We start from the raw sequence: 72089 nt of genomic DNA on the forward strand, positions 1-72089 counted from the left end.
GCATTATCTGTTCTCACACAAGATCAAGCAGGACAATACAAGCCCTGTGCTTATTTTTCGAGCACATTAGATCCAGTAGCCCAGGCTCTGCCTGCGTGCCTCAAGTCAGTTGCAGCCACAGCACTAGCTATCAGACAAAGTGATTCCATAGTATTAGGACATTCCTTGACAGTACAAGTTCCACACTCCGTGGAAGTTCTTTTAAACCGAACACAGACTCAGCACTTGACAATTGCACGTTTAACAGGTTATGAACTGACACTGTTCCAGCCACACATAGAAATCAGACGCTGCAACGTTCTAAATCCTGCTACACTGTTACCGTCAGTTAATTCAAATCCTGCCACACATGACTGTGTGGAAGTAGTTAACATTATGACTAAGCCAAGACAAGATCTGACAGATATTCCATTACCAGATCCCGACCTGACACTTTATGTGGATGGTTCATGTATGAGAACAAGTACAGGAGAACTAGTAGCCGCGTATGCAGTGACTACTGACACTGAAGTTATTGAAACACACCGTATTGACACCCTGTCTGCTCAAGCAGCAGAGCTAGTTGCTCTGACACAAGCCTGCATACACGCCAAGAACCTGAAAGTTAATGTTTACACAGATTCACGTTATGCATTTGGAGTCGTACACGACTTCGGAGTACTCTGGCAGGAGAGAGGTTTCATGACTTCTCATGGACTCAAGATTCAGCATGGTCTCCTTATTCAAGCTCTGTTAGATGCCATACACCTACCGACATCTATTGCTATCATGAAGTGCAAAGCACATACGAAAGTTACTGACACTATTTCTCAAGGTAATGATCTAGCAGATCGCACAGCCAAGCTTACAGCACAGACACCAGACATTCCAGTTAATAAGACACCGACATACACTCCAGATCCGACTACCTGTATGACAGTTAAGGACCCCACTCAAGATGTCATAGATATCCAGTTACATGCTACTCCCGAGGAAATCAAGAAATGGTCCGAACAAGGAGGGGTCCAGACAGATCAGGGATGGGTAACGAAGGGTAAAGCCACATGGTTTCTCCCCGACTCTATGGTTCAAGTCATTATCAATACCGCACATAGTCCAGCACATTTAGGAGAAAAAGCTATGTTAGATAGTATCCAGAACATTTGGTTCAACAAGCATTTACGAGCTGCAGCCAAGCAGAAAGTCCGTACCTGTATGATATGTTGTCAGTTTAATCCAGGTAAAAGTGTCCCGGTGGAACAAGGTGGATTCCAGCCCCCTGACCACCCTTTTGAAGTCCTCCAGATGGATTATATTCAGATGGAGCGATGTCGAGGTTTCAAGTATGTCCTTGTAGTTGTATGCGCTTTGTCCAGGTGGACAGAAGCATATCCAGTCCCAGATTACACAGCCGCGACCACTGCCAAGCAGTTGGTTCGTGAGTTCTTCCCCCGCTACGGACTCCCTAGAGTCGTATATTCTGACAACGGCCAGCCATTCTCATCTGAACTCATGAAACATGTTTCCCTTTTGTTAGGGTACCAGTGGAAGTTCCATTGTGTACGCCATCCAGAAGCAGCCGGTCTCGTAGAGAGACATAATCAGACCCTGAAAATCCGAATTGCAAAAGTATGTAAAGAGAAAGGTGTGGACTGGCTAGTAGCTCGGCCAGTTGCCTTATTTTATATGCGCATGGTCGCACATTCCAGATCAGGTCTGTCCCCTTATGAGGTCGTATTTGGCCGCCCCCCTAACATGTGGGGTACACCTAGACCTCGAAGTATTACCGATGTTTCAAGTAATATGCTGACAGATTACCTAGCTTCCTTGATGTCTGCCCTACACTCTTGTCGTTCACAGGTTGCTGCCGCATTTCCAGACAATACCGAGGTGGCACCGCATGAAATCGTTCCCGGATCCATGGTTCTTGTCCGAAATTTTGATCGTTCAAGTCCGCTGGAGCCTCGCTGGAAGGAACCCCGACAGGTCCTCCTGGCCACCCGTACTGCCGTCAAGCTGGAAGGCAGGAAGGGCTGGGTGCATCTGTCTCATGTGAAAAGATTTTTTGGACTGAAACCTGTTTCAAAGAACATTTCCGAGGATCTTAAAGACTGCCAAAGTACTATTCTTAAGGACTGTCCCACAAAAGACATTGCTACGAACCCTTCCCTGTTAGAGAAAACTCCGCAGCAGGAGTATAAGCTTAAACTAAGGTCTAGTAAAATAAGTCAGCCAGTTTGATTGTCTAAGTCCTCCCCTAGGTGAAACGGTTAGACCGGTTTCTGACATGTATATAATAGACCCCCACAGAGAGAGAGTTAGTGAGAACTCTAGAAGTTGCACTATTATTTTATGTTTTCTGCTATATTTTAGCATTATGATTTCCTGCACCAGTTATGCATTTTATTTGTATTTTTCAGTTTCTCATGTAAATAAGTCTGCTAATGTTACAGTAGAGCACACGTTTAGTGATCTGACTCTCATATCGTCTCGCTATGCGAAATAATTCTTTTATCCGCATGTTACATTATTCACACCAGATCAGCAATGCCACAAATTGTTGGGTGTGTGGTCGACTCCCCCCTTTCCAGACACCGAAGGGAGTTCTGCCACTCTTTCCTTATCCATTTTCACATAATGGTTCGTGTGGAGCATGGTCCACGTTAACGTCATCCTCAACAGATATGTCCTTTCTGAACAGCACATGTTTCCCAGACAAGCAAGGTCTTCCCCACAGAACAGGGTTAGATCTAGAAAATGAAGTTTATAATTTGGGTAATTATTCTTCGAGTTTTATGGTCCTGAATGTTCAGTCTGATTCTACTCCAGACTTACCTGCCATGTCAGTACTACCAGTCAAAGGTGAATTATGTGTCCGAAATAATGGTTCCGTACATGTAGGCCATAGTGATTGTACTACTATTGTCAAGTATAGTGACAGTAGGAAATCTATTTTCAAAGCTTCACGTCATTCTTATTTTGTTTGTGGTCAGACCGCATATGTTCGTCTGCCCCTTGATTGGGAGGGAACATGTTACATTGCCTTCCTACTGCCACCAGTTTTCCTAGCCCCAGCCACCTGACTATCATAGGAATTCCCTCCTAGTACATACTAGACACAAGAGAAATTTCCCGATTGTCGATTATACTGAAACTGCTCTAGAACAATACATAGATATCAATAAAGGTGTCTTCCCCTACTTAGGTACTGTTGTAAATAGTAAACTGATACGTAAATTAACCAGAACACTTGAAGCAGTAGTGATTGAGACTACTTCTGCTCTAGGTAACTTAACCGAAGAACAATCCTTTATGAGAATTGTCGTGCTCCAGAATCGTCTCGTCCTTGACGTCATACTGGCCGATAGGGGCGGGGCATGTAGAGTCATCGGATCTAGTTGCTGCATTTTCATTCCTAATAACGCACCGTCTGTTTATTCAGCTATTACCAGACTCCATAAAATTGCCCATATGTTACACCAAGATCCAGGCACCTGGACATGGTCCGGTTGGTTCTGGAATATAATTTCCGCCTGGGGATGGAAAGTATTGTCATTTCTGGGTATTGCAGTAGCGATCATATTCAGTTGCTGCCTCTGTTTACAATGTGGCCCTGCGATTTGCGGCATTTGTGCTACCTCTTGTATTCCTAGTCCCAAGTCCCGTCCTAAATCCCGTTCCAAGAAAATTCGAGACGAGCAAATGATACTGTATGAAATGATAGATGGTATCATGAATATTGATGTTTCCTGATGGAAACGTAGTGACAAGGAGGGAATGTGGAAAAGTAAATTTTGTCATGTTCTGTGTCCCTACGTGTCCTCCATCTTATGTTATGTGTGCATGATTAAATATGCATATGTATCCCCCATGTTTGATTAAAGACGCAATTACAGTTGTGTCCATTACTAGTATGCCAGTTTCCAGTTCTCGTGAAAGCTACGAGTATCAGGCCTATGTAAAGTTACGTTGCCACGTTTCTCAGTGTGCACGTTATTTTATTGTAAAGTCCCCGTTTCTAGGCCTCAAAAGGGCCCGGACACCAGATTCAGCTCCTGTCTTCTGAGTCCTCACTGAGGAGCGATACAGCCCCCACCTGTATCCTCGACCCTTCACTTACTTCCTGCCTCACAGTGCCCGGCTCGGCCTGGCTCTGCCTCTGAGTCTGCCAAGAGTATGTTATGATTCTAGTTATCAGTCCAGCCCTCCTTCTTTGCATTCCTAAGCTACTGAATCGCATCAATAGTTTCCGTCATTGTCTAGCCTTTACGTCTCCATGTAAGAGAAATACTGCATTTAATGGTCATTTAATATTCTTCATCACGCACTACATGTAGAGTAATGCATGCACCATTCTTAGAGTCTGTTAGCCTTTACCCCGATAACTTTTGGATTCTATCAACATGTTCTCTAAACATCAGATACTAGATACTGTTCAGGTACATGTCGCCCTGACTCTCCAGACTTCAGTCTCTGCTCCTAGCACAGAGTTCATAGCCCCCAGCTTCTCCTAGTAACACGTCATTGTCAGTTTGCGCGCACCATTAGGTTAGAGGTCCCGGCTCCTTAGGTAGCCCCCTCCATGTTTCCGCCCCATTTATGACATATTCTGTTACGTTTTGCATCACATGTCTATGTATACGCCCCTGTTACACCCATTTTCACCCTTATCTTTCGCGACTGCTATTGACCACACCCACTGCTCCGCCTACTGTAATTCATTGTAATGTAACTGTTTTAGTATATATATTTGTGCAATGTTATTAAATGTTACGCCGATTCTGATCCTGCCCCCGGCACCGCTGCCATCCCATTCCTGTGCAGGTTGTCCTGTTCCTGTCCTTTATGCTGTATTAAACCTGCAAACTCCTACTACCTCGAATCTTGACTCTTATTTATTGAGCTATCTGTTATTACTATGTCCAGTAAAACCTAGATCCGGTATTATTTATTTATATACCACATTTCCAATCAAAGAGTAATTCCCTATACTTAGTGATGGAACTTAATAACTCCTCCTTGTTGCTCTTGCAATAACACTTCTCATCGCCTAATTGACGATAACCTTCCTCTAGGTATTTCATTTTATCCAATATGACCACGTTGTCTCCCTTGTCACTTTCTCTTATGACAATGGTGTTGTCTTTCTTCAATTGTTCAAGGGACACAATTTGGTCAGGAGTTAAGTTTTTCTTGGATTGTGCAATTTTTTGATATCTCATTTTAGTTAGATCTTTTCCAACTCCTCTTTCAAAGAAATCGATTGCATCACATTGTACATTTGGTAGGAAGATCGATTTTGGTTTGAAATGAGATCCTGGATTTATTCCCAGATCCGTCCCCAATACATCCAAATCTGTAATGTTGGTGGGATCAGAGCTTAATACATTAATAAACGAGGCATCATTCACGTCAAGATTGCAAATAGTTGTAGAGGTACTCACAGTTTTTTGCGTCTTTGGTTTGGTCGCATACCATTTCTTGATTTTCAATTTCCGTGAAAACAAGAATAAGTCGATCCTAGTCTCAGCAAAGTTCATGTTGTTAGAGGGGCAGAAAGATAATCCTAAAGCCAGTGTTTTCTCTTCTTCTTTACTCACTGGCCTTTGTGAGAGGTTGACGACTGTCATATTAATTTTTGGTTCTTTGCGCTCCTCGTCATCATTCCCATGGAAGCTTTGTTGCCGTTTGCGCCACCTCTTTTTGGCTTGTTTGTTCCGCCGGTTCCGCCTCTGTGCCCGCGACCTCGACCTCTTGCTGGACTTCCGGTCTGGTACGTATCGTTTCGTGTCTTGCTGATCATCTGAAACTGGAGTAAAAAATTGGGGTTTTTTGAGGGACCCTCAATTGCTTCCTGGACGGTTTCCACCGTCGAGGCATCCGAAATGTTCCCATCTGAGATATCACTCTCTGTTGTATCTTGGTTGGTCCTGGTATGGCATACTGTTGTTATTGCTGCTCCTGTTTTCTTGTCAAACAGATGGTCATATTTTTTATGGAAGGTAAGTGTTCTACCCGCCTGGTAATCTCTATAATCTCTTATGAACTTCCTCTGTTTTTTGGCGGTAATTTCCTCTTCCAGTTTTTCCATTCTAACGTTTAGTTTCTTAAGAAACTCCTCCAGCGCCTCCTTGGTCATAAGTTGACTGATTTCTCCTGTTAGCTTTTCTATCTCTGCCAGTATTTTTGCTCTGTCCTTAAAGGCATATTTAACCAGGATTCGCATCATTATGCTGGAACACGCTGCTGAATTATCAGACCATTCCTGGAGCATCTCCAAATCCGGGTCTTCATATGTGGGAACTGTAAATACACGAAGTCCCCTCGGGACTCTCTTGACATCAATGTAGCGTTGTAGCGACTCTGCTTCCCACCATTTGCCTAGTTCCTTTTTGTATAATTTCTCCAGTGTCACTAGTTTGGCTTGTAGGCTTGTATCTCTGCTGCTAGTGGTAGATACCGTAGTTTCACAGACAATGCTGTTGGGGTCTGTTGCAAACAGCTTATCCGCAGCTTTCTTTCGACGAGCATCTAATTCACCCGCCATGTTCACCATGCCATGTTGTTGAAGTGAAATAAACTTCTATGCAGCTCTGTGCGCACAGTGTAATCCTTACACAGATATTTGTTAAACAAACAGTGCGCTCCCCGCCTCTGGATTATGCGCAATTTAATCTTTCAATCAATGAGGGTTACCGTCAGTATTCCGTGACCATCGGCTCACACCGCTCCCGATGGGGTCCGTTGGCCCTTTTCCGATGGTCACGGAATACTGACTTCAACAACATGGCGGGTGAATTAAATGCTCGTCGAAAGAAAGCTGCGGATAAGCTGTTTGCAACAGACCCCAACAGCATTGTCTGTGAAACTACGGTATCTACCACTAGCAGCAGAGATACAAGCCTACAAGCCAAACTAGTGACACTGGAGAAATTATACAAAAAGGAACTAGGCAAATGGTGGGAAGCAGAGTCGCTACAACGCTACATTGATGTCAAGAGAGTCCCGAGGGGACTTCGTGTATTTACAGTTCCCACATATGAAGACCCGGATTTGGAGATGCTCCAGGAATGGTCTGATAATTCAGCAGCGTGTTCCAGCATAATGATGCGAATCCTGGTTAAATATGCCTTTAAGGACGGAGCAAAAATACTGGCAGAGATAGAAAAGCTAACAGGAGAAATCAGTCAACTTATGACCAAGGAGGCGCTGGAGGAGTTTCTTAAGAAACTAAACGTTAGAATGGAAAAACTGGAAGAGGAAATTACCGCCAAAAAACAGAGGAAGTTCATAAGAGATTATAGAGATTACCAGGCGGGTAGAACACTTACCTTCCATAAAAAATATGACCATCTGTTTGACAAGAAAACAGGAGCAGCAATAACAACAGTATGCCATACCAGGACCAACCAAGATACAACAGAGAGTGATATCTCAGATGGGAACATTTCGGATGCCTCGACAATGGAAACCGTCCAGGAAGCAATTGAGGGTCCCTCAAAAAAAATACAATTTTTTACTCCAGTTTCAGATGATCAGCAAGACACGAAACGATACGTACCAGACCGGAAGTCCAGCAAGAGGTCGAGGTCGCGGGCACAGAGGCGGAACCGGCGGAACAAAAGCCAAAAAGAGGTGGCGCAAACGGCAACAAAGCTTCCATGGGAATGATGACGAGGAGCGCAAAGAACCAAAAATTAATATGACAGTCGTCAACCTCTCACAAAGGCCAGTGAGTAAAGAAGAAGAGAAAACACTGGCTTTAGGATTATCTTTCTGCCCCTCTAACAACATGAACTTTGCTGAGACTAGGATCGACTTATTCTTGTTTTCACGGAAATTGAAAATCAAGAAATGGTATGCGACCAAACCAAAGACGCAAAAAACTGTGAGTACCTCTACAACTATTTGCAATCTTGACGTGAATGATGCCTCGTTTATTAATGTATTAAGCTCTGATCCCACCAACATTACAGATTTGGATGTATTGGGGACGGATCTGGGAATAAATCCAGGATCTCATTTCAAACCAAAATCGATCTTCCTACCAAATGTACAATGTGATGCAATCGATGTCTTTGAAAGAGGAGTTGGAAAAGATCTAACTAAAATGAGATATCAAAAAATTGCACAATCCAAGAAAAACTTAACTCCTGACCAAATTGTGTCCCTTGAACAATTGAAGAAAGACAACACCATTGTCATAAGAGAAAGTGACAAGGGAGGCAACGTGGTCATATTGGATAAAATGAAATACCTAGAGGAAGGTTATCGTCAATTAGGCGATGAGAAGTGTTATTGCAAGAGCAACAAGGAGGAGTTATTAAGTTCCATCACTAAGTATAGGGAATTACTCTTTGATTGGAAAGATAAAGGTTTAATTGAACAAGAGGAGTATCAATACCTCTACTGTGCACACCCGAGAACACCAGTACTTTATCTACTTCCAAAATTGCACAAAGACCCTAAAAATCCCCCTGGTCGTCCTATTGTGTCCTCGATAGGCTCACTGATGGAATGCACTTCGAAATACATAGACTATTTTCTGAGGCCATATGTGATGTCTCTTCCTTCATATATTAAGGATACAACCCACTTCCTCACAGTTATAAACGACATCTATTGGGAAGAAGATTATATGCTTGCTACACTTGATGTTAGCAGCTTATATACCAGCATTGTACACCAACATGGATTAGATGCTGTAAGACACTTATTTAGAACCAGATCTGCATCCTTTTTTCAACATTCATCAATGTTGGTGGAGATGATTGAGTTCTGTCTTGCCAACAATTTCTTTTATTTTGATGAAGTCTTGTATCGTCAGTCACAGGGCACGGCCATGGGGACCTGCTTCGCCCCCAGCTATGCGAATCTTTTCATGGGCTGGTGGGAGGAGCAGGTCGTCAGGGAAATGGCAGAATTCGATCAAGTGGCCCTGTGGCTGAGATACATTGACGACATCTTTTTTATTTGGCGTGGGGACACTGTCTCACTTCAATCTTTCATCGACAAACTGAATTTGAACTCTCTGAACCTTACACTTACTGGTAACTATAGTACCACAGAAGTGGAATTTCTGGATGTGCAGGTGGTAGTGAAGAACAACCTACTGAATACCAAACTATACCGAAAAAAGACAGCAGGTAATAGCATCCTGAATGCAACCAGCTGTCATCCACGCAGTTTAATTAATAGTATACCCTATGGGGAACTATTGCGTGCCAAACGCAACTGCAGTGACAAAGACACATATCAGGAAGAAGAGAACACCATGTGTGAAAGATTTCGTAGCAGAGGTTACAGCTTAAAAATAATCAATGCTGCCAGAGACAGAGTAGCCATAAAGAAAAGAGAAGAGTTACTGATCCCACAGACCAATATAGAAGAGACAGATGAAGTCAGATTCATTACCACATATTCGGAACAATCGTATAATGTGCGTAAGATTCTCCAAAAACACTGGCATGTCCTACAAACGGATGATCATTTGAAGAAATATCTCTCTGATAACCCACAAATCACTTTTAGAAAAGGTAAATCGCTCAGAGATGAACTCAGTCACAACAATGTGATTTCTAAAACTGTTGCCAGGAATATGGATGTGGGTTTCAGATGTTGCAGAAAATGCAAGGCTTGCAAGTTCAGCAAAGATGTCAAAACACTGATTGTACCAAATAGCAAAAGGATATTTACTATTCGTAAACATTTAACATGCAATACCACCTACAGCATATACATTTTGATCTGTCCATGTAACAAATGGTATGTGGGCAGTACCAAACACACGGCAAAGAAAAGGGTACTGGAACACCTACGAGCCATTCACAACAATAACAAACTTTATCCGGTGGCCAGACACTTTTCTGAAATGCATATGCAAAATGAACAGTTGGTGCAATTGGTTGTCATAGACAGTGTTGAACTGGGACCAAGGGGGGGCAACCAGGAATTATCACTCAGAAAACTTGAGTCCAAATATATTGTGGATTTTGAATGTCTAATTCCGAAAGGATTGAATGTGACCGAAGAATTGGCAATCCACCTGTATGAATAATTGCTGACAACTTTCCGCAGCTTCTTTGTTTTTAATATCATGTATTTTATTTTTAGGAATTGACACTTCACGTGGGGGCGGACCTACATGGATTTGATCCAATTAATATGCACGTTGAACCTATGGAACAATATATTCAAAGTTGAACACCGAATACTGTTTTGACAGTGAGACTTTAAACCACCCCTATCTTTATTGAACTTGAATCTGATTTCTTGACAACATGGACTGGACATGTGATATTTTTGTAATATGGTGCCCACTGGGGCGTGATCTAGTATTCAGGAGAATATGATAATAATATTCTCGTCTGGCATAACGACAAATAACCACTCCAGATTGGGAGTATAAAACTGCTGTGTCAACATTATATTAGGTTGTTTAAGTTAAGAATTTTTCATTTTGCGGGCCCACTGGGGCATTAAAGTTTAACATGTGTGCAGATCGGTAATATAATAATGTGCTCTTTGGCCATATTTCATGATGGATTAAATGACATTTGTTCACGATGAAAGGTAAACAAACTATGACGTTTGGATGGGCGGACCAATAGTGCCACATGCCGTTTTGAAATATATGCTATGGGAGTATGTTCAGGAATATTAGGATCGGGACATGTATACCGCAAATATAACATTATATTTTAGTACTAGCTTTAAAACGGCACCCTGCAAACCTATATACGTACAATATGGATTTTGGTGGTTGACGATCATATAAAACAGAATATGTATTCCTGTATGATTTATTTTGATTTGGTATAAGCTCATTTGACCAATTAATACATTAGAGCTGATTTAATTTAAAAGTGATATCAATACTTTGGTTTCTTGCATGTTACAAAATGGCCGCCGCCATTTCACGGATATTTTTCTATGTGCACTAGGGTGGTGTTTAAATAACGATGTTGAATGCCACTAGACGAGCGTGACAAAGCCGTAATGGCGAAACGCGTCGCTGTACTTTCTTCATCTGCCAAATAAACTTCTTGATGATTGCAGCTCTGGGTGTCTCGTTTTTCATCGGTAACTTTCGATGGTGTTGGAGTGAATTGACACAGCCAGCTGGTGGCTGTAACGGGACCGCCCATGCCAGTCTACCCCTAACCAGCGGTGGTGGGGAGAATATATATATATATATATATATATAACTTCCATGTACTTATGTATTGATATTACGTATTACTTTTCTTCTAATTTAGCATATCCAGTGCACTAGCCTATTTCTCACCCTACACCGCTCTCAATATATCATTTAGTTAATCTCTCTGACTCATCTCGAAACTCACTCTACTACTCTCAGATGCACTACCCTATTTCTCACCCTATACCTCTATCAATATACCCTCTACCTCCACTCTCTCATTCATCCTAAACCCCATACCACTACTATGATCCCCAAAATAACCCTTTCTAAACTATTCCCTACTCTACCACTTTACTATTCAGATCTCCCAAACAAGTCTTTCTAAACTCTTCCTTCAGACTGTTCCCGCTCCACCTCCCTTTTCCTCATCCCAAGCTTCCTCCTATTGCTGTGAGCTCCCAAAAAAATAATCAAAATTCTTCCCCCTTCACTCTACCAGACTAATGTGTCTATTACTCAATACTAATTTACCACTAATCCTTTATGGGTTCTAGAGTAGCGTGCTACTCGCCAAAAAAGCGCTTCAACACCTCATCAGGGGTAGCAAGCACTATATAAATGCAAACCTTTTCCCTTTTCGATCCTTCTCAATCCAAATAACTGACTAACATATCCACCTCTCATATTATCTTCATATTTCACTATACTAATTCACCATTAATCCTTTATGAGTTCCGGAGTACCGTGCTACTTGCCGAAAAGTGCTTCAATACCCCGTCAGGGGGTAGCAAGCGCTATATAAATGCAAACCTTTTCTCCCTCTTCTATCCCTCCTCTATCCTTCTGAAATCAAAAAACTGACTAACTTATCCACCACTCAAATTACTTTCATATTTCACTATACTAATTCAACACTAATCCTTTATGGGTCCCAGAGCAGTGTGCTATATGCCAAAAAAGCGCTTTGACTCTTCATCAGGGGTAGTACTCGTTATGTAAATGCAATTACAATACAATAGGGATAGGGACTTGGGGACTTGAAGACTGGAAAAATACACAGCCTATCTTATTAACTGTTTTCAGTTTTAAACGTATGTGAAAAATGGTGTGACACACCGGAGAGTTGGAGTTCCCGGAGTGGGGTACAACAAGCAGAAAACAAGATGTTCCGGTCTCACTAATTACATTGTTAGTCATTTGTTATCTGGTGTGCTGATTCTAGCTCTGGAGGGCACTTTTCCAAAAAGTATAGGTACATATTAGGGAGAGCGATAAAACCAAGTGTGCTGAATTTCTACTTCATCAGTAGCCTAGCAGCAGAAACAAGGAGCTGAGACACAAAAAACCTTATCAGAGGTCCAGTGTTGAATGTGTCCGTTGGGAACGTCAAGGTGTAGGACCTCTAATTACAACGGAGGTGATTGACACTATTTCAAACCAATGGTTGAGGTGGGCTCGCTCAGGGAAGCCAACGGTTTGCTGGGGGGATATTTCAAGCCCATTCACTGAATATTGAACATTAGAGGTTGGCTTCACCAGGCCTAAATAGTGCCCGAGATAAAGACAGGGAAATAGTTGGTTCTTCTACCATAGAAATATAGACAAAATAGGGACTATGTTCGTGAAATCAGCAGTGCAGCGGGTAGATTATATGATCCATGTAGCCGTATTGGCCAACTTTATATCTTACATCACATTTTCTGTGATTGTTTTATTTGGGGTTTTCATAATGCTCATACTCATATGACTGGCTTGTGAGGTTAGAATTCATATGTGCATTATGGCATAAGTGGGTCACAGTGGTGATGAACAGTTGAGTCCTCAGCTTTCTGCCAAAACCTCTGGAAGTCTTCTTTGCCCACGTGATGGGCTGGTTTGAATTCTAGTGTGGGGAGCCTTGAGTGTAATGAGGTCTCCCAATCTAGCCAGTTGTATGAGTGGTTACTTGGGCAGTTCTCTCTTAGACGTCTGATTGGCTCCCAGAGGCAAAGATCTGTGTGAGGTTGTCTGGTGCTTTGCAGTGCCTTATGAACTAGGCAAATAGTCTCGAAGTGGGATCCTTCTATGACTGGTAATCTACTTAAGCACATCTGGCTCTAGTTCTTTACTGGAAGATAGGCAATCTAAAGATGATATGGGAGTACGAGGAAATTGAGCCTACAGAGTGTACAAGTGGTATTGATCTGGCGTTCAATGCAGATTAATGTGTTTTAATTGAATTTGGTGCCATTGTACCAGCGATGTTAGCAAGTTGCATTTTGGTACATGAGAACATAGGGGATGTTATGTAGGAATAAGATAATGATCTATGATTTAAAGGAGTTACAGTGGTCAAATGGTACTATACATTTGGAGCACACTTACAGGCTATACATTGGTGCGCATCCAGTTCGAGGAGCATGTTTGATACAAAGCTGGCCAGAGTCTATAGGGCAAAATGACTGGGTTGACCAAGTGATTATGTTTTCAAGATGTCTCTGGAGGGTTTTGAGGACAAGTGTGAACTCTGGAAGGGTGTGGGACGCTCAGAGTTAGAAGAAAGACCATTTGACAGGAAGAAGTTGGGCAATTTGAAGATATAAAACTTTGATAAGGTTCTGTCCAGGCTAGTCAATAAATCCTCAAGGGTCAGTGTAATTGTATGACTTGTGTTAGTCACTGGTGAATCCCATATTTTTTCTGCAAAGGGTTGATGTAGCTTCTGGAGACAATTATGTCTTGTGAGATAATGTTAACTTCAGAATCCAACAGTGTGCTGGAGTTTTAGGCTTTTTCGGTGTGGTGTGGTTGAGAACATCCCATAGGTGGGAACCCAATGAACTGAAGGGTAGCGGGGTCAGAAAACACAATTTCCACTCTGGCAGCACAGTTTGGTCACATCATTCAGTATCTCTGTATCTTTGTAAACGCGACACCCTGGCGTACAACTTGAATTATCAAAAGTTGTGAGTCACATGCTGACTGCTTGATGTCACTGTTGAGTCAACGGAAGCTCACCCATGGGTTCTAGTACCTGTAGAAACTCTACCAGCTTTGAGTCCCGAGGCTACAGTATTCTCTGGCAGCACCACATGTACAACAACACAACGTGGCACGGTTAGTACAGGACGCGGGATCCAGCAAAAACTGAAACCGGTTTAACCACATTTTTCAAGAGTCTCCTTTGAGAAGGAAGTATAGCGTTGAATAGTTTGGGATTGCAACATCTGTGGTATTTTCCCTGCCTTCTTCAATGGACAGACAATATAAGAAGCACTCTGCACGCAGTTCCAAACAAGAACATCGACAGCACAGATAAACATACAGTCACTGGGTGCAGAGACGAACAGGCAAGGCCAGACACAAGGAGGCAGAAGCCAACACTGATCCAGAAAATGGGACCAACCTCATTGTTTGCAGCTCTGTTCGTCCTCTTCCTGGGTAAGATTTTTTTTGTAACAAATGTAGCCCTATTGATTGTTTTCGCAATTTTGAAAATCCAAGGCCTGCTGGAGCCAAGCATAGAGACAGAAATTTCGGGAAACGTGATCCAATTATTTAACAGTAGGTATATTTTGAAAATATTTGGAATGAGTGTTCACTTTGATTTCCTACAAAGGCCAAAATCTCTACATTATTATTATGCCACCTAAATAGCCCAGAACTTTGGCCTGGGAGATTATAAGCTGTAGAGTCAGCCCAGAATCAGAAGATACATTTACGAGCTGCCTGGAAGGCCTGTTGGTGCCTGTTGAAATCCTTTCAAAAGGAAAAGCAGGCAATCAGCCTGACTGCTAGGGTAATACCTTTCTTATTATCCTGCAAGCACCCGGGCACGCGTTCTGCATGTTGTGATCCTATGAGGTGGCTCCTGCAGCTAGCTCTCCATGACTTTCGCCTTGAAGCTTCCAAGGCAAGGAGCCTGTGTTGCATTTCATAACGAGATTTTTGAAGGATTTCTGAGTCCCTGTCCAGGGGAAGGTTGCATTTGACTAGGAATATGGCAAAGGTGGCCAAAAAGGCTGTGTATATGGTTGTGACCAACATAAATGATCTTTTGCACCGACCAGACCAGATACCTTGAGGGACAGCAGACTTTCCTATGCTCATTCAATTTGGACTGATCACAGCAAACATATGTCTTAGGGCGACTCGGGCCTTTATTTAGAGTTTGGCACATGGGATACTCAGACAAAACGTGACAGATACCCCATCCACCGTATTGCAAGTGCCATAGGATAAACTGCTCTTGTAATATGGCCATATAACACCAGGACCAGTGCCTGTCAATCGAACTTTGACGATGCCCCCTGGGCAGATACCATAACTGTTTGTACTTACCTCGGAGCCCGAGCAACCTTGGCCGATGCTCGGTGGAGCTGTCCTATGCAGCTATAGAGGAGTTTTGGCTCTGGTTAACCTCCTCGGCCGACACCTACCTAGCCGGACATTTGACATTGTTTTCCTTGTCGCCCCGTTGTTTCCTTCCCTCCCCCGCATCTTATGTTTTTGTTTTCTCCTATATCCTTACTTGAAACCTATAATTGATGTAACTATGTAATCTGTAACACTCTGATCCTCATGTAAAGCGCTCGGATACCTCCGGGTCTAGCCAGCGCTATATAAAACTACGCAAATAAATAAATAAAATAATATGGCAGACGGTACATCTAACACATTTGTGACGAAGTATCCCATCTGCCTAACTCTAAGCCTTCTGTCTAAAGGAGGCCAATGAGTTTCCATGGTGGCCTATACGCTGCTGTCTGTGAATTTGGTTTTCTCATCAGTGCTTTCATGGCATGTTTGTGATGTCCTAATTTTACACAGTCATTAGTGTATGGCCTAGTTAGGTTTGTACGGCAATTGTATAATATAAATAATTTAGTTTTTTTTGTTGACTTTTTAGACTTTTTAGAGCTTGAAGGATTCTATATTTATTTATAAGGTTAGTTTGCTGCCTAGTGTTGGGTTGTTGTGGTGATACAGACTTTTCTATAAATTATAGAGTTTCTCTTTGTATTTTGATTTAGTTGCAGCATTTTATGGCAATTTTAAGCTGTGAAGGCGTAAATTAAAGGCACCATTAACCCTCAGTGAATATGTAGAACAGTGATATGTTATCCACAACTTTCAAACATGTTATTTCACGCAACCAGACTCCACGTGTTCATATTAGGACTTAACACATGAAGATTGGATTTCTTATTGAAAATGTGTTTTTGAAAACCACTAAGAATGAAAAATAGAGAAAAAAGATCAGTTAATCCCCATTTTTCTGTCAAGCGACAACATCCGAGCATTGATTTAACAAAACCTAAAAGGGGCGCATTAATAAAAAAAGAACTGCAGTATAATATAATATCATATCATATCGCATCATTTCATAGCAGTTATATCATATTATATATCATATCATATATCATAAGGTATAAGCATATCATATATATAATTTATGATGTACCATATCATATATCATATAGAATATCATATAGTATAGCATACAAATTGAAAATGTAAAGGCTATAGAAAGGCAGAAGAGCACAGTAGTGAGACCTATAGCAGGTTTAACTGACAATCTAAACAGAGGCACCCTTCGCGACCGTGACGTCAGACATCGGATTGTGATTCTTTTTTCATTTAAAGAAGCGGCGGCTAAGGCCCATTTTAATGACCAGGCGTACGTTTCCAAATGGATCCTTTTAGGTTTAAGCAGAAATCCTGTTCTCAAGAACCATAAAAGAGAGAGAGCGAGCCTGCCAGGAGCGACCATGGATTTTGGTGGTCCATAATCGTCCTGGCAGCGCTGTCAAAAATATTGTAGGCCATGTTGAATGAGCTGGCAATGGTGTGCACTCCGTTTTTTTTGCTATAAATGTCGGGAAGAGCTGTCGGTTGCTTTGATCCTGATAGCTGAAAAAGGCTATACACACTTTATATTTCCCGCGCTGGATAGATGCCAAAGCATGCTGTAACTGGAGAGCAGAACTCAGTGCACGCCGCATCTTCCTTGAAATCAGCAAGTAAGGAGATACGCACTTACGTAACACGTGGGCCTGCAGCACCGAGCGCGTGACAGCATCTCGATTCCCTGAGTTGTGTCCTAGATTACTTAATTCTTCCGGGATGATTCGCCCTCACTCCTCCTCGGCAGGTACATTCCATCTACTTCCGGTCCTGACTCACTCCACTCTTCCCTCTCACCAGACGCCTGCACGTTCATGGTTCACTCTTGTCAGTGTCATGTGTAGATCCTGTGCACGTGCCTTACCTTTGGTCCAGATTCATTAGTAAGCACTTCCTGTGTTTTGGAAAGCTGCCGCTCATTATTAAGTAGCTGGTTACAGGTGCCCTGGCAATGCCCAGTAACAAGCACAGAACACAAACTATATCTTGTTACTTTTTATAATATTCTGAAGGTAATTCCGGAAAGATTTGACTCAACAGTTCTACTTTTTGTATCCTTCCTTTAATGTTTGCGAACCAGAAAGAAGCAATAATCCCCACAAGTTTTTAGCAGGTTTGGACTAGATTATAGGGCAATCTGGTAGGACTGGTCTGTCAGATTAGTGTGTGGGCCAGTTTTTAGGTGTTTGTGGGCCTTATTTATGGTTTATTGGACCACTTCTTACTGCTGATTGTATTCCTTTAACGACAAACATTGCCTGCAGCAAGCACACATCCATGCAGTCTTCCGTACCTGCAAAACACCTATATATAGCTTATCTTCCCAAATTCAAAACGGCCCCAGTTTGAAAATGTGGGTCACTGTTTAGCCATCTGATTCACTAACGGGTGACAATTCTAATTGGGTGCCTGGGCCTATTTTCTGACCCAGTACGACCCGGTGCACCAGGTATTGAGGAGACGTTTGTTTTCGGTGATATTAAGTTCCGGAACTCTGAGGGACAAGAGTTGATGCCCTATAGTCCCCTGTGTAGTGAGGAGTAATCGGTATGTCTGCACTGGTTCTCACAAGTAAACCTGTATTTCCAGACATTTCATCATGGAAACAGTCCTCAATGTATGTAATGATCGGGGTGGGGGGGGGGGCTGTCCTCATTTAAAAAAAACACCAGATATACCAGGCGCAGTAACACCTCTCCATTTGTGTCTGTGGTGTTTTATTTTCTTTTACAAAGTGGGATTACTGGGCCATTGTTGAAGGACAAAGGTGACATGTGAGTTGGAGACCTATTACCAGTGCGGGGCACCAAACATGGTGGTTCAGACACAGGACTGTTCTCTTGAAATGTGGATGTATCTTTAGTTGGTCTACGCGCATGTGATAAAGTGGATCCTACTGCCCACCTTTAACTGCTTCTCTTGTCATTATTCTGCAGGCAACAGCCATGCGAACTCGCTCCGCTCATCGCCCAGCACCATGATCCCTGACATCATGACCTTTGACTCCAGTCTCAACAACGTGAACCGTAACAACGGTAAGTGCTGCTGCCCACCTATAATAAACAGAGAGCAGTTCAACATAGGCAAAGAAGGTGGTAAGCGTTTACCTTTTGTGCTTCTTGTACATGAAGGCCAGGAGCAATCAGGATAGATCTGAAAGTTCCCTCAACACAAGACAAAGGGCCCGATTTAGACTATGGAGTTTGTATTGCACTCATTTTTGGCAACAGAGTAAAATACTCTATCGCCCTGACAGAGTAACTATCCTACCAATTTAGAGTTAAGCCTTGACGGAAACTGCCGTCACAGCGGTTCCTGTAAATGAGGTAAAAATTTGACAGACTCTGACATCTATCCAATCTTTAAGAACTTTGATTTGGTCAATGGTTGCTACCATCCATTCTAATTGTGATCAAATTAGCTCCCAGCCTAATGCATCTAGTGCTGTGTTAAATATGGCAATGGCAGATCAAAATATATGTATCTAAAATAAAGCCTGAGCAAGGCATGCCGCGGTCATGCAGATATGTTTCAACCCAGCGTAGCATGATTCTCATCAAGACCGGTTTCTCCTACTTATCATACGCACAATCACATCTCTGATCTGTAAAACTCTCTGCTGCAAACATTAATAGGTCCAATATATGGTCACATCATTTTTTAGATGGTTACACACTGTGCCTTTGATTTTACATTATGGCTTTGGTCTTGTTGTAAAGTAGTTCCTTGCTACAAACAGCACATTTGTCAGCAGCAGCTTCTCAATTCCTGGGAGAGGCTTTACACAAGAGGCTCACAGCTCCATTAACTGCTCTCGCCACCAAAGTCCTACTGTAGGCAGCACTACTTGACCCTCTGTCGAGCTCTTGACACAGTGCACGCCAGCCACGTTGTCTTTGCCAGTGCTTGTTAGTTCTTAGGCCTTTTCCCCGTTTTAGCACTGTCATTTGAACATCACTCAGTGTGTGGGAACATAAGATTTCCCCAGGCTCTAGGCCTTGCAGTGTTCCTACTCAGCTAAACTGACTATCAAACAGCAAATGATTTTAAACTACCATAATATAACAGCCTACTGCACAGGAGAGGCTAGCACCTACTCAAAATACCTACTCTTAACATAAAAAGGACATACATTTTCGTCTTTCTCTCATGGCCACGATATTCCTGCTTCCTACAGTTCACTATCCCCATCACAGCATTCCCTAACATATGAGGGACTATTAAACTTCTCTTGCCATTGGTCAGCATGTCCACCAATGCTTAATTTGTTAAAAATAGATCAGGGGTCCTCATTTTTTCTTAAGAGCACGCCAAAGCTCGCTATCATTTACTCCACCTCTTGCCTCTTTCTTTCATCAACCTAGACTTGCTATCTCTTTATTTCACTCTTAATTACTCCCTTCGTCAACGTTTTATTATATTTTGCTTCCTCCTTCTTTCTGCTTTTCTCTTTCCAGCTCTGGCTCAAAGTTTGCTGATGAAAAAATAAGTCTTGTTACTCAAAAAATGAGTGCTAGTGGCCACCACCTATGTCTTCCAGCCCAAATTAAAGAACAGATCACCGCACACACTCAAATGAGTACAAAATGCTGTTATAGTAATAAGAAAGTAAACGTTTGGCTCATTAGTGGGCTGAAGAGACATTTTTTGTATGTGTCTGTAAATGTCAATTTAGACTCAATAACAAATCTCCTTTTTCCTTCGAGTAGTCTGCGGCAGATCCAGAGGTCAGAGCCGGATCGTTGGAGGACAAGATGCCCGCAGCGGCGAGTGGCCCTGGCAAGTCAGCATCCGCATGTTGGACCGTGATATTTGTGGAGGTGTCCTCATAGCGGATAAATGGGTGCTGTCCGCTGCTCACTGCCTCAGACGGTAAGTGTCCGTGCTCCCTCTTCATATCCTATCACGTTTGGAATCTCATGAAGGCAAAAAGGGGATTGGTGGTATGGTCAGAAATTGTTGTGCCTAAGTCAACAACAGCTACATATATGAACTTTGCAATGCCCATTAATGTTCCTATAGCTCTGTCTACTGTACTGAAGAGGCACATATGTGAGTAACTTTACTCCAAAGAAAATGCAAGTGTCATGTAAACACGCATGCCATTCACTGCATTTGACAGAATGTTCTCCCCTCAAGCACCATCCATAGAATTCAGGCAGCAGTACAATGCATCAGTCGTGGCAGCCATTGTTCACAATGTTACTTGGCTTCCAGCTGTTTGTGGCCACGGATGTTTCAACACAGAAAATCATGCGCCGGCATTCTTCTGAACGAGTTGAGAGCATGGGTGGACGTGAACAACTTGATCCCAATGACTCAAACAGGCTTCACTGCTAAATCCGGGACCATGACCAACTTATTAACATTGGCCATAATCGTCGACAAAGTTAGTGCCACATCCAAGGCGGTTTTTTGTTGTTTCGTTGATTTTAAAGCTGCCTTCGACCGAGTCCGTAGGGCAGCATTATGGGAAAAGTTAAAAAAATGGGGAATCCCACAAAAACTCCTGGAGGCAATTATTCAGTTACACTCAGATACATGGGTTCAGGTGAAGCTGGGGTCCGGCACACATCTCTCCCGGAAAATCATGACAACCAGGGGTGTCAAGCAGGGTTGTGTGTTGGCCCCGCTTCTCTTTAATCTGTTTATAGCTGATTTGCCGACAGCCTTAGAAGAAACCAACAGTCACCCACCAAAGATGGGTGGAGTTCCCATAAGCAACTTGCTCTACGCTGACGATCTAGTGCTTTTTAGTCTCACACGAGTGGGGTTACAAAGGCTCTTAGCTAAATTATACAACTACACCACTGTAAACCAACTAGAGGTTAACCTAAAGAAAACACAAATGGTTACCTTTGGTAAAAAAAGAAAAGGAGGGGAAGGATGGACGTACAATAACATGAGTATTGCTGTAGGAAGCTCATATAAATACCTAGGGGTTAACCTTGACTCAAGGGGCAACCTTGTTAAACAACGTAAGGAGATATCAGTTAAAGCTGTGACTCTACAGGTGACCCTCTCAAAGCTCTCAAAAAAGCTGGCCGGCCCAAGCCTAACACCTTTACTTGAGGTAATGAGAGCAAAAATTGGCCCGACACTGGCATACGGCATTGAAACTTTTAAGGGTAAACTAAACAAGATTTTAAACCAACATGTCACCAAAATCTATAAAAAGGTCCTCCGCTTGCCCAAAAGTGCCTCAGCTGCTCAGATTAGGCTAGAACTTGGCTTATTAAACTACGAAGTCTCTAGCACTGGCACGTTTTTAAACTTTTGCCATAAACTGAGACAAGCAGACGTAGGCACACTGGAGTCACTAGTCTGGCTAGATATCATCGAGAAAAACCCAGGGGGCTCGTATGGTCGCCTTTTTAAAGATTCCATTCTAGAACTCTCTGCGGGCGACCTATGGGACCTCAACCCCAGCGTGTCAGTATTTAAAAGTACTGTCAAGAAATGTGTTAGAATGAGTTCTCTCATTACTGATAAAAATCTCCTTGCCAAACGTAGACACGCCTGGGCTATTATGAACTCGTACGGGCGTATAGCTCCCGCATCCTATCTGTCATGTACGTATTCTCTGCACCTAAAACTTAGTTTTATGGCCATCAGACTCGGTGACTGGCAATTTCTAAAAGATCTGCCAGGCTGGTGCCGTATGTCTGATGTACTATGGTGCAGAGGGTGCGGAAGAACGGTTGAAACAATGGAGCATGTGATCTGTCTCTGCCCAGCATTTACGTCACTGCGCAGACTCAAATTGAAAGCGGAGTGGAACAGGCTGGGAATTCGGTCTTGCAGACAAGCAATTATCGCGGCCCTAAGCCCAGAAAACACAGCTTTAAATATAGGCCTCACAACCTACATTCGCCTTGTATATCGCCTCCTGTCGACAACAACTTAAATCAAATTGCAAGATTTTTAAACTGTTAAAAACTCTTTTTATCTTTGCATTTTCTTACAACCTGTTGCTATTGAACTGTTGCTGCTATTTTTATTCGTATTTATTTTTAATATTTGTAACTACTTGCTAACAGTTGTTTGGTTCACAAGCCCATTATTGCCAATTACTGGTACAACAACTTTCTTCCCTATTAAAGTTAGTTTAATACTATTTGGATTGCATACAAAGGGGAGTTGTATAATGTCTCTGACTTGTACTTACCAGTCGCTGCTCATGTGTTGCTAGTTTTTAAGTTTCTCTCTTTTTATATTGTGCATCGTTGTTGGTGTCTCTTTTAAGGATGTTATTTTTATATCCAAATAAAGATTTGTTGTTAACACAGAAAATCATGCCTTAACATTTGCCTTTTGCAGGTCCCATTTGAAAACAACTCCCAGCAAGTTATGTACTGAGATTTAATTGTGCTGCACCAATTTAACATTGTCTGCATTGATTTTGCGGTGGAAAGTGCATTCAACAGCAATGCATTGTGATTTCAATATGGTGTGAGAGTATTTTTTTAAAGGGGCAATACAGCATAGAGAAATAAATCGCTTTTCCCAATCCTACATTTCTAGAGAAAAAAATCGCTTTTCCCAAGCCTACATTTCTAACAATCAGCAATGATAAGCATTCGTGAATGTTCCTTTGCTTGAGGAGGTCCGCTTTGATTTTGAGGACTATTGTGACATCGTTCACAGAATGGTCCCTTTAATGTAGGAGATAGCGTGCAGCATCATTGCCACAATTCAGGCCACCAGTATTTAAGGTCCTCCCCTTTCTAAGGTTTCTGCTCTAAATGTTCTTGTTACACGTTCTTTATGGTCTAATTTCCCATTCAAATATCATGCCATGAAATGTTTTGAATGGAAAACATAATAAATCTATTTATAGACCATGATAAGCCTTAAATCTATGAATGGGAAATATTTGGCGTCAGTAAACCCCTAGGATCCAGAAGCAAACACCTTCGGTCCAGTTAGTGGTACAGCACAGCATATCGGCAGACGCACATTTTTGTGAGAAGCTGCTATAAATGTTCTTATTCACACGACCTCAGAGGCATGCGAGGGTCCTCGACTCTGGGACACTCCAAAGGGGCCAGCCACCCTGCTCCATGGGCCTGCAAGGGCCTACTTTACACCCTTGCGAAACACCTTGTGAGACACTTGTGTGGGTGGGAGAAAGCATTGCAGCTTAGCTTCCTTCCCTCACTATGTTGGATTAGGTTATGAATTTCAGTGAAACTATGTGACCCATAATAGTAATTACTCATCTGCAGCACTCTGTCCGGGTCTACACACCACAAAGGGAAGGGGTTGCAGGGTGAGGACGCAGAGTTTATGCATCACAATGTTAGATAGGAAGGAGGTTCAGGAGAAAAGAAAAGCAACAAAAAAAACCTTTTTTCAGGGCAACAGTCGAAATAAACACAATAGTTTCCCAGCATTATTGATGAAGCCAAAAAATACAAATGTGGTTAGAGTGTTTAACATATCTGTTGTTCTCTTTCAGGGCGCGTCCCGAACATATCTCGGTGGTCCTCGGGACCTTGCAGCTATCCGACAGCAATCCCCACGCTGTGATCTCGAAGGTGAAGACCATCAGACAGCACCCCAACTACGATTTCCAGAGTAGATCCCCTGGAGACCTTGCTCTCGTGGAGCTGCAGACCCCTGTGAACTTCACCGACTACATCATGCCAGTTTGCCTCCCTGACTCATCGGTCCACTTCCCCACTGGGATGTTCTGCTGGGTCACCGGCTGGGGGTACATCTCTTCTCAAGGTAAGGGGATCTGGCCATGGAAGACCCTCCAGAGCATGCACCATTGTTATCTCCTGTATTTTAGCAGAACCCTACTTTGCAGCTTCTCATGGCAAGTAAGGGAGGTGTATGACATTACCACGCCTTACTTCACCACGCACATCTTTACATCGCCGATTTTACAACGCATACCACTACCACGCATTTACATTCACTCACATTAGAAACACCTTCCCCACGCATTCCACTACCATGCATACTTTTACCATGCTTGCTGTTTCTGAATAATCCTGTCACAGTATTACCCTGCCACCTAATGTTAAAAAAATTACACATTAATTGCCTTTGTTGTTTACAGGTTTGGTGCTCTCTGAACATTTTATAATGTTTGGGTGGGATGGGTGACCTCCCAAACCCCCTTTTTAAATTACCCTCAAATGGGTGGTTTTGTGGGTGGTTTTGTCTTGTGTCGTAAAGACTTGCATGCCAACAGTTTTTACGATGTAAAAAAATAGTGTAAAATATAAGACCAAGTAAAAACTTTGTGGTGAATGCTGTTTACCGCAAGGGGTAGGTTAGCAGTATCGTAAAGAAATGTATGTCATGGCACCAAAAACTATGACATATAGGAGCCAGCGGCGGTCCCTCCTGAATAAAATCTTAACTGGTGCACACTTGGTTGTGTGATATAGTTGTCAGGCATGAAACCAGGAGATGTCGGGCATATTTACAAGCCTCTAACACCATCGGAGAGTCACTTTTTCTAACGCTCTGGTGGTGCTGCACTCTACCTTGTGTTTACAAGGTGGCATTAGGCCACTTAACGTAGCTTTTAAATATGCTCCATACTGCAGCAGTCCACTGCAGCTAAGGGCGTGCAGTGGTGGTTGCTGTGGGTGCTCGGAGAAATTATTAATTTCATATTTTGCTCATAGAAAGAGCAAATTGCCTTTAAAGATTGTTTATCTGCAGGATGGTGTCCCTTCCTGCACATAAACAATAGCCCCTGCAGCGCAGGTAGCCTTGAAACATGGCGCAAGGGGGCCTGCACTGGCACTAGGCAGCATTTATAGCTCCAGCGCTAGAGGAAGTTCAGGGGTGTGCTGATTTTTGTAAATACAACACATCCCTTCGTTTTGAAAATGTCGAAGCGCGGCTTTGCCAAATTTGGCATTACACCACGCACCACCATTTTCTTGTAAATATGCCCCATGGTTTCTTATGCCTGTTTCCTCAACTCACCAAATTGTGTGATCCTGTAAAAATCTGGTAATCCACTTAAGGACAATTTTCCTCAACTGCCAGAATTATTGCTCAGAAACTGGTTACTCCTTAATATTAGGCATAGTAAAAAAAATCTGTATGTAAATAAATGCACACCATATAAATTACTTAATTTCACGTGTGATCACAGTAGTCATCGTACATTAAGATTTTTATTTGACATTTGAACCAAAACTGCTGCCATTCCCGAAATTTACCGTCACTTTTTAAAACTGAACAGCCCTCAAAACTTCCTCCAAATTTGATTGCATAGTGTTCTGTGGGCTAACGGTGTATGTCAGTAATGTCAATTAAAATATGGAGCATACATTTCAAATTCGACGTAGATTCTATTAGTTGGGACAAAAATAGCATAATTTTCAAGTTTCTCCAGACAAAAAGGGGGGATTCTGGGGAAAACCTGGCAGCAGCAAAGATGAAACAAAATAGCAGCATTTTGATAAACGTTTCTCTTCTCTCTAATCAAGGCAGAAACACAATAACGTCATGTCAAATTCAGTAAATATGAATTACTAGCATGATTCAGATACCCAAAGCATCATTAAAACAAGGAAATCAACGACTATGCAAAGCAGGGCTGGCAAAGGGGGGAGAATACTAAAGGCAAGCTTGAAAATGTGGACGGTTAGAAGATGGCTGATTAAGAAAAAAGGTGTGGCGTGAAGGGCATTTAGTACAAAAGGAAAGGGGGTTAGTGAGACATGCAAGCTTATAAAAGAGTAGCATTGTTGAGAGAAGCCTAACATTTGCCTATTTTGTACATTGCAGAGGCACTCCCTTCCCCTGGTATCCTGCAGAAGGCCAAGCTGCCCCTCATTGATGCCGAAACATGTGATGAGCTCTACCACATCAAGAATGACTTGTTAAATGAAAACATCAGCCTGGTGAAAGAGGATAAGATATGTGCCGGATATGTGGAAGGGGGTAAAGATGGCTGCAAGGTGAGTTAAATCAATAACTAAGCTTCCTGGTTGAAAAGTGAAAACTCAAATTTACTTGCGTATTGTGTCACTGGTTTTATGGGATTTTTCTTGGATGAATCAGTTGGGAAGCTAGCTAGTGAGTTTCCAAGAACCACTACACTATATATAGCGCCTAGAACAAATGTTTTCAACACTTTTAATGGGGCAAAAGCAATCACCACGAGTCTTTACCCTATTGTTTTCAATTTTTAGCTCCATGGGAGAAGACACTCTAATACACATTAGAATGATGTATCCGATCAGCTTTACTGGCCCCATTCTTCTTTACCCTCTTCATTGTGGCAGAAACCATGATTTATGGTTGTTCTACAATATTGACTACAATAATATCGACATTCAACAATGTTTATTTCACAGTATTACTGCCACTACATTATCAATGTAGATATAGAAAGGAACTGTACATGTACATATTTTAACGCCACATTTAAGCACCTTAGTGATAAAACTTCAGATTATATGATAGGATATTTAAAATCTGTCACCTGCCTCTGAATTGAAGATGTATAGGTAGATATGTTTGAGAACCTTTTCTTCTCACTTTTGATTTTTATTATCCTCCAATGTTTGTGCTTTAAGGAGTGGGGTGTTTTTGGTTGTTCTACAAAGAGATCTTGCTCTATTAAATGTGAAAACACCAAGAACATGTACTTTTTAAGTAGTGCATAGGTGGGTTTAAGAGTGAGGTTGTGTGAAACTCACTTGTAAACTTGTACATTGGGGGTACTTGGCAGTCCAAAGGTTTTCTATGATTTTCGCATCATATGACCTATTGATCGCTGGTTTAGATGCAACATAGCCTTTATGAAGCATGAATTGTTGAAAAATTGATAGCAGCCCCCCTGACTGGAATTATGTGTCCCACAGGAGGTGTTCTTATGTCTGTGACTACCAGAGCCATCACCACTGAAGGTTTCTTGAAAGTCTATACATAAATACAAATTGCTTGTTGGATGTGGTGTCTGCCCTCCTGACATGAGTAGAGCCCAACTGGCAGGGCATTGTGGCAAGAGGCTTTCCATGACTGTCAGTAATTTGCCTTCTCTGTAGAACAGCTGGTACAGTTGATGTCTGTTGAGTGTCACTTGGCCCTCAGAGTTCCCCAGCAGTAGAACATAGGATTGGGTGACTTTGAATTGAAAACTAAATGACATGAACATTTCTCACATTAATCTCTCAGTGAGTTGAACCGCATTGTTAACATATGTCAGCTTACGCAGGTCATGGTTCAAGTCTCAGCGTGGCCAGCTCTTTTTTACATTAGTCTGTGATTGGTAAACCGAGTATTGTTACAATGAGTAGTAGTCACACCTGATATTTAGAACTGTTAGAAAAAGTGGACAGGCAGTAAGTGCAGCTGTGAAAACACGTTCAAATTATTACAAATTAATTTGGACTTTGCGGAGGCATCCTCCATTTTATGTGCAAAGCTAATAAAGAAATGTAATTGTTGTTGTAAAACTAAGGCTCCCGACCAAAACGTTAACCACTCCCTAAAACACATTGGCACTGTAAAAATGATGATGCCATATAAGCTAAATTCAAAATCCATACTCTGAATCATGGACCTAACAGTCCATCTCATTGTACAGCAGTTATTTTGTCAGTTATGACATCATGGACAACAACAGATTTATCAGCTGAGACTTTCCATGTGTGCCTTGGATGTGAAACGTGTTGATTTGAGTAGTGTCCTTGTGGTTGTAATTACAGAGGGGCTTGGGGCGGGCATATCTGCAAACGTAAAGTTCTGAAGCAGTAGCATGACTTCCTTTATCCTTTTCAGGGGGACTCTGGTGGTCCACTGGTCTGCCAACAGGATGGGACCTGGCTGCTGGCAGGAATCTCGAGCTTCGGGGATGGCTGTGCATTGGCAAACCGCCCAGGCGTATACACCAGGATCCCTGCTTACATCGACTGGATCAAGCAGATGGTGCCGGAGATCAATAGCACCACGCTGAACCTCAAAATCACAGCCACTAGCCTGGTGCATCAGAATTTTGGAAGAGTTGCCAAAGTGAGCTCTGATGCCCACCTCCCCACCGTCAGCCTGACCCTGGTTACCATAGCCAGTATGCTCCTGAGAAAACTTAGTGACATTTAAAATGTCAACTTATCATCCATAACCAACATCAACTCCGCCCAATCCCGCCTGATAAATGAGGCAACCAAGGGGCGATCCTCTTAGTATAAACCGATTGTACATTCACAGGCTATAACACAATGAAGGAACCCTACCACTGTGAATGAAACGAAACAGACATACATGTATGTATGATGGACTCCAGGCCAATGTTACATGAAGAATGTGGTATAAAGTATGGGGCGCTCTTCAGAACGTTCCTCTTACGTGTGTATTGTGTGGGACACTATTTGAAATGTGAAATAGAGTGATATTTATTTATTATTACATTATTTATTCTTATGATTATTTGCACACCGCAGGATCTCAGTGTAGATACTAGATTACCCCAGGAGACTTCAGTAAGAAGATCCAAAAATATGATGACAATATGGAGAAAAGGAGCTGCTCCCAAGTATGAAATTACTGTGGGTAGACTCCATAGCAGACAGCTGGCAGAGAGCCAACATGGCCTCTTATGGCTCCTATGGATTAGAGATTCAAATGTGATTCGAAGTGGGTAGAGTACATGTAGAAAAGGACATATGGATTTGCCCAGCTGCCTTCTGGAACTGTAATCGCTAATGGATACATACCTGCATTGGGGACGTCAGTGGTGAGGTGTCAGACCAGGAAATGCTGTCACAGGAAGTGATGCGCATCAAAGAATGTCACAGCTCAAAGGATGTAGAGACACTCAGATCGGAGACATATCCTTGTTATAGGAGTTGGAACCAGAACTCCTACACTCCTTTCTAGATTAGAACTAGTTTCTCTTGCAAATTTACGTTGAATTGAAACACCCTACTTTTTTTGACACGTTGAGTAGAATCTATAGAAATTCTATGAACACCCCATTAAAACAGCCCACTGCTCACTTCTCTTCCAAAACATATTTGCTGTGAAATCTGTGCAAAAATGCAATATAACCTATATTAGTCTGTAATGTCTGGCCTCTGAGTCAGTTCATGTTATTTAAAATATTTATTTTGTACATTTTTCTAGGGTGCTTCTGAGAATGAAATAAACCCATCATGTTATTTACTATATGCTGTTAATAATAAAATACTTTGATGACAATACGCATGTTACAGTACATCTGGCAAAGTGTTTTATTTTTCGGGGGAAGGGATGAGTTAAGATACATTCTGCATGAAGTGTATTAAGAAACATTGATTTCTGGCTGAGATAAAAAATAAAATTATACAAAAACTCTCCGCGGTCCTAAAAACGAGACTGGACAGGACTTGCTCTGTTTTAAGTAGCTGATCTTAATGTATTTAATGGTTAACTGGTTGTGTATATATTATATATAGTAATAAAACGTGAAATCCTAATACTTAAAAATGCTAAATCAAAACATAAATTGAAATATCCGGTTAGAAAAATGAAAATCAAACTTTAAAATATTGAAGGATTTTATTTCCCATCACTCTATTGGAAACATAACAGTCACGCGTAAATTATGCCAAAGGTAGGATTTTAAATTGAACACCACTCTTTTGCACTAAATAATTTTGGTGGCCACACAGAAAAAAATAATTTAAAATGATACTTCAACTAAGAGTGGAATATAGTTAATCAATGGTTCCCTTGAACCAATTTTGCTTCTTTTTAAACATATTTATTGGTACATTGGCGGTGCTGGAAGCAAAAGAAACAAGCAATGGCCTTGGCCTTGGCCTGGCATTGGCGCCTGAACTTGAGCTGGCAGAGAGGGGAAGTATGTATTGCGCAGATGTGCACACTGCAAGAGCAGAACGTTGTCACTCACACTCTTGTAAGCCAATGGCTGACGTGGGCTGACCCTGTGCCCCTTGCTTTATGCTGTGGTGGGTGAAAGCAAAAAATGAATGATACTACAGCAGACCGATGCATTAAGGGCCAGACTTAAAGTCCCTGCATTTAAATAATTTTATTATATACATTGTTTATCAAAAACAAAAGCCATAAAGGCCCTGCATATGACTTTGTATAGTATATGTATTTTGTTTCATCAAAAAGAAAAGCCTTAAAGCCCCTTCATGTAATATTGTATACTTTATAAAAAAACAAAAGGCCTTTGTTGATGCCAGACTAACAGTAATGAAGTTCCATCGGTATTACGTGAGAGGCTCATGTGCTGCCCAAAACCCTTATTTCTACTCCTGCACTGTGTCGGGATCCTTACAGCCCTGTCAATAATGGAAATGATGCAGTAGAGACTGAGAAATCAGGATATGAAGATGGAGGCTATGGGTTTACTGCCTACTGACCTTATCTCATGTCAATATATTGACTTTGGTGTCCAACCTTTTCTTCACCCCCTATTCTTTATCTGTTATTGACTTTCCTGCAATTATTTTGACATCCTCTTTACTTTGACTGCCTTTATTGAGTGACATAATCACTTTCCCAACATTTTTAAGGAAAATTATTTCTGAAAGAATTATACTTTGGTGTTAGGGTTAAGGAAATCACTACATTATTAATAAAAAATAGCTTTATTTAAATTATATTTGAATTTCTCTTAAGTGTAATACAAAATCGAATTAAATAGCTTAATTAAATTTAAGTGAAATCCATATTTGTAGTTGAAGATGGTATAAAATAAGTGAGTTAAATTAAATTAAAATTAAATGTTTTAATAAATATATATCCATGATCAAAAATAGGGTTACAATTAGGTTCTTCGATTTTATTTTAGTCCACTTTAATTTAGGTTTAAGTCAAGAATTAATTTGATTTAAAATGAACTAAATGATAGGGTGAGAGTTAGCTCTAGTATTGTAATAGGATAATTAACTTATTATTTGTAGTTAAATGTAATCTAAAATAGGATTATGGGTAGAATTGGTGTTTATTTTAGTGCAATAAAATGTTTATATTGTCTTAATTTCATTTATGTTTGGTGTTAGGTTTAGAGTTAGAAATTGCCAATTTATTACTTTAATTAAATACTTAAATGTAAATTAATTCAGTTTTGGGTTAGGATAAAGGTTAGTATTGCTTACCATTCACTGTAATTGAAGTCCATGAAAACCAGATTAATGAAAGAGCATTTCCCTCGGATTAGGTTTAGACAGCGGATGGAGTGAATCTGTCACAAAGTAATCGGGCAAGTAAATGTAATTTAAATCCTGTACTACGTGGAGAAAATAAAGATTAGTTGAAATAAAGGCGGGGATTTAATAATATGGAGATGCAAACACAGTAGAGGACATACTGCCGACTGTGAACATTGTATTGAAAATATTGAAAAGTACAGTGTTCAGTTGACTATGATTGGCCATCACTTGGGAGACGACCCAAGTGATATACACTACATTGGTACCACAAGTCTTTCTCAAAAGAGGGCAGCAATAAGGAGACAGTGGTGGAATTCAATGATTCCCTGCAAGCCTCTTCTGAGGAATACAAAAAAGAAAAGATCCTGAAAAAAATGCAAGTCTAAAACCAGATAATCAGACATGGATGGGCTGAATGAATTCTTGATAAATTAGCATAGTAAAACTCTATCTCCACATGCACCCAAAGCAAACATTCCATTTTAAACTACCAAACAGTTCACTTTTGACTCTGAAAACTTTGATTTGGCGTGGAATGTTTTTTAAACCCTGTGGTGCAAGTATGCAGTGTAACAGTGATAGCGGGAAAACTGCAAGCATATTCACAAAAAAGTTGTGGAGCGGGCCATTAAGCCAAGAAGGCTAACAACACGCTTCGTCACTTTAGAAACGCAGGGCTGCACCATATTTACTAGAATATGGGGCAGCCCTGCGTTTCCCTCTGTGCTGGCACTGATTTTAGCTGCCTAGTGCCAACGCAGGCAACTTTGCACCATAGTGCAAGGGGGCCTGCGTTGAGGGGAAGATTGTTTATGAGCAAGAAGGTCCCCCCTTCCTGTACATAAACAATCTTTAAATGTCGAGTTGAAAAAAGCATTTTTTTAAATGATTGTTTATGTGCAGGAATGGGGGCCTTACTGCACATAAACATCATAGGCAATTTGCTGTTTCTAGGTGTGCTGCACAAGGCAGCACACATGGAAACAGTAAAAAAGAAGAAAAATAAAGCATTTCTCCTTGTTTTGCCTATCCCCCTTTACTCTCAGTCACCATTAAAAGTAATCTTTGAGTGTCTCCATTCACATTTCCACACAAGATCCATTTTCCTAACCCGTAAAACTTCTTTATTCCTATTTCTGCTCACAAGGCGAGTGCTGTTTAAGCTTAAACGAGCTACTGTGTTCATTTATGTATTAGTGCAACTAAAAAATGTGGTCCTATTTAAAATTCAATTTAAATTCACAATTAGTTTAGTTTGATTACTAACTATTCATACAAATGCATAAAATAGTCCATAAAGAATATTCAAGTAGACATTAAAAATTGTAATATCACAAACAATCCTATATTATTCTAATACAACAAAGCTCACCAAATAATTCATGAGTAACATTGAAAACATTATTGCTTCATTTTGATCACAAACCACGCATTGAAGGGCTGTGTAGCAATTCCTTTAAGCCACACTACTATTTCTATCAAACCATTTTCCTGATGTGATGGGAAACTGTCTCTGCCTAAGTACTGTTAGAGGTTTAACTACAGACCCAGAAATTGACTTATGAATTGCCAAATTATCATTAAATCCTGGAAATTCCTCTAAACATTTTCTTTAACACGTAGTCAGAATCAATACACTCCCAGCGTAATCTGGGCTCTCCAGTTATCACAGTTTCTTTCATAGAGAAACAGATTACATAAAATGCTGAAGATCAAAAATCATTCTAATGTGATTGTGACCACTTAAGGGACTGGCTAACACACTCTATCCAACTAGTCTTCGTGGCAGATGTCTAGAGACCAAAAAATTGTTAATAGTCTAAGATATTTTTTTACATGAAAAGCTGGGAGGATGAGGTCAAGTCAGCAGAAAATCATTTTTAAAGACCTGTCCCATGTTAGTCAGTGTGACATCACCACAACAGAATGTAGGTTGTGGCATGTGCCAGCAGTGAATTGGAATGGTGGGGATGGGGAGTTCAGAAGAACGACAGTTGGTGGCTGTGAGCAGAGGCAGTGGAAGCGCTGCTCTTCCTCTTCCAAGTAGTAAATAAACCCAATCATAACCACTCCAGAGGGTCGGAGTTTTATTGCATCAATGGTGACCAGTGGTAGAAGTGGGTGGGATTGGAAGAGCACGGCGTGTCCCTACTTTGAAAATTATTACAGTCTGTTCCCCTACTTCTTTATTTTTTAAAAGTGTCCCGGGACGGCAGGAATGTACCTAATTGAAAATTACAGCTTTAGCATTCAGCCGTGTCCCCAGTGTGGTGCCTCCAGCAAGGCCTCTGCAGTGCCCATGGCCTCCTCCCCCTTCCCCTCTGTAACAGCAGGGGCCTCCAAAGCAACACTGAAAGGGCCATTAGTCTTGGGTTAGCACGCAAAAACGGCTACCTCTGATGGCCCTTCTGCTGCAGTGATTTACAGCTCATCATTGCCAAGGCTACCTGCCTGCCCCCACTGTGACTGTTTTTTAAATTACACTTTTAGAAAGTTGTCTTTGTGGGAGAAGAAGCTACCCAGAAAATGGTTTGGAGTGACCACAAGGGAAGCTTTGTTCATGTCCATAGCCACATCTCTGAGTGGGCACAGGAAACTAAGACCAGGGAAGAGGGTTTCTGCCATATTGGTTTTAGGGAAAGATGGATACTATGGGATAGCATACAGCAAAACCCACTGGAAGTGCTGCAAGATTTGGTAGGGTCACCCCTGGGAACGTTCACCCTATTGGTCAGGGAGTGGCCAAGAGTTTCTCCAACCCACAGTCTGGCTTTGGCCATAAATGCGGCAACCCTGTACCCTCCTCAGACCTCTCCTGTACCTGTAGAGAATCAGAAGAAAGGCTGCACTGCTGTCTGAAGAGCCTGAATGAAGACTGGATATGCTTGCTTTGAACCCAGGACCCTGAATGACACCAGCACTCAGTTGGCTAATCTCTTGTTTGAGTTATGGAAATAGAACAAGCTTACAGAGGTCTGTCTCCTTGTAACTGCCCAGCTGACCAGTTCCAATTGGACCTGCCCATGACCCTGCTACTGGCATCTGTTGAAGTGAGTCCTAACCCCCAAGTGGCACCCCCCCCCCCCAGGTCCTGGATAATTGACTGGTGTTAGAGTGTACTCTTGAAGTTAAAGTTACAAGTTTTATAAAGCGCTCGATCACCATGCGGTTTCTTGGCGCTGGAGACGGAAAGACCCAGGGGAGACAAGGGAGGCCGCTTAAGGCGAAAAGGCACGAGAAAATAGGAACGTCTTAAAAGCTTTACGAAAATCAAGGTAAGTTGGAATAGACCTGATAGAAAATGGAAGGGCGTTCCAGAAGGGGGGGGGGGGGGGCAAAGTGGAAAACCTCATGCTTCCAAACTTTTTCCTCCTGAAGTGGGGGACACATATCAGAAGCTGGGAAGAGGAGCGCAAATCTCTATTGGGGACATAGGCTTTGATTTTGGAGTTAATGAAAGCTGGCGCAGTGCCTGCAAGAGCCTGAAAAATCTTGCAACCCACCTTAAATAAGGAACGCTCATGGATAGGCAGCCAATGCAGAGTTTTTAACAGCAGGGTAACGTGATGAAATTTAGGAAGTTTGTGAATCAGTCGGGCATCCTGGTTTTGAATCACTTGTAGGCGCCGAAGTTCACATGCAGGAACACCCGCGTACAGAACATTGCCATAGTCAAGGCGAGACATGATCATAGCAAGGAGAATAAGTATGAGAGCTGCAAAAGAAAAAAAACGAGAGATCTTGCGTATAGTACGAAGTGTCAGAAAACATGATAATACCACAGTACTGATCTGAGAGCGCATTGTGAGGTCATTGCTGATTTTGATCCCCAGGGTTTTTACAGAAGCAGAGGGTAAATGGGGAGAACCAAGGGAGGGAGGCCAAAAGGTAGAGGTCCAGGGACTGGGAGTGCCACCCGTAAGTACCAACTCGGTCTTATCGTGGTTTAACTTAAGATGGTTGCCATTCATCCAATCGCTAATAAAAGTCATGATAGTTTGAAAATTAAGGGTAGAGGCTGGGAGAGAAGAGAGATTAAAGATCAGCTGGAGGTCATCGGCATAATTAAATACCGTGACCTCCATTTTTTGAAGAGCAGATATAAGGGGAAGAATGTAAAGGTTAAAAAGAAGAGGAGAACGAGAGGAGCCCTGGGAGACTCCCCAAAGAACAGAGCGTGTAGGAGCAGAAAAGCCTGCCAGCTGAACAGCCTGTGTGCGGTTCCCTAGAAAAGAGGTGAGCCAGGCCAAGGCGGGTCCCCGAATGCCGGCGCCTCCGACACGGTCGAGAAGGGTGGAATGATCGACCGTGTGAAAGGCGGCGGATAAATCAAGGAGAACCAATGCCTGGGGAGAGTTAATATCTGCACCCCCTCTTAGCTAGTCCAAGACAGAAAGAACAACGGATTCTGTAGAATGTGATGGACGAAAGACTGCCTGATGGGGAGCTAAAAAGAGACTTTCCTCAATAAAAGCACTAAGGCAGGTGGTGACATGGCTCTCCAGGATCTTTCCCATGAAAGGAAGCAGAGAAATAGGACGGAAGTTAGAAAGAGAGGTGGGGTCAGCACCTGACTTTTTTAGGATGGGAATTATTTTGTCTGATTAAAACAGGTCAGGGAAAATTCCCTGCATGAGAGAGTTGTTGAGGAGAGTCAGTGGGGGATCGGAACAAGCAGAAAAGATCTCTCTCAGTATATGAGCAGGGCAACTGTCAGAAGGAGACCCCGATTTAACCTTGGTGAGCCGAGTAGAGAAAGCTTCCTTAGAGATCAGGGTAAATTGATCTAGAAAAAAAGAGTTAAGCGGGGGTTGGGGACATGAGAAAGTAGGGGAAGGCAGGGGAATATTGAACTTGATGGTTGAGATTTTCTCAATAAAATATTCATTGAGGGAGTCGCAAAGAAGTTGGGAAGGAACCGGCTTGAGAGTAGCTCTGTCAGAGGTAGCTAACTCATAAACAATAGTAAATATTTCCTTGGGTTTATTTACAGCAAGAAGAATCTTGGAGGAGAAATATTCTGATTTTGCATGTAAAATGGCTCTTTTATAATCCTGGAGTAAAGTCGTGTACAGTAGTTTTAAAGCAGGACAATATCCACGCCTCCAATGGCGCTCAGCCTGCCTAAGTACAAGTTTTTTGTTTTTAAGCTCGATGGTGAACCATCTGTTGGCCTTGTGGAGGCGTCGAGTTCTGACACGTTTAAGAGGGGCCACTTGGTCACAGGCTACGGAAAGCCAGCTGTTGATAGCAGCAGACTGAGAATGAGGAGAAGTGTCAGCTAAATTAGGGGGTGAGGCTGAAAGGGAGGAACAAAGTGTGGCTAAATCGACATAATTCCAGTTACGTGCCCAGATATTACTGGGAAGAGGGGACTTCATGTCTAGTCCTAGGTCAAGTGAGAAAGAAATAAAGAAATGATCAGACCAAGGGCAATGAGTAACCAGAGGAGAAGAAATAGGTACGTTAGCTGACCATACCTGATCCAAGATGTGGCCATGAGTATGAGTTGGGAGGTGTATATGTGAAGTAAAGTTCAGGTTGCAAAGCAACTCTGTGAAGTCTTTGGACATATGGTCTTCATGGGGATCAGTGGGGCAAAAATGTAAATCGCCTAATACCAGAACAGAGGAGTTGTTGAACACCAAGGCGGCCAGCAATTCATGCACTGCAGGGATGAAATGGGGCATAATCTGCGGTGGTCGGTAGAAAAGTGCACATGTAAGGGGGACCGTAAGAGAAACAGATCGAACGACTAAAAAGTCAACAGCGGTAATGGAAGGGAATGACAAAAACTGAAACTGAAAATTGAAGCGGACAATCAGAGCTACTCCTCTTCCGACCTTCCCCTCGGGGCGGTCGGCGCGCAAGACGTAATAGGAATTAGGGAGGGCCACTAAGACATCTGGCAAAGAGTCAGATGAGAACCAAGTTTCGGTAAGGAACAGGAGATCAGGTTTAACCATATCTAAAAAGGTAAAGAGCTCAAGTTGATGTTTAACTGCTGAGCGAGTGTTGAGAAGATAGACTGATACTGCAGGACAGTGGGCCGAAAGGAGGCCTCAGATGTAGTAGAACACAATGAGCCGGCCGGTTGTTCAAGGTTTTGGGGAGGAGAAATAGTGGGGTTAGATTGTAGTATGATCAGGTTTTCAATGCGTGTAAAGGTCGGGACACTAAGCGGGCAGTTGCCCTGAAGTGCAAGGAGTTGTTTTGAAGAATAATTTAAAAAATGGGCATAGTTGCAGGCCCCGAGCCCCGGTCGGCCGCAGACGGGCGCAGGCGGGCTTGCCTTTGGCGCGCCTTCTTGCCCATAGTGTAAAAGCTGGGTCTTAGACACTTTTTGTCAGCTTTCTGCCTGGAGACCAGGCTCAACATCGAATCCATAGTCATCAGTGTTGAAACACTAGTCAGCATCAGCTTTCAGGTTTGCCCCACTGAAGGAGATCTGACTTCCAAAAAAGTCTGAACATAAAGGGCTTAGTTGGGATCGATGATGAGCAGCAACCAATCGATGTCAAGACCTTCCTGGGCAAAGACTTTGGACTACGCCCACTTGCATCTTTCCCACCGTTATGGACGACTGCACCAGGACCCTGCTCTTCAGCAACCTGTTGTTGCCTTCATAAAATGGCTTCAGAGCCCGCCACAGCACTGAGTCGGCCTTGTTGGCAGTGAAAGAGGAAATGCATAGTATTCTTGATGATGGAAACTCTCTGGCCTTAATTCTTCTTGACTTAAGTACCGCTTTTGACACTGTTTCCACAAGATACTACTGAGTCACTTGCAGGTGATAGGGATCACGGGTTCGGCCTTGGAATGGTTTAGAGCCTTCTTGGCAGACAGAACCTTCCAGGTCATCGTGTCACCCTACCATTCCAGAGAGCATGCTCTGTTACAAGGGGTGCCACAGGGTTCTATACTGAGCTCAACACTCTTTAACGTTTACCAACAACCCTTAGCTACTGTAGCTAAAAGCAGAGGGCTGCTGCTGGTGTCTTATGCTGATGGCATCCAATTAGTGATCGCTTTCTCCAAGAATTGTAAAAACAACCTTATTAAATTCAAAAAGGACTTGGTGGCAATAGCGAATTGGATGGCCCTGAACTGCCTGCAGTTGAACGCTAGCAAGTCAGAGATTCTACTGCTTGGGAGGGATAGTGATCTGTGGTCGGAGCAGTGGTGGCCAGATAAGCTTAAACCAGCTCCTGCACTCAAGGAGGCAGTTAAGAGCCTGGGAGTCTGGATTGACAGTCAACTGTCATTTAAAGCTCAATCTAAATCAGTTGCAGGTACCTGTTTAGGACTCCTGCGAGGATTAGAACTTCTATTGGGCTTCTTCAACCCCAAAATCCACCAGACCATTATCCAGGCAACAATTTTGTCCAGGCTGGACTAAGGAACATTTTATTCCTGGGAACTGCCTGCAGTTGAACGCTAGCAAGTCAGAGATTCTACTGCTTGGGAGGGATAGTGATCTGTGGTCGGAGCAGTGGTGGCCAGATAATCTTAAATCAGCTCCTGCACTCAAGGAGGCAGTTAAGAGCCTGGGAGTCTGGATTGACAGTCAACTGTCATTTGAAGCTCAATCTAAATCAGTTGCAGGTACCTGTTTAGGACTCCTGCGAGGATTAAAACTTCTATTGGGCTTCTTCGACCCCCAAATCCGCCAGACCATTATCCAGGCAACAATTTTGTCTAGGCTGGACTATGGAACATTTTATTCCTGGGAGCCAACAAATCTAGTGTTCAATGACTCCAAAGAATACAAAATGCGAAAGCCCGTACTATTCTGTCGCTGCCAAAATCCTGCTCAGTGTCCAAGTTTCTACATAAGCTACACTGGCTGCCAGTAGAAAAAAGAATCCAGTTTAAAACACTGTGTGTTGCCCACAAAATGATCACCCAGCAAGCACCCCCGGTTTTGGCAGGTCTGCTAACGCTCTATACCACAAGGCGACTCTTGTGCTCAGCCGATCAAAAGCTGGCTTGCACCCCCCATTTCGTAAGAGTTAGACCGGGTGGGCGTTCGTTCAAAGTTTTAGCAGCCAGACTGTGGAATTCGCTCCCAGTCTCCATTTGAGGGATTCAGAAACATCTGACGTTCCGTAAAGCCATAAAGACCTGGCTTTTCCCAGCATAATGTCTCCCTTTTAAATGCTCTCTAGTCATTTGGTACTTAATTGCGCTGGGACGCCCCGTTGCTGGGTCAGCCATGCGTGGTAACAATTCTTTTCAATTGAATTCAATTCAATTTTGATTGATTTGCCCTTGTCACCCAGGTCATGGCAGCAGTCACAAAAATTGGTCTAATAGACTCCTGGTCCACCTCCATCTTGCTTCCAATTTTTAAGAAGGGCGAGCGTAACAACCCGGCCTGTTACAGGCCCATCTCCCTCCTGGTCTCCTTGGGGAAAGTTGCAGGTCGGCTGATCTTGGAGCGTCTCCAGGATTGGGCGTCTACAAATAACATCTTGACCGATCTGCAATATGGCTTCCAGGAGGGACTTGGGACTGTGGAGCAGGCATTGAACCTAGCCCTTTTGATCGGCAAATATGTAGGGGCCAAAAGCAGCAATCTGTACTTAGTCTATGTAGACCTCAGCGCAGCCTTTGACTGCGTCATCCACTCAAGGCTGTGGTCTATTCTCTGTGAACTAGGGGTTGACCCACCTCTTATCCAATTCCTTCGTGAACTTTACTCAGACGCCACAGCATGCGTCAGATACGGGATTGGTGGAGAATTATCTCCATCTTTTGCCGTTAATAAAGGCGTTAGACAGGGCTGCGTCCTGGCTCCCTTTTTATTTAACCTATATACAAACGGGCTGGAAGTGGCCATGCTTGAAGGGAGCCAGGACCTTCCATCTATCAATCACCGCCCTATTCCCGCGTTATTATACGCGGATGATTCCGTAATTTTAGCTAGAACGCTAAATCAGCTGCAAAGCCAGCTAAATAATTATTGTCAATTTATGCTCTCCTTGGGCCTAAAAGTGAATAAAAATAAAACCTATGTCATGCATATTGGTCCCAGGGCGAAGAAACTAAAACCAGTTTTCATCGATAATGTTAGGTTGGAACGTACCAGGGAGTATCCCTACTTAGGAATTTTAGTGGACGATAGATTATGCTGGAAACAAGCCCTGGTTAGCAAAAAGTTACTTTTTCAGAGAGCGACCTCAGCTCTAGTTTCCTTTTCGAGGAAATTGGGTAAGCCCGCTCCAGTGGAGTTGCTAAAAATTTACCATGCAAAGTGTCATAGCGTAGCAACCTACGGTGCAGGGGTTTGGGGTTACGCTACCATTTACACCCTTCAAACTGTTGAGAATGGGTTTGTTAAATATTTACTGGCAGTACCTCAAAGTGCTCCAACATACGGTTGCCACATCGAGCTGGGTATTGATTACCTAATAGATAATATCAGATGCCAGCGGATCTTGTTGTGGCACCGTATCTGGACCAAAACACAGTGCCATTTAACCCGCTCACTGATAACCAATTGTTTGGCCTTGGCAAATTGGAGTAAAATCCCATGGCTTCTGTACGTGTGCAATTTTTTTAAGGATTTGGATTGTATTTCTTATTTTCTAGAACCTTCCGTGATGACGGACATTACCAGGAAAGACCTGAAAAAACTATGTTTAACCCATCTTAGGGAACTACGTCTTTCTCAAGAAATAAGCAAACCTTCAAACGTACAGATCCTATCAGTCCAGACTGCTCCGGGTATTCAACCATACCTAACATTCTATCTAAGTACTTATGAAAAATACGTATTGACTAGGTTTCGATTCAATACTTTCTTTTGCCTAGTTTCATTCCCAAAACAGCAGGACTGGTCACGTAACCCAACGAAGTGCCCTTGTGATGGCATATCGGCCCAGTCAACGATGCATGTAATACTGTTTTGTAGATACTATGAGCTCTCTCGTAAGCGCTGGATTATTCCCCTACTGCGTAAAATGGGCCTGAGATCTTGTCGGCCCGCTTATCTGGCTCTGCAGCTTTTGGACTCTCAATACACTGCAAAGTGTGTAGCTTGTTTTCTAAAATCATGTTTAAAAATTCGCTGTAATTTTGAGTGATCCAGTTTTTTATTTAGTCTGCCAATGAATTATTGTTAGTAATGGATTTAAGTAACAATTGTTTTTAAAAGTACTTCGACACTGTGATTTTTATGCACTGTAGTGTTTTATTCTTTGTACTTTTTATGGTTTCGCAAAGATGTAACCGAATAAAAGTTTTATGAACTGAACTGATTGATTTGCCTTCAAATTCTTTATACTCTGTTTTATTGACGGCAACTTTACACGCCTTGCACTTGTTGCATTTTTTATAGCCCAGTTGTTTGTCATCCAACCAGCATGTCTTTGCTTTTGTTTGGTAGTGGCTTTGGACAAGGGTGTCCTGTAATGAAGGTACTTTCCTGTATGTTACCTATGGTCTATCACCAATCATACTACCAATGTCCTGATCATTGCACAAAAGATGCCAGTATTTTTGCAAAATCTGAGTGATACGTGAGCTCTCCTTGCTGTAAGTTAGGATAAGTCTCGGCATCTCATTGCCTGATGTAATTTGAACTTTCTATTTTTGGGCTTTTGGAATCAGAGTGTCAGTACGAGTCACCGCTGCAAGTTTTAGTAAACTCTTGTTCAGATCTCTGGATCTATATCCCCTGTTATGTAACCTGTGCGCACTCTCTGTGACTTTGCTATTGGAATCTTGATCCTTTGAGCAGTTCCTTCTTATCCGTATGAACTCTCCATATGGAATGCTGTTTTGTGGGAATTTGGATGGAAACTGGTGCCATGTAGGATGCTGTTCTTTGCCGTTTTTTTCCTGAATAGCGTGGTTTGACTCTGTCCCTGGTCTATATAGACCGTTGTATCCAGGTAATTAATGGTGGTATTGCTTGTTGAATGGGTGAATGCCAGCCGGACATCATTATGGTTACGTTTATCAAAATAAGACAAAAAGTCCTGTTTTTCACCATTCCAGATGACAAATAAATTGTCGATGTAACGTAGCCACAATATGATTTTATCCAAATCATCTTGGTTTTCAACACCCTAGGTGATCTCCTTCTCCCACCACCCCACAGTGAGATTAGCGTAATTTGGTTAGAAGGAAAAGCCCATGGCAGTCCCACAGTGTTGTTTGTACAGTTCCCGATCAAACAGGAAGATGTTGTTATTGAGGCACAGCTCAATCATAGTGAGTAGCATGGCTGAATGTTGTAGATCGTTGATATTCCGTTGTTTAAGAAAGTACGTACATGCTTGCAGTCCAATCATGTGTTGGATCGATGTGTATAACGATACAACCTCAATTGTAGCCATGATGTACTTAGCATTCCAAGAGGTATGGGCCAGGATCCTTAAGAAATCGCCAGTGTCTTTCAGATATGAACTGAGATTCTGAACCATTGGTGCCAAGAAGTAGTCCACATATATAGACACATTTTCATATAGCGAGTCACATGTAGATACGATGGGGCGTCCTGGAGGACTGGATAGAGTTTTGTGAATCTTTGGAAGAAAGTAAATTGTTGGTACTGTGGGATATTCCTTCCTCAGAAATTGAAATTCTGTTTCTCTTATTAGACCCCCATCTTTCCATGCTACAAGACACTTCTCAATTCCATTTTCATCCCATTGATCAGATTGTCTTGTAGTTTTGTGTATTTGGTTGTATCTCCCAGTTGGTCGAATAATGCAAAATAGAAAGAAAAAGTTATAATTGTCTTTGAAAATGAGGATTTTGATTCTAACAAAATTTTTGTATCTACATTTACCAAAATGCCTCATTATGGGCTAAATTATGATGAGTATATAAAGTGCATTATGGGTAATAGTCCTCCAACCGGCCTTTGTGGCTGAAACGCGTCGGTGTGACTCACAGACGGGGGTCTTATGGTGGATTAAAATAAAGACACTGAATTCTGTATCCTGAGTGCGGCGTAATCTTGTTTTAAAATATATGTATATATATATATATATGTATATATCAGTTCAACTTCTCCTTCCCTCCGGGTGAAGAAAGCAAAGGACACAGCGGGTTTCAGGGGTTTGCCATTTATTGAATCTCTCTACATAACCAGGTTTCGGCTTGTGCCTTCATCAGATGCCGAAATTCAAATGCTTGCTCTCCGTTCACTTATTATTTAAAGGCTCCTCCTCTACGTAGTTCAGGAGCCTCACCTGCATCGAATCACTTTTTGTAGCCAATTCAGAGGACTACCAGTCCCACAGTGCAACATTCAGGATATTCGATGCAGAGCGGGTGCCGCCATGATATTACTGCAATTTTCACCTCCTGCCCCCTTCTTTCTGCCACGCACTTCTGTGCACCAGCATCGGAGACGCCAAACTGTAGCTCGCGTCTCACCTAGCAGTCTTGGTTCGCCGTACGACAGCGGCTTCCTGGTATCAGATTGGTGAGTGGCGGGTCTCGTTATATGTATATATATATATATATATTTATAACTATATATATATATTGGAGGTTTAACAAAATAAAACCTGCCTAACCTGAGTACGCTGCTGGGTCCATCTCTTAATTTCGCCGCAAGGAGGTTGTGAAGACTGTTTGTGCATATATATTTATTTATTTATTTATTTATATATATATATATATATATAAAATGTAGCTCCGGATCTTTTGGGGGCATTCTGGTGGAACTGAGCCTCACCTCCTGATCTCCGGTCCCCCGGCATCCCGCAGCTTGTCCGCCCGCCGCCGCAGCCTCCATTACAGCTGCCGCAGCGTGGAGGACTTCATTTCCCAGGCTTCCATGCGGCAACACCGCCACCGTCACCGTCGCGCCTGGAGGCGCTTGAAATAGTGCTCATCCCCCGCGTCACGGGGCCGCGCCCGAGCTAAGCCCGGGCCAAGGGCGGGCCCGTTTGAGCCCAATCGAGAATGGCTCGAGGACGGGACGGGCCACCCCTCTGTCATCGACGCGACAAGGTTAGTTTGATCTTGTCCCTGGGGGCCCCTCCTGCCTACTGCTCGGTTTCTGTGTCACTCAGTTTGACTGAATACCCACTGTAAGAAAACATTATTGTTTAACATGTCTACAAGGGCAGCAAAGGGCGGTAAAAAGGCACCCACTGGGTCTATTATAGGGACGCTGGACCAATTTATTGTACGTGCATCTTCTATTGTAGCCCACGAGATTGAGCGAGCAGAAAAAAAATTGTCTCTTGACCCTGTATTTAATAAAAGGTCTTCTATAGGTGGACTGGCTAGGGTAGTGTCTCCCCCCATTGTTATTCCTAGCCCCGAGGCTAGCGTAAATGTAAAAGTAGGGGCGGGGGTCCATGTTGTACAAATACACCAAGCCGACAGTGACTCTCTTCCCTCATGCATTATCCAAGATAACCAGCTGGATGTGCAAACGGGCATCGCCGACCGTAATATCAGGTCCGACCTGGAGGAGAGCACCAAAAGGGCTGGCCCCACTAGTGCCTTAATTCTGCACCAACCAGAACTAGCCACCAAAAGAAAGCGCGGGGTCTGCAGCCCATGAAGGCAGAAAGGCAAAAATCTCGAAACTGAATGTCTGTGTGGAATTTCCTGGGGTATCAACAGTTTCATCAGACATTGGGGTAGAAGCACCCCGACTGTGGCTGCATTAGACTTAGTTACGCCACCAAGGATGGACACTCCGCCGGACTGGTCACAAGAAATGTGGGACAAACTTGAGCAACTTTTCTATAGGTCCTGTATTCCGATCTACAATAGATTGGACTCAATTGAAAAGAGATTGTTAACCCTGCAATCTGTAAAGGCTAAGGTTAATGATACCAGTAGGCCGGGGATTTTGGATGGGACTGGGGATAGGCAAGAGGCTGGGGGCACGCTTGCGGCTACCCTACCTCCTCTTAATCCCCCTATTCCCCCTAACCCGTCTACCCAGTCTAAACATGTATTGTTACCTAATAACATCCCACCATTGCCTCCTAGTGAACCAAGCCCCCTGACTAGAAAAAGTAGCACTAAGGGAGTGAGGCCACTATGTGGTAAGGCCGTTGGGGGGGATGGTTTTACCCCAGGGGCCCAACCCCCAGGACGCAGCACTAGGGCGCCCATAGATCTACCAACAGATTGTTTGCCACGTATAGATCTCCCCCTAGCCTCCGTACCCTATGTGTGTATCTTAACAGGGGTTCCACCATTGAGAGCAGGCCAACAAGAGAACCATATAGACCTGAAAAACAAGTGCATTCATTGGCTCAATGAGAATCGGTCTTTGCCCCCAGGGGTGTCAGCTGAAATTATACTTGCGAGAAGGGTGGATTGGGTTGGGTCTCGACCTAAAACTACTAAGGGGGACAGTATCATAATTAATTTCAGGGATACCAGAGTTGCTGAACACATATGCGGTTGGGAATACCTAGGTGCGGACTCCCTGATTAAATCTTACCCCTTGACATATTTTTACCCAGCTAATAACCTAGACCCCTCTACTGCTCAGTCTAATAGGGGTGGGTTCGCCCGAAGGCCTTGGGGTTGGCAGGGTGTCCGGACTTTGAACAGGTTTGAGGTATTATCAGGCTTAGAGGAGTGTGATTGACATCGAACCCCCTCTAGTCAACAGGTCCCTGCTTGTGCCCCCAAAGCTGAGTCCGCTCCCAGCTATGATAATGGAGTGGACATTATGGTTATCGGTGACCCTAGCCTATGCATCCCCCTGCAGGACAGAACCACATCCAGCTCGGGGAACGCTACTAAAGTTTATGCTGTAGGTAGTTTAATACCCTCTAGTGTTCCTAGAATATCTAATTATCAGCCAAACAGGATCAATGTGTGTGTAGATATTGTAAACGAAGTAGTCAGGGAAGGAACCTGGATATTTTCTGGTACAATTGGGGGTAAAGATCACCAAGCGACTACAAGGCGGTCCGTGAGCCCTAGACAGCCCCCCTCACAGGTATGACACCTTTCGTCAGAGGTCCTTATCCTGCCAAGGACTAATGCAGTGTCAGTTCTATCATGGAACATCGCATGGTTGGGGTCTAAACTAGTTCTTCCTGAATGGGTAGACTTTATCGACTCCCATGATATATGCGCTTTTCAAGAGACCTGGTCAGCGGATCCCGTGTTTCGGCTAGTGTATCTATCCTTCCAGGTCCCAGCTGTAAAACTAGTAAAAGGCCGTCCAATGGGGGTTTTGGTGATCTGGGTTAGGCAGGGCCTGTCGTGTAAAGTATCCCAAATACCCACCAACAATGTCGATATTCTTGCTTTGAAAATAATCCCGGAGCGGGGTCCTAGTTTTTACATCTTTAATGTTTATGCTAGAGGCCTTGTTGGAGGACGCTGTTCAGAAGTTGTAGAGGACCTGCAGAGGCTGCTGGATGGTTTACCAAGAAACATCGACCCGATAATCGCAGGGGATTTCAACACTACGTTTGAACCTCTGGGGCTTGAGGATCAGTGTTTCTTGGAGGAGGAAGATGTTAAGTGGGGAATCCCTATCCTTACGATCGAGCCTATAAAAAAGTGGACTGCGGCGGCCATCCAATTGAAGGGGATGTGCATGGGCTATCAATTGCGAGCCGCAAATGGGAGAACGCAGTCAGACAGGATGGGGGTTGATACCTTCAACAATGGCCTTAGGTCTAGCCGTATCGATTACTTGTTGGTGAGCCTGTCACTGTGGCAGAATTTGGGGGACATGGTGGTAGTGAAACGCCCCGAAAGCTATCATGACCCACTTATAGCCACAATGGTTGGGTTGTTTGGAGAAGCCCCATTTATTGGGGTAGAGGAAGGGGTTAATGACCTGGTGCTGTCCAACAATACTCGCCATCTTAAATGGAGTAATGTTGTACAGCACCAGGAAATAGTCCTAGCTATGAATAATCAGGTAGATAGGGTTCTGGAAGTATGGAGTAGTAGCGAGGGAAGCCAGGCTCCGTTGCCCCACATAACTGAGACCCATACTACGCTTTTTGACCATCTAAAGGTATTTTTTTGTAAAACTATCAAACCTAAGAATAGCAGGAATAAGAAAGCTGGAGGATGGTTCCACTCAAACTGCAGTCACTCTCGGAGGGCTCTAGGAGTAGCTATAGGTGTAGGAGAACATGAGGGAGTAAGGTTGGCACGGGCCTCCAACAGGAAAGTAGTTAGAGAAGCTAAAAAACTCTGGGACCAAGCAAGGTGGCGAGACCTTAAGGAAGCGGGTGAGTCCCGGAATCCTAAACTATTCTGGGATGTGCTCAAGTGGGATAGGGGTGGGTGCCCAGATCCCCCGCAAAACCATGTCGCCCATCAACTGTGGGTCGAATATTCCAAACCCCAGTATGCTTCTTTGGTTGACGAGCAGTCCATTTTCCCGCATGGCCATTCATTTTATACTAGTGGGATATTTACATTAGCAGATGTGGATAGGGCACTAGATACCATCACACCAGGTCGTGCTCCAGGAGCTGATAGCATCCCTGCGGATATCTTTATAAGCTACAAGTCTTCCTGGCGGTTGTATATTCATCATCTAGCAAATGGAATTGCCTGTGGTGCCCCTATTCCGGCATCCTGGAAGGGGGCTGAGATAATTCCAGTTTTTAAGAAGGGGGATAAAGCTGTAGCAGCAAACTATAGGCCAATCAGCCTTATTGACTCCATCCAAAAGATCATGGGGAGATTGATCCTACAAAAACTTCGGTCCTGGATGGATGATGAGAATATTATTACCACTCTGCAGGCAGGCTTTATACCCCTCACAAGTACTATTGACCAGGTCTTCCGTTTTATTAATATCTATTGGAAGACCGTCACCTTGGGGAATGGGACATTATACGCGGTATTTGTGGACTTGAAGACAGCCTTCAACCTGGTGCCGCGCTGCAGGCTGTGGTGTGTCCTAAGGGAGACGGGGCTGTCCTCAGAATTGTTATCCCTGCTTGTCCGCCTACATGAGGGTAACCATGCACGGGTTCGGTGGGGGAACAGGGGGGAGGTCACCGAGTCATTTGCCGTGAACAGGGGAGTGGAACAGGGTTGTGTGCTCGCACCGACCCTGTTCTCGCTCTTTGTTAACTGTGTGGCCGATTTCCTCTCCAAGGTACCCTCCGATGCCCCACAGCTGACCGGTGTACACATACCGATCCTCATGTTTGCGGACGACACCCTAATCTTAGCAAAATCACCTAGTGGTCTGCAGAAAGCCTTGGGCAGGTTTGAGGAGTTCTATTCAAATCGCGGTCTAATAATCAAAATGACAAAGACAAAGTACATAACTTTTAACGAACATAGATCATTCCGGGGGAAGTTATATATGGATAAAGCGCCTTTCGAAAAAGTGGATGCTTTTACGTACTTGGGGGTCACACTACAGGCTGATATGAAGTGGTCAAATCAAATTGATGTGGCCACGTTAAAGCACAAACAACAGGCTGGGATCCTGGCAGCCGAATTTAAGACTTCCCTCTCTAAACCAACTAGTCCCTTGCTAGAGATCTATAGCATGAAGGTTTTACGCTCCTGTTTGTATGGAGCTGAGCTATGGGGGTTCACGAATGTCTCTACTTTAACGGTAGCAGAAAACTCATTCCTACGTAAGGTCACAAGTGTCCCTAAAAGCACACCTATGTGCCCGCTGCTGCTTGATCTGGGGAGGAAAGCAGTATCGGACCTGGTGAAACTACGCCCCCTTTTATATTGGCGGCGATTGTGGAGTACGGCTGAATTATCTCACTATGCCATGGGTATTAAAGATGTAATGGATAGCGACCGTTTCCACAAGGTGAAATGGTTAAGAGAGATTAGATTGCTGCTAGAGAACTTGGGACTGAGTGAACTATGGAATGACCCCCCCAATGCTATTTTCCCTTCAAAGAAGATCTTGAAGGAGTTGTACTGGGAAATGTTACGGGTTTCTGTATGTTCCAGTGGCTCAGTAAAGCATCTAACTGGCCGGTTTCTAGATTTTAAGTCAACGCCGGCCCTAGAGCAGTACTGGGATGCCATTGATAAACCATTTGATAGGAAGCTGTATTTTCAGCTGAGGGTTGGTACCCTGCCTGCCAGAGAATTTACCAGCAAATGGGCAGGGCTCGCGGAGACTGGTTGTCCAGGGTGTCAAGACAGGCGAGAGACGATCAGCCACCTGCTGTTTTTTTGTCCATTATATAAGAAACCTCGTGCAAAGTGGATTATACCTATTTGCAAGTTGTTAGGTTTCAGAAGGCACGAGGAGGGGTTAAGAGTTCTTTCAACAGATCCATCGCTATTATTGTCAATAGCTATGGCCAAGTTTTTGGGTTGGACCTGGTGTATTCGATCTAGGGCATTGTCACAGGCCCCTCGTATTGTTGTTGATTAAGTGTCACCTCGAATGATTAATAATTAACTGGAATTATGAAATGTGAATGCCTAATGTTGTATTTTTATTGAACTAGTTTTTATGGAATTTCAAGATATTGTCATTTATCATTTTTATTCGACAGTTATTGTATGTTTAATACTATCTTAAAATGTTTTGAGGTCTGGATTATTTATGTTTTTAGACTGTATGTTTGTATGTATACTGTGCTTTTATGACTCATCTGTCGAATAAAGCTATTCAAATCGTGAAATTGTAAATCATATATAAAATATCAAAAACTTTTGGAAATCCACGAAAAGCCAGCTTGAGCTCAAATCCTTAAAGCATGAAATTATTTATTTAGACATGTAACAAGCAAAACGCCCGACGCGTTTCGGTGCAGCTGCAACTGGTCACGCTTCATGCTTTATGGATTTGGGCTCAAGCTGGCTTTTTGTGGATCGACAAAAGTTTTTGGGATTGTATTAGAGGTTTGCGACCTCACTCTAGCCCGCCACTGGAAAGCGGCAGAGAGACCCGCAACTTTAATGGTTGGATAACTATTTATATATGTAAACTAGCAGCCCGTCCCGACGTTGTCTGGGTAGGCTTTGGGAGAGCCCGCACTCCTCACCAGCATCGCCGCTCCTCGGTCCCGCGCTCCTTCCAGCGCTCGCCGCTCCTCGGTCCCGCGCTCCTCCCCAGCCTCGCCGCTCTTCGGTCCCGCGCTCCTGGCTCAAAGGACAGAGTTCTCTCTTTATATTAGTAGTATAGATATATTCTCCTTGAAAGCAAATGTATTGACATACCGAAAATTACTGTATTTCTATGCCTCCCCTCGGAAATTAAGGAGCACTGAAATACCCATTGTGCAAAATGGTTAGCATCATTTTTATGTTTCCAATCAAAAGCAGAGTCGAAGCACAGAAATAACACTGCAATAAAAGTTCTATTCCAACTTTACTTTTATAATACGTAAGGAAATTAGTTTTAATCCACTGTACCAAATATAATAATAAGATTACCATTACAATAGAAAATTATTCAATCCCCAGATATCTGTATGCCCACACTCCCTTTTCAAGAAGAAACACAAAAATATGCCTACTTTTGGCGGAAACAGCAGTATTTCTGTACCTCACCTCTGTTTTTGAAAAGTATAGCAGTACTGCTAAGCAACAAAATATGGCAAGCAGCAATATTTTTAAGTCTCGTCTATGCTTCCGAGACGCTTGTAAATATTGGTTTACTTAATAAGGTTGCAACCTTACCAGTATTTTTGCAGACCGGACGACATTTTCACGCCAAGCAGTATAAAAAAACATCATAGACATGCAACAAATGCGAAATTGACGCCAACCAAACAAAGTATACTAGTGATGCCTAATCTATATTAAATTTACTTTGCAAAGTTTATAAAATACAGCAGATTTAATAGAAAGATAAAGTCCAATCTCAGGACTTTTTGGGAACCTCACAACCTGCACAAACGCGGAGTATTTTTCACTAAGAAAAGTGGCAACCTGGTCGCTGAAGCGGTTTGAACGCCTACACCAACAGCAAATGGCAGGAACACGGTTATAACTCAATGACTCCTCCGCCCATCATAAACTTCACCAAGCTCAATGTACTTAACTGTAGGGGAAGTTAAATTACATTTGACTGACTTACGATAATTACTCTTTCAGATTTCTGCATTTAAACCAATAGCACCATGCTATGTAGAGATTGGCTCTACAACCCGCTGGCATCTGCTGGGCTCACAGACCTCTATACACCCTCTGCCGTATTTAAATCCACGTGGGCATCTCCGCAGCCCTCTGCCACGAGTTATTTGTGCACAGAAACAGCCAGTTCAGATAATCGATACAACATGCAAACTTACATTTAACGGTAGGATGCAAGGATATCGATCTTCGTTTGCTTTCCCTAACTGTGCCTTCCGGCGACTTTGAAAGAGATGATTGGTTGATATCAGATCCGTAGAATTCTAAAGTAGAGGGGTGGAGCGGAATAGGGTATATTCCAGAAACTGAAAACAATTCAGACATGATGAACGACGGAGATGGCTGTACAATTTGACTGCTCGAAAATAACATGAATAGCATAGAACGCCGCGTTTACGTAACGCCACGCCCACACGCCATTGCGCCTCTCGCAAGCGTTGTGACGCCAAATGCCGCTTGCATAATCACTATATGCATACACCCATACGGACTACTTTTTCCCCTAACGTTCTTTCCCCCCCTGATGTATATGGTGTGGTGCTGTATAGCCTATGTCCATTTCCTGGACCTCCCCTTTCCAACGCTGTATTGGGTGTTGTGATTGGTGGTGTACTTTTCGAGTTTACCTGGCTCAAAGGACACAGTTCTCTCTTTATAATAGTAGTATAGATATATTACCTACTGGCGGTCGCCAGTAGGTAGTTATAGTTAGGATTGATTTCCATAGGGAAATCGCAACATTCTATTGGGAATAACTTTGGCGCCGGTTGAGGAATCTGCCTGAATTTTTTAGCAACTTTGCCTCGCGGCTCGCCGCTCCTTCCCTGAAAGCTTTGGGGGGATTCGTCAAGCGGGGGCTGAGATAAAAGGGGGGTCCCAAAATGTGTTTTCCCCATGTTAATTTCCATAGGGCGGTCTGTCGCAGTTTTAGCTCGAACGGCTGAATGGATTTTCACCAAACTTGGCAAAATTGTAGGGACTGGTAGCCCGATGTGCCTTTGCTATGTCTCAAGATATGTGCTCCAGAGGATTTTGAGTAATTTAGGTTCAAAAAAATTTATATATCTATAGCCACGCCCCGGTACGCGCACCGGGGAGCGCTCCGGGCGCGCCACGCGACTTGCGCACGGCAAGCTGATTGGTTCTCGGGTGTCTGTAAACATTCGAAACAGTCCGCAGCGGCCGCCATCTTGTGTCTCGGTAGGATTGAGACACAAGAGGTGGCAAAAACAAAGGGGGAAATGACCAAAAGGGGGCAGGGTCCCCCCCCCTGGCCCCCTAGGTTGGATGTGGGGGCCATAAAAGGGTCCCGCGGGACAAAAAAAAATTTACTTTTTTTTCGATTTTCGCGGGGGGAGCGCCGGGTACGCGTACCCGGGAGCGTACCATGGAGATAAAAGAATGACAGACTTTTTAAAAAAAATATAGCATTTTTTATAAATTGGAGGTAGTTCTGAAAAGAACTTTTTGTTTTTGTTGTTTTATATTTTTTTATACTTTTTAAAACAATTTTATATTTTTTTGGGATTTTTTTCAGGGGAAAAACAAAAACAGGGATTCCAAAACTGCTCAACAGGAGCAAAAAAATGTGAAAATTTAGGGACGGGGAGGGCAGCGGTGTTCCTGTCTCTTTATAGCAATGAGTTCAACGCTCTGCTCCCCATAACAGAGCAGTTCCTCACACTCCACGCACAGAAATGTAATGCCGGCAAACACCGGCTGTATGTTAGGGACCATTCTTCCACGTGGTGGTCCCGAAGGTGTTGCTCCACCAGTGGAGGTGCTGCCGCCATCTGTTGGTAAATTCCGTGCCAGCTCCCTGACACTCTCCCTGGCAAAGTTGTTTGGGTGTCTTCTCTTGACATGCCTAATTAAATTGGCATTTCCAAAGCTATATTTTTTTAGAGGATTGCCTCTCGATAAAATACTACCACATATTTTGCAGGTTACTTTTGCAGCATTAACTTTTTTTTGTCCTTCAGGGATGTCATAAAATTTCCAGATGAAGTGGTTCTTTTTTTTCTGGTGAGGAGGGTCCTCATGCAAAAAATCGTCTGAATCACTGCTGGATGACTCCCTTGCAGCCATTGCTGTAGATCAGGAAAATTAGGAAAAGAAGACAATACACAGAACAGCTCTTGCTCTCTCCAAGTACAAAGCAATAGTGAGAGAAATGGGTGGGTTTCTCAAAATTTTGAAAAAAAAAAATTCTGAACCAATGAAAAGTGTTATTTTAAAGTCACATGGCTTGACGCACTTACGCTACGCGCCCTGGGGAGCGTCCCGGGGTGCGTAGCGTAAGCGCGTCGGGGCGCTTACGTTGCCCGATCGTTTGCGCTTCCGGGTGCGCTTACGCAGTGCGTCATAAGACGCATCTCGCGGCTACGCGATACGTGTCTTATGACGCAAGGCGTGGCGGCTACGCGATACGTCACGATGTTGTTTTCGTTCACGGCAATAGCGCTGTCGGGACGCTCACCGGTACGCGCCCCGTGGCGCGCCGTAACATTGCGCTTACCCGTGCGTTCACCGGTACGCGCCCCGGGAGCGCCCCGGGGTGAAAAATAAAAAATATATATTTTTTTTTTTTTTACATATTTATACAATATAAAATTCGTTTTAAAATGTTTCACTTTCTATACCTATTAAGATTTGCTATTAAAAAACCATTGAAATTCACTGAAAAAACCATAGGTTTCACACCAGTTATAGTTAGGAATTAGCATTTAAAAAACCTATTAAATTCACTGAAAAAACCATAGCTTTTACACCAGTTATAGTTAGCTGGAAATTTTACTCGCATAAAACCATTGAAATTCCCACGTTATAGTTAGTTGGACTCACTATAACTTGCGCGTGCAATGCACTGCTGATGACGTCACATATTACATCACTCATGACATGGTCAGTGACATCACTCACGACATCACTGATGACACCATCCTTGTGACAGAGTGACAGACCTCCTTTCACTGTAATGTAACCTTTGAAACACATATTCAAAAATAGAAACTAAAATTTTCAAAAAAATGGAGATACCCATACCAGTTACAACAACCAATTCAGTAATTCCACCATCTATATACACATCCACTCATTCACCAACAGTTCTGTGTAGTCACTCATACATATACTCAGTCATCATATATAGTGATACACCTATATATCCTGTTACACAACGACAGTCATCCAAAAGTTACTCTCACACATACTCACACATGCAAATAAACTATTGAACATCCATTTATTTGCATATACAGCTATACACACACTACCACCTTACTTCTAAGTAAACATACACATATTTACTCTGTTAAAGAATCACTTATAGAAAAACATACTTATTTAAACAGGAACTCTTACAATCCCTCACTCTCACATATACTCACTTATATACATCAATATTCACATATATTAGATTAAAACATATGTAGTTACTGATAAAGACACTAGTGAGACAGTCATTCACTCACTAACACACACATATACACACTCATCCACCCATACAGTCCTGCACATATACTGTCTTCAAAACACATACAAAGAGAGAGTCAGTCGTTCATGCATCTATGTGCTAAGTAATACCCCCACCAAACCATACAAACACTCATACTGATACTAAGAAAAACATCTAATAACCCATATACATACACATGTAGCTACCCAGCAACCCATGCAGCCACTAAAACACAAAGTGAAACACTAATACATATATTTAAATATTTAAACATTACTCACTAATATTTATTTTTCAGAAAGACAGACATTCACTGGATGGTGTCATCAGTGATGTCATGAGTGATGTCACTGACCATGTCATGAGTGATGTAATATGTGACGTCATCAGCAGTGCATTGCAGGCGCAAGTTATAGTGAGTCCAACTAACTATAACGTGGGAATTTCAATGGTTTTATGCGAGTAAAATTTCCAGCTAACTATAACTGGTGTAAAACCTATGGCTTTTTCAGTGAATATATATATATATTATATATATATATATATATATATATATATATATATATATATATATATATATATATATATATATATATATATGACAGCTCCAAAACACCAGCCAGATGCACACACGAGCGGGTGCACACAAAACCGGGGTGTACCCGTTAAAGTATTCAATGCTTCCAATGTCCACGGGCTCTTAATCCATAAAGAACGTGGCACACGCAGGGGGTTGTTCCATAGAGATTTTATTGCAGGAACTTTTTACAGCAACAAGACGCGTTTCGCCATCGGGCTTTGTCAAATTGTGCAGAGAGCCGAGGCGCCCGTCTGCCTTAAAAAACGTCATTCTGAATGTGAAGTGCAACAAAGGACTATAATACAGTTGTCAAAAGTGGCCGCCATCTTGTAACGGTGGAAATATCACTAAATAGTGATCATACAGGCTGCCCTGGTTTGAATGCAATCGAAATTAATCAATGTAAATACATATGTATATTTCAAACATTTACCACACGATGTGCATGTTGCCCAATATTCTGCTGTAGTCCAAGGATATGGACATAAGTCAAATCAAGCCCTGTATGGGCGTATCTGAGGCGAAAAACTTAATCACAGAACGCGGACTGGGATACATTACATAGCGCCTATTTTAAGAACAACCGCCCTCTTATGGCATGTAGTCATGCTACAAACATTTAAACAGTATCAATACTAGTTATAAATATAACATATTTGTGCATGTATGCATTGGCGCTCTTAAGTGTAAGACCCTAGATAGAGTCCTTCTCTTATTATCATCCCTTTATCCGCACATCAGTTAAAATGTTGCCCTGGATGGGCATGTCCGTGTGAATCGCTCCAAATACATGAAATGCTCCTCTATTGATCAGAATGGCCTTACTCGATGTAAAATGTGTCAATCAAAATATCAAATAGCAATTGTCAGAAAGCTCATAAATACAATATTATTTTCAAAATTCATGAATAGAAGGAAAACGCTCAATGGTACAGAAATAGTATAGCAAGTGAATTCATCAACCCAGATGTACTGATAACTCCTCATGCATATTGAGACCGTGTGGACTTTTACTTTGCAAGTCAATTATGTACCTGGATTCCAGCCGTCTCAATTTTAGGAGACGATCCCCCCCTCTGATGTTGGCGGGTACACTGTCAAGACATGCATATGATAACAGATCCCTGTTACTTTTATGCATCCTTTCAAAATGCCTGGCTACCGGGTAGGCTTCATCTTTGTAGGCAATTGCACGCATGTGCTCCAAAATTCTATGTTTCACGGCATTGGTCGTACTGCCAATATATCTCAAGCCACAAGGGCAAGTGAGGCAGTAGATGGCATATTGCGTGGAACATGTTAAGAATTTCATTATTCGTTTAGGAATTGCCAAACCAGGTATCTTATAAGTAAGCGTCCGCTTACTATATTTGCAGGCCTTGCACCGGCCACAAGGATAAAAACCACTGAGAACGGGCAATTTAGGGGTTACTACCTGTGTTCGGTAATGACTGGAGACTAGATGGTCCCTAAGCGATCTTGCCTTTCTAAAAGTGACTAAAGGGTTGGGAGGTAAATCAGCCTTGATGACATTGTCAGTCAATAAGATATTCCAATTTTTCTTGAGTATTTTCTTGATTTGACCTGCGTTCTGTGAGAAAGTAGTGATGAGGCAAAAGGAACCATTATTGGCTTTAACTGCCTTTTAGGGCTGTAAAAGCTCGTGTCTTCTCATCTTAGTAGCTCTCTCATAGGCGCGTGCCAACACCCTGTCACTGTAACCCCTTACCCTGATTCTCTGTAGACTAGACTTGGCTGCCCTCTCAAAATCATCATCATTCGAATTGTTCCTTCTTAGTCTTAACAATTCTCCATAAGGAATACTCTCAATTAGTGGACGGGGATGACTGCTCGTGGCAAAAAGTGTGGAGTTACCAGCCGTCTCTTTTCTGTATAATTTGGTCTGCATTTTGCCATCCTTGTCTATATATACTGTAAGATCCAAGTAGTTTACAGATGTTTGACTGATGTGACCAGAAAATCTAAGATTCACATTATTTCTGTTGAGAGCATCAACAAAGGTACCAGCTGTTTCAATAGGGTTCTCTCAGATGATAAAAAGGTCGTCGATGTAACGATGCCACCCTATAATCCGGTTGTTCCATTCCTGATTATCGCTGCTCCAGGCCACCTGCTCCTCCCACCAACCCACGAAAAGATTCGCGAAGCTGGGGGCGGAGGAGGCTACCATCGCAACTCCGGACATCTGTTTATACAGCTGTTTGCCGAAAAGGAATATGTTATTGTTCAGGCTGAACGTCATAAATTCTAGTAACATTTTGTTATGCTCATAAAATCTAAGTGGTCGTTTTTCCAAAAAGCTGGCCATGGCTTTAAGACCATCACCATGTGCTATACACGTGTATAGACTGGTGATGTCAAGCACCAGCATACAGTACGTGTCTTTCCAGATGACTTTATCAATGCAGTTCAAAAAGTGCTTAGTATCTCTTAAATAAGAATCCAAAGACATTACCAGGGGAGAGAGAAACGAATCTACGTAAATAGAAAGATTTTCTGTTAAACTCCAATTAGATGCCACAATGGGCCTCCCAGGTGGGTTACAAATGTCCTTATGTACTTTCGGGAGGTAGTAGAAAGTAGGGATGACAGGACTCAAACAACGTAAAAATAAGTATTCATCAGTGTTTAGCATGTTAACATTGTACCACTTTAATATCATATTATGGTACTCTATCACACTCTGATTGTATACTCTTTCATGTACAGTCATATAGGTGTTGATGTCTCCCAATAGTCGCAAAGCCTCTGTTTCATATTGAGTATTTGTTAGGAGGACAATGTTGCCCCCCTTATCCGAGGGCTTACATACCAAACCAGAATCCTCACACAAAGTTTTTAAAGCCGTCTGTTGGTGTTTGGTAAAATTATCTTTCGAAGGCATATATTTCTTTGTGTTTCTAAGCCTAGTGAGATCCCACACAACGGCCTCTGAAAAGGTGTCAATGGCATCAGTGCCCATGATGGGCATAAAGGTGGAAGCCGGTTTGAACCCGCTGGCTCCACCTCTTTGTTGTACTTCAGAGTTTACCAACATTTGAGTGTTAGTTACCTCACCATCACCTCCTGTGTTGATTTCTTGATGTAGACCCTCAATGGCTTTGAGTCCCCTTAAATCACTGCATCTCAATGTTGTGCTCCCATTGTCATTAGCCACCGTTGTATTGTCACACTGTGGTTTGAGTTTAAAGAACTTATGGAGTTTCAATTTTCTGGCAAATTTAAAAATGTCAATCCTTGTTTGCGCAAATTCAAAGTTTCTACGTGGACAAAAGGATAAGCCCAGTTTCAATATCGAATTTTCTTCTTGAGTCAAAACTTTGTCAGTTAGATTAATGATCGTCAGATTATCATCCAATCTTAATTCTTCTTTTTGTTGTAGAAGTTTTTCTTGCTGCGTGTGACAGGTGGGGACCCTGCTGGATTTCTTGCCGCAGCCCCCCCGCCGCGTCTTCCTCTTGCCGCATGGTTGTCCGGAGGCTTTCCCCTGCCTCCCTCCAACTGTTGTTTCCGCATGACTTTGAACTCTACATGAAAAGAAGAACCGTCTTCATTACCATCCTCACTAACCGCTTCATCTGCGGTAGCGTCGGATTCAGATGTTACAAGTTCAGCAGTTACTGGTCCACTTGCCTTGGTTTTTAATTGTTTTCTAGTGTTTTCATATTTTTTAGCAAAGGTCAGAACTCTCCCCATCTGATAATCTTTCTCATCTCTCTCAAATTTTTCTTCTTTGCGCTGCTTAATTTTTTGTTCATATTTCTTTAGACATTTTTTGATCTGTTCACGTTTCTCTTCCAGGTGCACCTGGTCCTCCTCCTTAGATAAATCATTCTCAAGATCTTTGATCTGCACCAGTGCCTTTTCCCTGTCACTCCAGGCAAAGCGGACTAGTATTTTGAGGCTTCCTTTACATGACGCTGCCGTATGCTCTGCCCATGCATCCAGCAACTGGGGATCAGGATTTTCATATGCTGGGATGGTGTAAATCCTCAAGCCTCTAGGGACACGATCAACATCGATATAGTTCTGCAATGATGTCGCCTCCCACCATTTCCTAATCTCACGTTCATACAAACGTTCCAATGAGACTAGTTTAGTGTTCAGAGTCGTGCAACCCCCACTGGCTTGGCTAGTGCCTGCCTTTTGTGTGCTATCTGATTTTTTCTTGTTTTTGAACATTCCTTGTTCAGCTTCTCTTCTCTCTGCCACGCAAAACATACTTTAATGGTACTGCAACCGCAGCTACCAAAATAACAAATGCTGTGTCCCCCTTCGCTCTGAGTTAAATGCCCAAATACAAAGTCTTTTAATATCCAAGTCTCTGCTGCGCTCACCGCGCCTTACCCGGATAGTGAGAATGCTTGTCCAAACGTCGAAAAGACTGCGACTGCAATACTCCGGGTTTCGGCAATGCGGGGCTTAATCCAGGGCAAACTCGGTGCAGCCGGTAATTGATATGACAGCTCCAAAACACCAGCCAGATGCCGGTGGAAATATCACTAAATAGTGATCATACAGGCTGCCCTGGTTTGAATGCAACCGAAATTAATCAATGTAAATACATAGTCCAAGGATATGGACATAAGTCAAATCAAGCCCTGTATGGCTTGATTTGACTTATGTCCATATCCTTGGACTACAGCAGAATATTGGGCAACATGCACATCGTGTGGTAAATGTTTGAAATATACATATGTATTTACATTGATAAATTTCGGTTGCATTCAAACCAGGGCAGCCTGTATGATCACTATTTAGTGATATTTCCACCGTTACAAGATGGCGGCCACTTTTGATAACTGTATTATAGTCCTTTGTTGCACTTCACATTCAGAATGATGTTTTTTAAGGCAGACGGGCGCCTTGGCTCTCTGCACAATTTGACAAAGCCCGATGGCAAAACGCGTCTTGTTGCTGTAAAAAGTTCCTGCAATAAAATCTCTATGGAACAACCCCCTGCGTGTGCCACGTTCTTTATGGATTAAGAGCCCGTGGACATTGGAAGCATTGATTACTTTAACGGGTACACCCCCGTTTTGTGTGCACCCGCTCGTGTGTGCATCTGGCTGGTGTTTTGGAGCTGTCGTATCAATTACCGGCTGCACCGAGTTTGCCCTGGATTAAGCCCCGCATTGCCGAAACCCGGAGTATTGCAGTCGCAGTCTTTTCGACGTTTGGACAAGCATTCTCACTATCCGGGTAAGGCGCGGTGAGCGCAGCAGAGACTTGGATATTAAAAGACTTTGTATTTGGGCATTTAACTCAGAGCGAAGGGGGACACAGCGTTTGTTATTTTGGTAGCTGCGGTTGCAGTACCATTAAAGTATGTTTTGCGAGGCAGAGAGAAGAGAAGCTGAACAAGGAATGTTCAAAAACAAGAAAAAATCAGATAGCACACAAAAGGCAGGCACTAGCCAAGCCAGTGGGGGTTGCACGACTCTGAACACTAAACTAGTCTCATTGGAACGTTTGTATGAACGTGAGATTAGGAAATGGTGGGAGGCGACATCATTGCAGAACTATATCGATGTCGATCGTGTCCCTAGAGGCTTGAGGATTTACACCATCCCAGCATATGAAAATCCTGATCCCCAGTTGCTGGATGCATGGGCAGAGCATACAGCAGCGTCATGTAAAGGAAGCCTCAAAATACTAGTCCGCTTTGCCTGGAGTGACAGGGAAAAGGCACTGGTGCAGATCAAAGATCTTGAGAATGATTTATCTAAGGAGGAGGACCAGGTGCACCTGGAAGAGAAACGTGAACAGATCAAAAAACGTCTAAAGAAATATGAACAAAAAATTAAGCAGCGCAAAGAAGAAAAATTTGAGAGAGATGAGAAAGATTATCAGATGGGGAGAGTTCTGACCTTTGCTAAAAAATATGAAAACACTAGAAAACAATTAAAAACCAAGGCAAGTGGACCAGTAACTGCTGAACTTGTAACATCTGAATCCGACGCTACCGCTGATGAAGCGGTTAGTGAGGATGGTAATGAAGACGGTTCTTCTTTTCATGTAGAGTTCAAAGTCATGCGGAAACAACAGTTGGAGGGAGGCAGGGGAAAGCCTCCGGACAACCATGCGGCAAGAGGAAGACGCGGCGGGGGGGCTGCGGCAAGAAATCCAGCAGGGTCCCCACCTGTCACACGCAGCAAGAAAAACTTCTACAACAAAAAGAAGAATTAAGATTGGATGATAATCTGACGATCATTAATCTAACTGACAAAGTTTTGACTCAAGAAGAAAATTCGATATTGAAACTGGGCTTATCCTTTTGTCCACGTAGAAACTTTGAATTTGCGCAAACAAGGATTGACATTTTTAAATTTGCCAGAAAATTGAAACTCCATAAGTTCTTTAAACTCAAACCACAGTGTGACAATACAACGCTGGCTAATGACAATGGGAGCACAACATTGAGATGCAGTGATTTAAGGGGACTCAAAGCCATTGAGGGTCTACATCAAGAAATCAACACAGGAGGTGATGGTGAGGTAACTAACACTCAAATGTTGGTAAACTCTGAAGTACAACAAAGAGGTGGAGCCAGCGGGTTCAAACCGGCTTCCACCTTTATGCCCATCATGGGCACTGATGCCATTGACACCTTTTCAGAGGCCGTTGTGAGGGATCTCACTAGGCTTAGAAACACAAAGAAATATATGCCTTCGAAAGATAATTTTACCAAACACCAACAGACGGCTTTAAAAACTTTGTGTGAGGATTCTGGTTTGGTATGTAAGCCCTCGGATAAGGGGGGCAACATTGTCCTCCTAACAAATACTCAATATGAAACAGAGGCTTTGCGACTATTGGGAGACATCAACACCTATATGACTGTACATGAAAGAGTATACAATCAGAGTGTGATAGAGTACCATAATATGATATTAAAGTGGTACAATGTTAGCATGCTAAACACTGATGAATACTTATTTTTACGTTGTTTGAGTCCTGTCATCCCTACTTTCTACTACCTCCCGAAAGTACATAAGGACATTTGTAACCCACCTGGGAGGCCCATTGTGGCATCTAATGGGAGTTTAACAGAAAATCTTTCTATTTACGTAGATTCGTTTCTCTCTCCCCTGGTAATGTCTTTGGATTCTTATTTAAGAGATACTAAGCACTTTTTGAACTGCATTGATAAAGTCATCTGGAAAGACACGTACTGTATGCTGGTGCTTGACATCACCAGTCTATACACGTGTATAGCACATGGTGATGGTCTTAAAGCCATGGCCAGCTTTTTGGAAAAACGACCACTTAGATTTTATGAGCATAACAAAATGTTACTAGAATTTATGACGTTCAGCCTGAACAATAACATATTCCTTTTCGGCAAACAGCTGTATAAACAGATGTCCGGAGTTGCGATGGGAGCCTGCTCCGACAACAGCTTCGCGAATCTTTTCGTGGGTTGGTGGGAGCAGCAGGTGGCCTGGAGCAGCGATAATCAGGAATGGAACAACCGGATTATAGGGTGGCATCGTTACATCGACGACCTTTTTATCATCTTAGAGAACCCTATTGAAACAGCTGGTACCTTTGTTGATGCTCTCAACAGAAATGATGTGAATCTTAGATTTTCTGGTCACATCAGTCAAACATCTGTAAACTACTTGGATCTTACAGTATATATAGACAAGGATGGCAAAATGCAGACCAAATTATACAGAAAAGAGACGGCTGGTAACTCCACACTTTTTGCCACGAGCAGTCATCCCCGTCCACTAATTGAGAGTATTCCTTATGGAGAATTGTTAAGACTAAGAAGGAACAATTCGAATGATGATGATTTTGAGAGGGCAGCCGAGTCTAGTCTACAGAGATTCAAGGTAAGGGGTTACAGTGACAGGGTGTTGGCACGCGCCTATGAGAGAGCTACTAAGATGAGAAGACACGAGCTTTTACAGCCCAAAAAGGCAGTTAAAGCCAATAATGGTTCCTTTCGCCTCATCACTACTTTCTCACAGAACGCAGGGCAAATCAAGAAAATACTCAAGAAAAATTGGAATATCTTATTGACTGACAATGTCATCAAGGCTGATTTACCTCCCAACCCTTTAGTCACTTTTAGAAAGGCAAGATCGCTTAGGGACCATCTAGTCTCCAGTCATTACCGAACACAGGTAGTAACCCCTAAATTGCCCGTTCTCAGTGGTTTTTATCCTTGTGGCCGGTGCAAGGCCTGCAAATATAGTAAGCGGACGCTTACTTATAAGATACCTGGTTTGGCAATTCCTAAACGAATAATGAAATTCTTAACATGTTCCACGCAATATGCCATCTACTGCCTCACTTGCCCTTGTGGCTTGAGATATTTTGGCAGTACGACCAATGCCGTGAAACTTAGAATTTTGGAGCACATGCGTGCAATTGCCAACAAAGATGAAGCCTACCCGGTAGCCAGGCATTTTGAAAGGATGCATAAAAGTAACAGGGATCTGTTATCATATGCATGTCTTGACAGTGTACCCGCCAACATCAGAGGGGGGGATCGTCTCCTAAAATTGAGACGGCTGGAATCCAGGTACATAATTGACTTGCAAAGTAAAAGTCCACACGGTCTCAATATGCATGAGGAGTTATCAGTACATCTGGGTTGATGAATTCACTTGCTATACTATTTCTGTACCATTGAGCGTTTTCCTTGTATTCATGAATTTTAAAAATAATATTGTATTTATGAGCTTTCTGACAATTGCTATTTGATATTTTGATTGACACATTTTACATCGAGTAAGGCCATTCTGATCAATAGAGGAGCATTTCATGTATTTGGAGCGATTTACACGGACATGCCCATCCAGGGCAACATTTTAACTGATGTGCGGATAAAGGGATGATAATAAGAGAAGGACTCTATCTAGGGTCTTACACTTAAGAGCGCCAATGCATACATGCACAAATATGTTATATTTATAACTAGTATCGATACTGTTTAAATGATTGTAGCATGACTACATGCCATAAGAGGGCGGTTGTTCTTAAAATAGGCGCTATGTAATGTATCCCAGTCCGCGTTCTGTGATTACGTTTTTCGCCTCAGATACGCCCATACAGGGCTTGATTTGACTTATGTCCATATCCTTGGACTGCAGCAGAATATTGGGCAACATGCACATCGTGTGGTAAATGTTTGAACTATACATATGTATTTACATTGATTAATTTCGGTTGCATTCAAACCAGGGCAGCCTGTATGATCACTATTTAGTGATATTTCCACCGTTACAAGATGGCGGCCACTTTTGACAACTGTATTATAGTCCTTTGTTGCACTTCACATTCAGAATGACGTTTTTTAAGGCAGACGGGCGCCTCGGCTCTCTGCACAATTTGACAAAGCCCGATGGCGAAACGCGTCTTGTTGCTGTAAAAAGTTCCTGCAATAAAATCTCTATGGAACAACCCCCTGCGTGTGCCACGTTCTTTATGGATTAAGAGCCCGTGGACATTGGAAGCATTGATATATATATATATAGATATATATATATATATATATATATATATATATATATATATATATATATATATATATAGGTACGTAAACGTGAAGTTAGGAATATTAATCTAAACATTTCTCTGGGCACTTTTCTCCTCATTATTTTGGTTTTCGATATTTTGTCCACAATATTATGGTCACTCGATATATCTTCTGCGATATTCCAGACTGCAATCAATGCAAACAGAATACAGTGATCTTCCAGTCAAAACACTGTAAGTTCTTTGGACATGTCATGGTACCCTAATCAATTCTCAACACCAGGAATAGAATGAGGCAATATGTGAGGGAGGAAAAAAACTCTAAAGTAGTAGAATTAAGTGTCTGAGTGTTCTCAGTCAAGAGTAATGGAACTCAAAAATATGCCTTTCTCAGGTTTTTAGACTAGAGTTTGATGATGCACTAACTTTGTTTCCATTTTAAAGCGTGCTTCAATGAGATTTTATCTTAGAAATAAATATTACTGATCATTCATTAACTTGTGAAAATCTTTTTTATGGATCCAGTCCAGAATAACCCAGCTATGCTCTGATGCAAGGCATTGTACACAATCCCTGTGGGCCACACGAGCCGAGTTTTACTTCACTGGCAAGGCTGAATAAGGAAAAAAAACAGTCTGGGGTTGTTTGTGTTCCCATCTGAAGGGGACTTTACCTAGCAGTTTTAGATGGACGGTTTCCATAATGGGCAAGGCCAGTTCTGATTTTTATAAGGCAGGCCTCTATCTAGACTGGTACACTGTGTGATAATAGATGGGTTGTAATGGTACACAGAGTGACTTCCTGTTGTTTATATTATTTTCAAGCATTACTTTTATCACCTTTTATGTGTTCCTGCACAAACCATGCCATGCGGAGGTGAGTTAATACTGGGAAAGCCAAAGTGATGAAGGGACATAATTTCACAAAGGTGAAAAAAACAACAAAGCAAACATTGGCACACTTAAGAAGAATGAGCACTAAACTCACAAGCATATGTAAATAAATGGGCCTTTGGCAGCCATCTTGTTTGCAGTATCAATCCATACATTAAGCTGGAGGCACTTGAAAAAAGTTCTCCTTTATCCTCTGTGCAAGAGCTCAGATCACCCATTCTCATTGAAGGCAGCAAGCAGCTGGGTCTTTGTACATCTAATATAAGTGGTATTGTAGACAAAGCTGCACTAATTAAGTAATGTGGTCAGGAAGGCCCAAGGATCAGCCCAACATAGGGCTACTGACACAAAGAACAGCATTCACCCAGATGTCACAATTCATTGAAGATATTTCCATACTTTCAGACTTCCAAACGGGATTCCATCCAAAAAGAGGCACGGAATCTGCCCTTGTTGCCATCTGTGATGCCCTGAGGAACACAGTTGACCAGAACAGGGTTGCTGCACTACCTCTCTTGGACCTCTCGGCTGCCTTTGACACGGTTGACCATGACACTCTGATACAAAGACTCTATGAGGCAGTAATGGAGTGGACACTTCTAGACTGGATCACATCCTAGCTTTGCAACAGAACTATTATTATCCATACCCCCCTTTCTCATCCAAACCGTACTGCACAAAAGCAGGGTTTTCTCAAGGCTCTATCATCTCACCCATGCTTTTCAACATCTACATGAAGTCATTACTGGCACTGATCAATCAATTTCAACTCACGTGCTATAACTATGCAGATCACACACAAATACTCCTTCAGTTGAAATGTCCCAAATACATTGGAAAGTTTCCTATTTTCAGCTGTCTCAGAGCCATGGATCAATGGATGATGTGGAGTCATCTCAATTTGAATGCTTCCAAAATGGAAAACCTCACATGTGTCAATTGAAAAAATTATGACCTGCTCGCCGCCTACCTGATGATCTTGGAACACCTAAAGAATCAAAGTAAGAAAACTCGGTATGACCATGGACTCCAAGCTATCAATGAATGCCATAGTGACCAAATTAGCAAGACCAAGCTTTGTTACTATAGAAATTATATTCCAAATCTTCCCCCATTTGGGATTTCTACACAAGATTCAGGTTACAAACTCTCTTGTTCTGTCCAAGCTCAATTGAGCCAATAGCCTCTACCACGGATCACCTTTAACGACTATGAAAAGACTACAACAGATCCAGAGCTCAGCTGTCAGCCTACTCTTACATATAAAGATGCAAGTCCACATCTCCCCTGCCTTGAAAGCCCTGCATTGGTTACTGGTTTCCATAAGATCCACGTTCAAGCTGCTTTGTATCAGTCACAAAGGAATACATGAAACGGGACTGCTCTTAACCAAACACATTCAACAAAGGAACCTCAGCTCTAGATTAGCGCCTTGCCTCAAAATCTCAACGTACAAGAAAAAAACATGAATGGCACATCCTTCTCTGTTCAAGCAGCCAAACAATGGAACTCGTTACCCCCAACAAAAGATCCACAGATACACCTTCTCTTCAGAAAACTACTCAAGAATTGGCTCTTCCCCACATAACCACCATATGCAAACAGGAAAATACAGCATATACCTCTGTTTATAAGCATTTATTTGCACAATAGATATGTACCTATACGTGTGTATTGCCTTGTATAAACGTATTTAAATAATAATAATGTGTTTTAAATAGATATTCCTTAGTTCTGCTTAACAAATGTACACATTACTGATAATTACATTATTTTATGTGTTTAACATCTATATATGTGACTTCATAAATAAGGAAATCTTTTATCATAAATTTCTACAATTGCTTCACAATTGAATGACAAAAAAAACGTATTTAAAGTAAAACAACACTTGAAAGCCAAAGTTTATTAAATGCATCTTTAATCTGCATATACTACCATCCTTATGCATATATATATATATATATATATATATATATATATATATATGTATATATATGTTCAGAGTTCCAAACTATCGGCCAGGTCCGCAATCACCGGAACACCAACACAGCAAAGAACACGAAGACCCAGAGTTCAGGTGAGTTTGTTAGTTTAATAGCACCTTCGCCAGCATAACGTTTCGGCCTGCACAGAGGCCTTGGTCACATGACGCCATGGAGGGCGTGGGCAAAACTTAAAGTGCAAGTGCTGAAGTTTTAAGACATTTGATTGGACACCGGCGTGTAAAAGAAAACCACATAAAAGACATACTTGTCATGGCACATATTGGGATAATCCCAATAAACGAACACATCATTCCAATAAATAACATGCCTTTTGAAATGTATCCGAATTGACTTTCATAATCGACAATTTAAATATATAAAAATTGCAATTTGAAAAATCATTTCATAATATTTACAAGATAAATGCAAGTAAAAGTCGGCGGATAAAACAATCTACCACAGATGAACAATCAGCTGCCGCCAATTAATTCACTCCTTCTGGCATATGTTTGGCATGCTAGAAACAGATGTGTAAAAAAAGGGGAAGACGAGGGGGGAAAAAAATATAATATTTTTTCCCCCAATGACTGTATAAATACAAACACTATATTTACCTTTTCCTAATGTGCCTATGTTTTCTGAATAATCTGATATACACGCTTACTGTGTCCAATTTCATGTGTGATCAGTGAATAGATGAAAATTCAAAAATTTAAAAAACTTTCAAATGGTTTATGATCTTATTGTAGGCTGCTCCCAACCTACACATTTGATGTTGGTGACATAATATAGTACCTGGAACCGGACTGAAAAGGACAAGCTACGACTCAACCTGCTGATGATGCTTATTTGGTTGGTACGTGCGATCAAAAACTATCTTAGGAGCCCTTACATACATTGATGGAACGGTATGGTAAAGTAATGGTGCGCTATGTGTCATGCGCCTGGTAGACTACGTAGGGGGGATTTTCATAGACAAATATGAAGATCTTCCGTGGAGTTCAGACCCCAAGGGGTCTTGCTATTCAGCTCTAATATATACTTTGTCTCTAGAGCTCTAAGGATACCCTCCCTGTCGCCGCCTCTCCTCAAGGGACCCACTGTATCAATGGCATAATATCTGAGGAGTGCACTGTTGTTACCATGACACTCTCTGAAATGCCTAGCAACTGGGTACGTGGCGTCACTTGTGTTGATGGCTCTTATGTGCTGGAGCACCCTCTTGTGGACCTGAAATTTGGTACTCCCAACATATCGCAGGCCACACGGGCACTCCAGCACATACACCACGTACTCACTCTTCAAGGTCAGCTGTTTGGTAATTTTACGGGGTATAGGAGAGAATGGAGTGGTATATTCGGTCTTGCTAACTCCATGTGAACAGGCCTTACAGCTAGAGCACTTCCTGAAACCTTTGCTCCCTGCTAGCCAGTTCTTTGGCGTGATCACTTCAGGACTTGATTTTACTAATGCATCCTGCATAGAGTATGCTTTTCTGAATGTGATCGCAGGTTTCTTTGGCATATGCTCGCCAATAACTGGATCAAATCTGACTAGGTCCCAGTGTTTGTTCACAATTTTTCTCAATGCCCCATGCTGCCTGTTAAAGGTCCAGATTAATCTGGTTGGTTGCTTGTTCTCATTTACAGTGGGTTTCAGCATCTTTTTGTGTACCAGGGCGGCCTCTCGGGACAGGGCATTTGCTTTGGCCATTGCCGCATCTAATATGCTCTCCCTATACCCTCTAGCTAGGAACCTTTGTTTACTGGCTTCCTGAGCTAGTTTGCACTGGACTTCTGTGCTGCACACTCGCCTGATCCTAAGCATCTCCCCATAGGGGATACTCCTGATCAGGTGTGGCGGGTGGTGGCTCATAGCATGAAGCACCGTATTACCAGCCGTAGGCTTCCTATACAGAGTTGTTTCTAGGTGACCCTCACTGATCTCGATGGTAACATCCAGAAAATGAGCCTGGCTCTGACTGATGTTTGAGGTAAAAGCCAGGTTATAAGTGTTGCAATTCAACCTCTCAATGAACTGGATAGCTACTGCCTGTGTCTCCTGCCAAATTAAAAACACATCATCGATGTATCTGTACCACCGTATGATGTGTTTCTTGCAGATGTCATAGTGTTCGCCGAAGAGGACCTGTCTCTCCCAGTAGCCCATATGCATACAGGCATAACTGGGAGAGAAACAGGCCCCCATGGCGACACCTCTAATCTGCTGGTAGTATTGATTATGGAACATAAAGTAGTTGTTATGTAGGCAGAAACTAATCATGGTAATCAACATTCTGTTATGTTCTAACAGTTCAATCGGTCTCTGTCCCAGATGAAACTGGATCGCACGTACCCCATCCGCATGTACCATACTGGTGTACAATGATGTAACGTCTAAAGTTATCGACCAGTATTCCGGATTCCACTCAATTTCCTTGATCTTTCTTAGAAAGTCGCTGGAATCCTGGATATATGATGGAAGTCCACAGACGTACTCTTGTAAAAAAGAGTCCACATAGATTGTAGTCTTCTCTAGAAGCCCCCCACATGCTGAGATAGTAGGTCTCCCTGGGGGCTTTGTGGCGTCCTTGTGGACTTTGGGGATGAGGTATAGGACTGGGGTAATGGGGTGATCATTCTTCAAAAACTTTAGTTCGTCCATGCTGATAAGACCTGATGAACGCCATCCCATCAGCAAGGAATAAAAGTCAAATTGAGCTTTTCTGACCACCCCTACGTCACAATGTTTGTAGCAGTTAGTATCATTTAGCTGATGGAGTGCTTCCTCCATATACAGGCTTCTTGGCCACAATACGACGTTGCCGCCTTTGTCCGATTGACGTACAATCATGTTGCCATCCTTTTGGATTTTGTTGACGAGATCAGTATATTTCTGGTTTTGCCTGTATTTGTGTTTTTTTATTTTAAGCGTCTTTTCATACAGGCCCTTTATCTCCTTAGTAGCTGCCTCATGAAAAATGTCGATGTTATCATATAACATAAGTGGTGTTAAGGTGGAACGTGGTTTGAAATTTGTTTGGCTGCTTAGATGAGTGATTGGTATATCCTGCACACTCTGTGAGACTGATTGTTCTAATCTCAATGCATCCATGTCCTGCATTAGTGGCACATCATTTGCTGTCAATCCCAACCTTGTTGTTGTGTTCTCAATTCTCTCAGATCCCCTACGTGACTTGCTATTGATAAAATGTTTTCTTAACTTCAATTTGCGCGTACATTTAAATAAGTCTATTTGCGTTCCAGCGTAATTGAAGTCACTCGGTGGGCAAAAAGACAAGCCCATCGACAAAATGTGCAATTCTAAATCCGATAGCTTCGTCGGGGTAAGATTTATTACTGAGAGACCAAAATTATAAGCTGTTGACAAACCAGTTACTTTTTGTTCCACTGCCTGTTTTGATTTCTCCTCTTTTGTTTCGCGCCTTGCATTGGCTTGCCTCCGCTCTCTCTGCCTGATGTTGTGGCTTTTGATTTTGGCTGCGGCTGTACCCTGGGACGTAGAGTGTCTCGCCTGTCCTGCCGTACACAGTCCAGTTCCTGTGCCAGGGTAAGCCGGGTAAACCCCAATCGTGCTCTGCTTCTGCCTACATCTGAGTCTGAGCCACTATCCATGTTAGAGCTCAGCTCCGCATTAGAGGAACTTTCTGGTGATCTTGTCAGTGGTGCGTTTTGTATATTGGGGACCATTTGGGATATTCTGGGGTTTGCTGCTTTAATGGCGTCATATTTGCGCGCAAAGGTAAAAGTGTGCCCCTCCAGATAGTCATTCTTATCCCTTTGGAACTTGTATTGCTTTCTCTTAATGATGGTATCTTCCTCCTTTTGTACCCGCACCAGCATCTCCTCTCTGAGTTTAGTGCATTCTGTAGCCACATCTGCACCCAATTTATCTATTTCATTGTTCAGCTCTTTAATTTGAACTTGAATTTT

At 42.6% G+C, this 72089-nt stretch overlaps 1 protein-coding gene across 1 annotated transcript; it reads left to right on the forward strand.

Annotated features, from left to right (window-relative positions):
• Positions 1-14427: 14427 nt before the first annotated feature.
• LOC144768716 (serine protease 27-like) lies at positions 14428-29557 on the forward strand. The gene is made up of 6 exons (XM_078652586.1): positions 14428-14542; positions 18445-18543; positions 20218-20380; positions 23970-24241; positions 26273-26445; positions 28274-29557. The coding sequence occupies exons 1-6, from the start codon at positions 14497-14499 to the stop codon at positions 28589-28591; spliced, it is 1071 nt and encodes a 356-aa protein (XP_078508712.1). The 5' UTR covers positions 14428-14496; the 3' UTR covers positions 28592-29557.
• Positions 29558-72089: the final 42532 nt, after the last annotated feature.

This window comes from Lissotriton helveticus, chromosome 7, assembly GCF_964261635.1.
Source record: "Lissotriton helveticus chromosome 7, aLisHel1.1, whole genome shotgun sequence".
Lineage (NCBI taxonomy): Eukaryota > Metazoa > Chordata > Amphibia > Caudata > Salamandridae > Lissotriton > Lissotriton helveticus.

Excerpts from the sequence above, each read along its gene's own strand:
- LOC144768716 (XM_078652586.1), top strand. The coding sequence starts at position 14,497 with ATGGGACCAACCTCATTGTTTGCAGCTCTGTTCGTCCTCTTCCTGG. Across the intron at positions 14,543-18,444 it reads TCTGTTCGTCCTCTTCCTGG|GCAACAGCCATGCGAACTCG; the intron begins GTAAGATTTTTT and ends ATTATTCTGCAG. Across the intron at positions 26,446-28,273 it reads GGGGTAAAGATGGCTGCAAG|GGGGACTCTGGTGGTCCACT; the intron begins GTGAGTTAAATC and ends TATCCTTTTCAG.